A 72,089-nucleotide genomic window follows, 5' to 3' on the forward strand; every position below is an offset into this window, starting at 1 on the left:
TGAATATTTTAAACAAACACAAACCGCGTTCGGAACATTCCTGTGGGCGGGGAAGCATTCTCGGGTAAATAAAGCAGTTCTCTCCCTACCCAAACTATGCGGTGGCCTAGCCATGCCAAACGTACTATCATGCGGCGCAGTTGAATCGGCTCATAGACTGGTGCCGACACGGCTCGCTCAAACTTTGGCCACAACTGGAGCAGGCGCAATGTGACGTTATTCTGCGACGCGCCCCGTGGTGCCGCGACCTACAACAAAAAGATGTGCATCACCACCCGTTGATAGGAAACACCATAAAGGTATGCGCTAGATTGTTGGAACAGAACCGCCTGGCGTCGGAGACCTCACCGCTACGCCCGATATTGGGCAGCCCACACTTTGCACCAAGTCTTAGAGACGCCAAATTTGTCACCCTACGCGGGTCAGGGTCCTTTCAGGCCTCACATTTCAGCGAGTCGGGTCGGTGGAAGACGTCGGCCCAGCTGATGGACCAGTACCAACTGGACTTCCTCAGAACCATCACTCCCCCATCCGCCGGGCATACACTCACGACTCTGGAAGAGATGTGTTTGGAGTCAGGCGCGTTACCCCACGCCTTGTCACTGTTACATAAACTGTTGGTGACACCATTGGAAGGGTTTCAGATACCGACCCTCGATAAGTGGGAGCGAGATTTGGGTTATCAGCTTACACCCGCTAAGAGACAGCGTATTCTCACATTCGCACATAAGTCATCAATTTGCACCAGGGTCCAGGAGACCAACTACAAACTGCTGACAAGATGGTACAGGACCCCGGTCCTATTGCATAAATTGTTCCCGGACACATCGGACCTCTGTTGGAGATGCCGATCAGACAAAGGTACACTATTACATATTTTTTGGTCCTGCCCACACCTCAGACCATTCTGGGAAGAGGTCAGGCGAGTTACACAAAAATTTACGGAGCGCGAAGTCCCAGATGACCCAGCGTACTTCCTTCTTCACGCAACTTCCACCCCGGCGTGTGGCCCCGCGTATTGGGTGCCCCGCCGTGCAGTGAGCACGCGCCTGCTGTGGCTCCTAAAGGAGCGGACGTACAGCGATTCGCAGGAACAAGCCAACCTGCCACCGTAAATATGCGCAAGCTGGTCGGCAAGTAGTTAAAAATTCCTTCAAGAAAAAATTGTCGATTTAACCAACTAATAATAAGAGAAACAAATTAACTATCTTAGGACCTTCTTTTCCCAATAATTTTTATTCGAAATTCTACCCATCGAATTCTACCAGCTTTATAAGGAGCATGTAGAAACCAAGCTACTGGTCAGTATTTTTGTATGCTAAATAAAAAAGGCACATTAAGTCAATATTTGTTTTATTTAATCCATGCTATACCATTTGTCCTGTGTATTTTACATATGCATGTTTCTTGTGATGTCACTTGGTTGCTAAATGCAAATATTTTATTTCATTAAGTTTGAAGATCAATAAATAGTCATGGTGAGTTAGAAGTCATTCTTGAACCGGTTTAAGAATTCCATTACATCATGAAAGCCATTTTCCTTCTGGTTCTCAACCCAAATTGTACATTTTATTTAGGACACAGCTAAATACAGATTTTATTGGAATAACCCATTTAGGATAGCCTGTATGAACAGCCATTGTACAGGAAAAGAGAACATAAGAAATGAACTTGCTGGTAGCTGGGTGTACAATCCATATATTGAAAAATCATGAAAAATGCTGATACAGCAAGGAATGATACAGAAATGTATTGAAAACACTTAAGGGTCAATTTATCAATGTTTTTACTCAAGATGCACACACGATTCATTCGTGAACATCAATAAATAGATACCTTCGAGAAACTGCACTTTTGGGGCAAATCCTATATTTGCTTTTACTTCTGAAGTCTGCACAAAGCAAATAGTGAGGGGTATTTGTCTTGAACTTAACCTGGTGGGGAGGAGGCCACTCCAATCTGACAATGGAGGGTACTAATGAAGACGAGGCAACTACAGAGCTCTAAACGGCAAGCTCTGAAGAAGAAGAAGAAAAAAGAAAACCCTTTCAGGATACTGTTATTTTTTTTTCTATTCCCTGGAGAAAGCATAAAAAAAAAAAAAAAAAAAAAAAACACAACAGGTCCCGCACTGCTAGTGCAGTTATCCTATAAAGTGTATTTCCACTTTTTGCAGCCAAATTTGTTTAAAACCTACATATTTGTTACATGTTCTCATTTACATAGCAAAATACCTAAATCAGAACTTCATCCAAAAGGGTAAGTTCTGCTCGTTAGCATCCTCCCCCTTTACTCTTTAACAATTGGCAGTTTTTGGGGTGGTGGGTGTGAGCAGGTAACCTGGTTTTGGACAAGTAATGGTTACCATTAGATCTGGTCGGATCGCTGCAAAAGTTCATCCCCTCCTGCAGCCTTCTGGGACACATGGCAGGTACCAGAACACTGCAGGACCATTCACAATGCGCAGTGGGAAGCCGGCCGTGAAGCCGCAAGGTTAAGATGCCAGCACCTGGACCCGAAGCCGATTGATGAATTGGCTCAAGTAAGGAGAGAGCTGGATCCCTGTACAGGCAAGTGTCTTCATATTAAAAATCAGCAGATACAGTATTTGCAGCTGCTGACTTAATTTTTTGGGGGAAGACTGGAGTGCCTGTTATTTAAAAAAAATGCAGCTTCTTAAATGTTCCGTTCCAGAAATTCCAGCCTGAAAAATCCTACTAGTACTCTTTTTGTGGGGACCGAATAGCCGTATATGCTATAATCATGTCTAAATAATGTACAGACAGAAAGGCTTAAAGGTTTAGAAGCAAGGCTAAGCATTTTATATTAGAGAGGAAAATTCAACCCATCCTTAGGACAGACTCACTGACACGGTTCAGAGATACCCTTAGTGTTAGCCACGAGACTTTCTCCCGAGAAACATCTAAAAAAGGTAGGAAATATTTATTTTCTAAAAAAATATTATTATTTTTTTATTATTTTTTTTTTTAGGTATACTGTGTGATCGGCAACCAAACATGTTGGTGTTTTCTAAAAAATTGACTGCAAAAGTGGATATACACTTTAAAGGAAGTTCAACTGGTAAAGAGATTTTTTTTTATTTTTTTTAGACTGTCCAAAACATGATACGCTCACTTTAAAGAGTTTTTCATTGAACTGCTTGCACTTTTATTTCTTCTCAAGATTCAAACTCAAAGTCAAAATAATTTTGATCGAAGTAATGTATTCTGACATATCCATCCTCTCCACCGCTGCTGTAACTGTGAAAAAGAGACAGAAATTGTCATATTAGTCTGATGTTTAAAATATTTGTTGTAATGCAATTTTTCCTGGAACATAAAAAGAAAAAAAAATATATATATATCGGCGTAGTAGCTGTTCAGCTAGTGGGCTTACACCGCATCCACTTCACATTACATTTTAAAATACATTGATTTCAAATGAGGCTGGTTCACTGCACTGCGCATTTCCCACAAATCGCAGGCGTTTTCAAAGTTCAAATTCAGGCACATTATCTTCTATGGGCACGCATCTGATTCGCAGATGTGTTCAGTTCTCAACAGGATTTCTCTCCTCCTCACTACACTTCCCCCCTCCCAGGTCACCAAATTCGCAGCTAAAAATGGAGATGATCTGCTGAACAGCTCTCTTATCTTTTTGCAGAGATAAGAGAGCTGGAATTCGCACCTCACAAGTGTGAACCTAGCCTTAACTTTTACAGTAGTAGTTTTTCCTTTCCTTCTATATCCTGGATTAAGGGCACCCACAACCTAACACAAAACTCAGCCAATGCAAAAGCACTTATAACATCACCCACCACAGCATAAAACACCACACAGCATCTGATCCTTCCATACACAGCACTTCCACTACTTGTACTTGCAATGGATTTATGCCACTCACTGACACCAGTGTGCTACCACATCTCCTGCATACAGCAGCAGTACATATCTGCACCTGTACATGTGGGTACAGCTTGAAGACATGGCAGTCAGTCAGCCACCCCCTTCTTGCAAAATAGATGTGCGCCCATAGACCATCTACTGCAGACCTTGGCAAATTGCAGCCCCAGAGCCACATCTGTCCCTATCCAACCCTCCACTGTCAGCATGCACCTTCTGAGCCTGTCAGTTCAAATGGGTGGCCAAGGTAAAGGGGGAGGCAAACCCATGGCTCAGCCACCCGTTTTTACCACTCCTGACTGCCCGTCTGAAAGAGACCTGTTGTATAACCTATTTCCTATCTATTATTGCTAGTGGGAGGTGTTTGTTTTCTATATGTTTATGTACTTGCAGATCTTCCTAGATCCAAAATTAATATTGAGCAGAATTCGGTTCTGCCCTCCACAACAGTCCCAGTTTCTCATGTGGCCCCTTGGGAAAATTAATTGCCCACCCCTGGTCTACTGGACTGATTCTTAACCATCCATATTACACCAATACATCATCTCCAAAATGACACCACCAACTCCCCTATACCAGACAAAAGGTTTCATGAACACCCTCCCCAAATTGCAGACACCTGCAGATGGCCTAACCCAGGGGTGTCAAACTCAACCCAGGGGTGTCAAGGCCGCATCAGCATTTGATTGCCCTCAAAAGGGCCGGATGTAACTAAGATTAGATGTCCAATGTATCCACTCCCCTTTACATTAGATGTCAAGAGTACCATCAGAAGTTGAGTCCCCCACTCTCCCTTACATCTCAGTGCCCCCCCCCCCCCTTTTCCTTATTCTGCTGTTGGGGAGAAGCTGGGTGCATTGCTTGAAAGCAGAAAGTAGGGGTTTGGAGTAGGACCAGAGGACTGCAGGGGCCCTCCTGCAGCTGCATGAGAGGTGCAAGGGCCACATGAAATGGCCTGGAGGGCCGGATTTGGCACGCGGGCCTTGTGTTTGACACCTGTGGCCTAACCCTTTAGATTAACCCTTTCATTTTTTTTTAACCACTTCCATACCGCGCCTATTCTGGCACTTCTCTCCATGTATATTCATATTTTTTTGCTAGAAAATTACTCAGAACCCCCAAACATTATATATATATATATATATATATATATATATATATATATATATATATATATATATATTTTTTTTTTTAGCAGACACCCTAGGGAATAAAGTGGCGGTCATTGCAACTTTACCTTGCACAGTATTTGCACAATAATTTTTCAAACGTCTTTTTTTGGTGAATTTTTTCATGAATTAAAAAACAACAAAACAGTAAAGTTAGCCCAATTTTTTTGTATAATGTGAAAGATGTTATGCCGAGTAACTAGATACCTAACTTCTAACGCTTTATAATTGCGCACACTCATGGAATGGTGCCAAACTTTGGTACTTAAAAATCTCCATAGGCGACGCTTTAATTTCTTTATTTTTATTTTTTACAGGTTATCAGTTTAGAGTTACAGAGGAGGTCTAGTGCTAGAATTATTGCTCTTGCTCTAACGCGTGCGGCGATACCTCACATGTGTGGTTTGAACGGTGTTTACATATGTGGGCGGGACTTGCGTGTGCGTTCTCTTCTGAGCGCGAGCTACTGAGTACAGGGGCGTTTTTTATTTTTACACTTTTTTTTTTTTTATGTAAACATCCCTTGTAATAGGAATAGTGTATGACAGGCCCTCTTTATGGAGAGATGCGGGGTCAATAAGACCCCACCATCTCTCCTCCAGGCTGGAAAGCATGAGATTGTGAAAAAAAAATTGTTCGGGGCGTGACATGACGACAAACTCAGGCCCTTCCATGGCCATAGAGATCTCTATCATCCCTATCCGATGGCGGTTGATTCGTTCTCTGGGCCTCCGAAAGCACGGGAGAGCCCGGAGAAGCTCCAGATGGCGACGGGAGGGGGGGGGCGGCGCCTATAAGAATGATTAAGCGACAGAACCGCCGCTATGATCATTCTTATGGTGTGCAGAATCGCCGCCTGAAAAGAAGGATATCTGAATGATGCCTGTAGCTGCAGGCATCATTCAGATATCCCCACACAAGGTACAGGACTTCATTTGACGTCCTACGGTAGGGAAGTGGTTTTACGTACGCTTACCTTTTACCATCTGGGTGGAAAGCTAAACTGTTGATAGGTCCAAAATGGCCCTTCACTCTTCCAAATTCCTCCTCAACAGCAACATGGAAAAACCTGTTGTAAAAAAAATAAAAAAACTATTAGCCTTCAGTACTTTAAGCAAAAACTATCTATCTGCTCCTTCAAAAACTCTGCTTACCTAGCTTCAAATTTACCAATCCTGGTTGAGGTTGTTGTCACATCCATGGCTTCCTGTCCTCCTCCCAGAACAACCTGCAACGATAACTAGATTAATGACTCAAATTTTTTTTTTCAACTTCATTAAATTCAACAATTAATAAAAGGGGATAATTAAAATGAAATAAAGATCAATATAAAGTATCACTTTATCTTAAAAATCTGTATCAAATACTACAGGGTCCCTCCTGTGGTTGCCGAGAAGCATTGTCAAACAATTTGCCCCTCTACTAGCACCTTTGTCCAACCATGCTACTAGCAAGGAGACCATTACATAATGAATGAAGGCCGAGTTGGAGATGAGCACCAACTTCACAACACAAGCAAAAGATAAGCCAATGATGCAGGACATTGTGCTCTGATGGTAAATGTTTACTAGTAGGCAGCATATCTGTTACAAAGCCTCAAAGCATTTTGAATCTGCACTCATATTTCTTTCAAGAACTTCACCAATACTAAAACAAATACAGTGGGGGTAAACATATACAGTAAAACCTTGGTCTGAAAGTGTTTTTTTAATACATTTTGTCTTAATATAATCAGTGACATGACGCTACTTGTATAAAGGGAGGAGAGAGGTGCCTCCAAGTGTAGTAATATGGTTACATTTAATGAAGGTACAACATTTAGCAACTCACATGGTTGATTATTAAAAAAAATGGGCACATCTAAGTATCCAGGCATCCGGGGTAAAGTTGTCCACGAGTGGTTCAAGCCAAGCTTTCAGGGTAGTCTTCCCCGGTCGCGATTGCAGACTGACAGCAGTGAGAGCAGCTTTACCCCGGATACCTGTATACTTAAAGGAAAACTAAAGGCAGAATTTTTTTTTTTTTTAAATAACAAACATGTTATACTTACCTCCACTGTGCAGCTCGTTTTGCAGAGTGGCCTCGAATCCTGTCGTCTGGGGTCCCTCGGCGGCTGTCTCAGCTCCTCCTCGCAAAAGCTTTCTACCTTCATGCGAGCGAGCTCGCATGGTGGAAAGCTTTTGCGAGCGCGCTCCCGTGATACAGCGGCGGCCATAGCCGCCGACTGTATAACTCGGGCGCGCCGCGTCATCCGCTGTGATTGACAGCAGCGCCAGCCCAATGGCTGCGCTGCTATCAATCCGCCCAGCCAATCAACGGCCAGGCTGGGAACCGAACAGGATGACAAGCACGCGCCCTGGACTTTCGAACGGTGAGGCAAGTAAAACGGGGGCTCGGGTGTTCGTAGCTGTCAGATGCATTAAGGTAAAAAAACTTTTACCTTTGCAACGCCTTTAAATGTGCCTGTTTTAATCATCAATCATGCAAGTCGCTAAATAATGTACCTTCATTAAGTGCCTGACTGGCAGCTGGCTCCGGCTCTCAGTGCTGAAGCCAGCCACGCCCTCATCCGCTCCAGCCCAGTGAGTGCTGGAGGGGAAGAGCAGAGAACAATGACCGACAGTTACAGCTCTCTGTTCAGAGAAGACCGAGAGCCAGGCAATCGGCAGTCATGCGATTGCTCAGTTCTTGATCATCGAGCTGATAGGGGACAGCTGCAGCATTAAGGCGAGTATGGATGTTTTTTTTTTTTGGAACCTATATTAATTTATTTCTTTTAACCACTTCCCATCCAGCCACAGTAAATAAAGAGCTGGACAGGAGCAGCGCCAATGCAGGTTGACATACCCATAAATCCTTCTGCATTTTCTGCAGCCGATCACCGATCATTGTACTGGGCAGCTGCGAGCAGCCCTGGTACCATGTGATCACTGTGGCCAATCACATTGAGCACGTGAACAGTAATAAACATTGCTGACATTGCTTACTGTGTGAGCTCTGATTGGTCACAGCTTTCTTATATATACACTGTATATATAAAAATAAAATGCCACTTAAATTTTAACCCGTCAATGTTCCCGATCACCGGCACACCAGTTACAGCGTCCCCAATTACTGCCACATCAGTCATATAATCCCTAATCACCGCCACATGTCATATCCCTGATCACTGCCACAACAATTTCCTCTATTTTGCAAAACCTCCTCCCATTACCATTACTGTGCAGTAGAGATCTTCTGTTCTGAAAACCTTCTATATCTGAACGTGAGCAGTCTAAGGGTAATGAAATGATGTTTGAAGAGATTGCGTTTCAGCATCAAGGTCTTTCTTCACCAGTTAAAGGCTACCAAAAGAGTATACCCATAGAGCTTTGCCAAGTTTATAAAGATGGCAAGGAAACATGATTGGAACCTGAAAAAAAATCTACTTTTAGCATGCCCCCCAATTTTCTTGGCCCTTGACAATGGTTACAGTACCCTAAAGGTCCAAGTGTCCACCTTGTCAGCATTGATCAAAACACACTGGGCTTTATGAAAATTAAACGTCAGCAGCTAAAAAACTAGCTGTTGACTTTTAATAAACAGACACTCACCTGTCCCAGGATTCAGTGCTGTGCTCACCCGGGTAGTCTTATCCACAGGTCTTCAGTCCTCTGCATTTGAACTGTGGGCACCTGGCTGTAACAGCTTGCTGCTTCACAGCCCACCCCCCCAAAAAAAAAGACCGGCCAGCCACCAATGTCACCAGCCACCAATGTCCCAACATCTGTTAAAGAAGAAGATACCCTGGAACACTAGTCAGTATCCGTGCGCGAAATAATATTTGTTTTGAAAGAATGAATCGCCTCTAATGCTGCAGTACATAAAACGTTTGGTTTCTTTTTTTACATTTTATAGAGTGGGGTGCCTTGATATTGTCCATAATTTTAAAAGGGTGCCTTGATGGGAAAAGGGTTGAGAAACACTGGGATAGCCTTTCTGGTCCTCTGGACCTTGGGATGGACCTTTAAGGCGATTCAGATGGTTTATAAGGCGTCAGACCTCCCATTCCTCCGGGTTCATTTGAGTAGAGGTGTGGAGACATTGTGAGCATCTTTAGCCAAAGTGTCTGCAGATGTTATGTGCAGAGCAGCATGGCAAAAACATTAATTCACCTCTGCAAATGGGATGTAGCCAGCGGCCCAATCAGTCGTTTGGGCCTTGTCTCACAATTAGTTATTTTTTTTGCAGCAGCACTGGTGTTTGTATATGTTTTATCCATCCTCTTAACATTGCTACTAAATTGCTCTAAGTATGCTGACATGAGGTGATCAAAGAAAGTTGAAATGATTATCTATCTACACATGCTGTAATTTTGCTTTCTGGGCTCTTCCTATGTAAACATAATGTTCCTCTCTGGTGCATGTAGCAAGTTTAGTTGTTGAACATTGGAGGGAATTGCTAAAGGTTTTTTTACCTTAATGCAGAGAATGCCCTTTACGCACCCCCCTAAATACTTACCCGAGCTTGATACAGCTCTGTGCCCGGGAGCAACAGCGCTGCTCTCTGCCCCCCCACCTCACTGGACTCAGTGAGAGAAACAGGGGCCATTGGCTCCTGCTGCTGTCATTCAAATCCAATGATGAGGGAGTGGGGGTGGGGCTGAGCCAAATCATGTGCGTCAATAGATGCAAATAGTGAGGCTTGGGTTCGAGCCCAAACAAGTGCCCCCCCATAAGTGGCTTGCTATGGGGCACTCGGGAGGGCAAAAAGGGGGACCCCAGGAAAGAAGAATCAGGGCTGCTCTGTGCAAAATAATTGCACCGAGCAGGCAACGTATATGTTTGTTATTTAAAAAAAAAAAAAAAAAAAAAGAGAAGAGAAGGAAACTTTGGTACGAATAACAAACTAAACAGCAATAGGGAAAGTATTAAACTAAATACATGTAAGCAAAGCTCTTCATTCCACAACTATATAAAAATGAAGATGTTGTAGATTTATTTTGGAAAATGGGGATAACCCACACTGGAAACATAAATTAATTGTAGACCCTTGTACTTCTCAGAATAGGAATGTAGAAATACTTAAAAAGAAAAAATTCCTTACATGGTCATATATTGGAGACACTGCTGCAGAGTTCACTGGTCTCTCAGTGCGAAAGCTCTTTTGATGCTCCAATGTTGTGGTGTCAAACAGCTGTAAAGAGAACAAAAAAAAAAAAAAAAATGTAAACATTATCATTAGAAATATTTGTGTGCCTATGTACAGCATTATTCTCGTCTGTAAATAAAAGGCATTCAAAAGTCAGTTGAACAAAAAATTGGTTCAGGTGCAAAATTCATTAACTATATACACTCACTGCGCAATTCATTAGGAATAGGAATGCTAAGTAGAGCCTCCCTTGGCGCTCAACACACACACACACACACACACACACACACACACACACACAATGTTGCAAATCAACTGTTCCAAATTTTCAGGGTGTTCAATTATATACAATAACTGGCCTATCAGCCAAGTGCCACAGCAGAAATCAAAATTCAACAGTCTATTTATGTTGAACCTGTGCCCTAAGAAGCCTCTGCTTTCTGTTCTTGGCTGACAGATGTAGAACCCAACATGGTCTTCTGCTGTTGAAGCCCATGGTCTCAAGGTTTAGCATGCTGTGCATTCTTTGATGCTTTTCTGCTCACCAGAGCTGTGAATTTGAAAGGCTCCATTCACACCTTGATGGGCCATTTTGTGTGAGAAATCGCACCGATTCAGAAACACAGCAAACCGCCCTTGCGATCCCTACCTCCCCGCAGCGAACAGAAAGCTATTGTGCCCCTGTCCCTTGCTAGAATTTACCCATTAGTCTCTGACTTGTGCTGGAGGGGGTGCGGGCAGAAGGGAACACTTTTCCTTATTTGGTGGGACTGTCCGTTAATATCACCCTTTTGGTCTGCTGTCCGCAGGTTCATATCGGATAGTCTTGCACTTTTTGCTTTACATCCCCCCTTTCACTCTAAATGCAGTGCTCTCCCTCAACTTAATGCTGCAAAGCACCTTATAACACTTCATTGGAAGAGCCCGCAAGTTCCGAGTGAACAGGACTGGCTTGCGAAGGTAACAGAGATAATGGAAGCGGAGGAATGGGTGACCACTTGCAAGGGAACTCGTGAGCGCTTCGACTCAATCTGGGCCTCTGGACAGGCCCCAGTTTACTCTAGTCTAGATACTGCTTTGCCAACCTTGGCGAACCCTGCATTCGGGCAACTTGTTTAAGCAAACCGGAATCTGAATCAAAACCAGATATAGAATTAAAATTGGTGTTTCTAGTTTAGTCCTACCCTATCAGCCAATGAACCAGGTGTGTTTGTGTCTGCCGATTCAGAGAGTCCTTAGCAGTACTTGTATACTTTTTTTTTTTATATGTTTCTACTTAATTTTTTGAGCACCTAAGATACTTTGAGCTTTTTTTTCCCCCATTGATTATGCAAGCTCTTTTCTTCTGAAAATCTAGGACAGGTTTAGGCTCATAATGGTTATGGTGTACTGAATTATTGCGCTACTTATATAAGTGTTTGTTTTTGAGGTGAGTTGTGCCTTTCCCTTATCCCTTTTTCTTTCCATTGTTTTGTATGGCTTAAAATGTAAAATAAAAGATTATATATTTATTTAAAAAAAATAAAGCAACATGGAAAAAAATCCAAGATAATGTCGTAGCACTACAGTATCACAATAAAAAAAAAACAACCAAAGAAAAGCATCTGCTTACCTTTGCGCTGCAATCCTTGGATGCTGTGACAAACATGGTCATATCCCTGGAAACCTGGATATCATTGATCTGCTTTGTGTGTTCTTTAACATTGGTGACGATCTCACCAGACTGCAAAATAAATAAATTAAAACCACTTTAAAATACATTTATATTTCTCTCCAATATGTACGTTGGCCCATTTGTACAGAAACCTCATACGGTGGTGGATTTTTTTTTACCATCTGGCATTGTACGGAGCTTTAAAGGGCAATTAAAAATTTAAGTAAACGGAAGGAAAAGTTTTACAAGTTATCTACTAATTCATGTATATATTGACACCACACAATATACATGATGGTAATATGTATACTAAGCAGAAGTTTATGGACTATTAAACAATATGTAATGTCGGAATAAGCACATAAAAATATATTGCAGAAAATTATCTACAAACTGATTTGTGTTCAAACAATGAATACATTTAGCTTACCTTTGCACTGTACAGATTCAATTCCCCATTTTCATGGCCAGCGATGATGTTCTCACCCAACGGCCCCCAGACAGCACTAGTAATCTTGGACTCACTGCAACTGATCTTCATGTATGGTTCATTAGCATCTGCAAAGTAAAATAAATGACTAAATACATAAAAACTGAAAATTACTTGCTCTGTGAGAATTGAAAAGGATTACCAAAAGGTAAACATGTTATACTAACCTGCTCTGTGCAATGGTATTGCATAGAGCGGCCCCGAACCTTCTCAAGTCTCCCGCCAACAATCTTGGCTCCATATCTCACTCCATAGAGAGAGAGAGAGAGACACACACACCGACACAGCTGTGTCGAGAGTGCGCTCCCGGCAGCTAACATGGCAGCTAACATCCAACATGTCAAACCTTAACCCCAAGGTGCCGACCGTATGCAAATATACGGCCTCTCGGCGGGTTGGCCTTGGCACCGCCACCAAGTAGCAGCATATTTGCATACAAATTAGCCGACACAGATGTGTCGAGAGTGCACTCCCGGCAGCTAACGGAAAGCTATTGTGCCAACATCCCTTGCTAGAATTTACCCATTAGTCTCTGACTTGTGCTGGAGGGGGTGCGGGCAGAAGAGACGACGGCTCCACATTTGGTGCGACTGTCCGTTAATATCACCCTTTTGGTCTGCTGTCCGCAGGTGCATATCGGATAGTCTTGCACTTTTTGCTTCACATCCCCTCTTTCACTATAAATACAGTGCTCTCCCTTACCTCAATCAAATGCAGTGAGGAGGCGGCAGGGCTAAGCCAACGCTGTGTGTGTGTGTACACACAGCGTGGCTTAGCCCTGCCACCTCCTCACCGCATTTGATTGACAGCAGCAGAAGCCCGAGTCCCTGAGTGTTAAGAGGAAGAGAGGGGAGAAGAGAGGGGAGAAGAGATGCATCCGAGCATAGTGCTGGTTCTCTTCTCCTCTCCTCTCTTCCCCTTCACACAGGGAAGTGGGGGGAGGACAGAAAGCTATAAAAACGTTTTTTTTTTACATGAATTCAGGGAATGCAATAAAGGAGGTAGTAAACTGCAGTTGAGAAAAAAGAAAATAAATCCCCTGCAAGGCAATTTCCTAATGTGCTAGTTTGCATTGCATACTAGCACATAATGAGAGACTTAACTTAAAATAAAGCCCTCCAGTGATGTGCTGTCACTGCTTAGAGGGGTTCAATCTTCCCCCAGTCTTTCTTTCCGGGTTTGCAGCCTCTGGCTATAGGAGTGGCCGGGGGAGTGATGTCGTAATGCGCACGAGAGCCGCCGTTTACGGAACGAGCTCTGAAGGTCTGACACTGTATGCCGGACCTTCAGAGTGCATGCACCGATGCACACTCTGAATATCTCCTAAACAGTGCAAGTTTAGGAGATACTCACAGTACCTACAGGTAAGCCTTATTATAGGCTTACCTGTAGGTACAAGTGATAGAACAGAGAGTTTACTACCACATTAAGGTAAAAAAAAAAATTGCCTTTGGAACCAAGGAACCAACCAAATATTTTAGTAATATGATATTTTAGCTTGTTTTTAAAACAAAACTTGACACCCATTGGTTAAATGTTGCAGGCATTATACCAAGTCTAACATAAGATCTAATTCAAAAATCCACTTAGACACAATACCATATTATAATGGAGCGCAAGTACTTGGTGGTCACGGTTCAGCTACAAACTCAGAAGATTGAATTGTCACCTCCTGGGCACCCACTTATGCTATAGAGTGCTTTCCAAAATCCCTATCTTCAGCAATTCTCACCGTTGTATGGATATCAAACGCTGCCCCTTGTCCGCTCCAGCAAAAGGTCACTGTAAATATGATCACCGCTTGCAATATGTCCATGCCTCACTAACCAAACAAACATTAAGCTTCTCTTTAAAGATTACGGTAGGGAAAGGCACATTAGAAACTCTGGGGCCTTCTTAGTTTCCCTCTAAATCTTTACTCTTCTCTCATTACCCCCAAAGGGGGTTTCCCCCCTTTTTGGTTTATACTTACAAGTGGTTGTAAACCCAACCACACATCTTGCACCTACAGGTAAGCCTAGATTAAGGCTTACCTGTAGGTGCAAGAAATATCTCCTACACAGTCAAGGAGATATTTGCAGAAAACACAGCACTGATGCTATGCATACTAGCTTATTATGCCTTTTTCTTGCAGGGTTTTTTTTTTTTTTTTTACAGGAAACATTTTTGGGGGTTTACTTGCTCTTTGATACCCCTCAATATCTATGCTCCTCCTCCCTCCCGCTTCTCTTATCCCATCTAATTTTCTCATTTTATAAAGTCCTTTTTAATAACAGTAAGAGAATTGCGCACTGCACATTCTCTCCGAATTAATGTTCATTAACATAAATCTGTTATAAGTGTTGTTGTCTGCAATACTTTAAAAACTCTTTTCTTCTGTAAACTGATCAAAAGTTAGATTCGTAATTGTGAAAACATTTCAAATAAAAATTATTGAAAGGGAAAAAAAAGGGATAGGGGGTTTACAGTCCTGAAGTGGTTTATTTCTATGTCTAACGGTAATAACTTGGCGAACAGTGCTGCCAGGAGAAGGAACCATTTTCGGTCAAAATCTGTACACAATTTTAAAAATCACTGCAAGCATTTATATTTTTCCTCAGGCTCTCAGTGCTTCCTAAATTCTCACCAACTTGGGATGGATCTCTTAGGTCAAAGAAGTTGACAAAGCATTGATAACCCATTTGCTTGTCTGTGGAAAACATGATGATGTTGCCTCCGAAGTCGAATCCACAGGTCCTGACAGCTGAATTAGTCTCTAGAAGGGCTAGCTGCTTCCCTAAAGTACAAAAAGAAAGTTGATTAAGATAAGCAGACAAAGTAGGCAGTTTCGGTTAGAATATTAGCAAAATAAAAAGAAATAAATATAAAAATATAACAAAAACTGAGCACATCTTCTTTCTTAAAAACGATGGCTGTAATTTGGAAAATAAAAGACAAAAATCTGCAGAAAATCTAATAGTGTGTATGGGGTCTTAGAATCAACTCCAGACCTTTTACCTGCTTAATTGATTAAGAAATAACAAAGGAGTAGCCCACCCCTGGCTATGAAACAGCTTTTGATTCAATTGTCCAATTACTGTTGGTCCCTATTCTAAAGGGCTGCAATTCTTAAACCCTTTCTCCGATTTGGATGTACATACTCTCAAATTAAACCTGAGAGTGTGCACTTTCAGCCCTTATCCATTATACAACTATATCTTGAATATGTTTTGGTAAATACCTGAACAAAAAAAAAAAATGAAATTGCCTGTGTTCATATGGCTTTCCTCCACTCTTGGCTGCTTAGCCTGATGTTGCAGAGCATTCACTTCTTGCACCGCTTCTCATTACTCTTGTGAGTAAATTTATTCACATTTAATAATTTCCTATTTTTAACTACTTCACTGTCTTTTCCTTTCCTTTTGCAAGCATTTTAGATGAAGCATCCCCTCAAGGCTGCAGCATTCACCTAATCAATTTAGTAGTTATTTGTCTAGAACTCAGCTACCCACTCATGATGATATAGTTCAGGGATATGCAATTAGCGGACCTCCAGCTGTTGCAGAACTTCCCATCATGCCTCTGCCTCTGGCTGTCAGAATATTGCTATGCCTGGTTTTCTTTCCTTGGACTACTTTTGATAGGTCCGGACCACTGCAGACTGGGAATATTCCACAAGAGCTGCAGTTTTGGAGCTGCTCTGACCCAGTCTAACCATTACATTTTGGCCCTCATTATAGTCACTCAAATCCTTACGTTTGCCCTTTTTCCTGCTTTCAGCACATTAGCTTCAGGGACAACATGTTAACTTCCTGCCTACTATATCACAAACACTTTCAGGTGCCACTGTAATGAGATGGTCAATGTTATTCACTTTTATCTGTCATGTGGTCGTAATGCTATGAATGATCCGTGTACAACTTTCTTATTCCATTGCAGTCCCCTCCCCATAATTCCTAGCTCCAGCTTCACTGTTAAACCCCTACCAAAAAAATTGTAGTAAGAAAATGAGATCACCTTGGGAGTGTCTGCTTTCCAAAAAGGGGTCATTGTGTGTTCATAATGTCCTGGTATTTTTTTATTATACAAAGTAAGGGAAACTATTTTTTCAATAGTTTTTATCGTTTTCTTTTAACCCTTTCGCTGCCGTACAAACCTACAACAATGCCCCCCCCAGGTGGCTCAGTCCGTATGCTGTACGGACCTCTTTTTTCCCCCCTCTCCTATAAGCTCATGGTCACTTCAATGACCATAAACATATAGCAGAATTGTTCAGCAGACTGCTGAACAATTCTATAACTCCGATAAGCGAATTACAGCCCGATGATCAGGGTTATTTGACCGATCCCCCTCTATGCCGCTGCTTCCCTGTCCCCAGCCTCTCCACCCGCAGGCGTGCTTTTCCACCTAAAACTATGCCCCCCACCACCCTTCTTCGGCCCCAGCACTGTTTACCCCCCTCCATACCACGCAAATTTGATCCCCCGCAGCGACCATCATAAGCGGGCATCCCTCCTTTGCCGCTCCCGTGGGCTTCTCTCCTTCCCCTGCCGCAGCCTGCAGCTTCTTCTTTGGCTATTTGACAGGCTGGGGATCGCGAGTGGGGGGTTTGGTAAACATATGTTTAGCACTCTCCTTCGTGTAGCACCCCGGGCGCCCCTAATGGACCTGTCAAGCAGACCCGCCTACTCAGAAGGGGGATCTGTCCGCTGAGCAGGCAGATGACAGGTCTGCGTCTTCCCCCGCTGATACAGAGCGGAAACAGAAACAGGCCGCTGTTCTCTATGGGTCAGATGGAAACGGAACGCCTGTCCATTTCCATTGGATACAATCCGATCTGATCTGCTAGATGGAATGGAATCCCCATCCGTCTGTTTTTAGTGGACTGGACCAATTGCAGGCGAGTGTATAAAGAACAATGGGGGGTCTGATTGGGCACGTTTGAAAAACAGACAGGCAGATCCGATCGGTGTGCTTGTGTGAAAGGGGCCTAGGGCCTTGTTCACACAGGGCATACACAGCATACCTTTACAGGGACGCATGCATGTCCCTAAGCTCACACTGTCTGCGTTTGGGGTCATGTATCCACACAGATATCAGATTGAGAACAGCAGCTATGCCTGTGCAGCCATTGAATCCCAATTGACATAAATACACTTTAGCATGTCACATGTGAATGATGCTTTAGTAGTAATTAAGCAGGAATTTTGTAAGTTACGTTGTGTTTATGTGCAATATTAATGATTTTAGTGAAAATAGCGATATGATGAACATTTGTGCAATTATTGCGGGCCCAACAAATCAGTAGCACTTTTTTTATTCTATAGGTCATGTGCTTATCGAAAATGTCTAGTTTGAGGGGTCTTTTCAAATTCTGAAAGCTGCAAGTAAAAAAAGGTAACCTCCGGATTCTTTGAGTAAATTCTTGTTTTCTATTTTTCCTACCTTCTGTTTTCACCATTTCACAAAAAGGTGCAATTTAAAATGTACAAATATTTGTTATTTATCAACTCAACATAGTTTTAACTTTTATATTTACTAGGGTTGTCCCGATACTGAGCATTTGCGCGAGTACTTGTACTCGCACAAATGCTCCTGATGCCTGATCCGATACCTGGGAAGGGAGAGAGAGACAGCGTGTAATGCCTGTGTCATGCTCAGACGGCGGCCATCCAGTGTACAAAAGCCGCGCCGCCTCCTCATCCTCGTCCGTGATAGGGGAACACAGTTTCTCAGCAAGCGAGTCAGTGTTCCACCTATCACGAACATCCTCGCCCCGTGAATGAGATTTTCTAGGAAACGTTTGCGTACGTCCAATTTTCACTTTTTTTTTAAAAAAGGCACAATTTAAAATTTACAAATATTTGTTATTTATTAACTTAATACAGGTTAAGCTTTTATATCTAGTAGGAATTTAGTAGAAATTTAGCAGTTTTTATCTGCCAATAATGGTTTTAGTGTATTTTTTATGAATATATTGGTTTGATAAACATTTGTGCAAATACCATAGCACCTTTTTATTCTAGGGGTTATATTTTCAGAAAATGTATGGTTTTGGAAAAAAATTTAAAACCTGCAGATTTTTAGAGGAATTTGGATATTTACACCTGTTCAATTTTCATGAAATGACGGATTGGCAGGAGAACTCTCGTTCTGGGGTCACATGATGTCCTCCCATTCCCGGCACACAACGCTCGATGGTGCGTTGTGTCCCTCGGACACAGCGCATCACCAATCACGGTAAAGAGCCTATGACGTAGGCTCTTTACCATGTTATTAGCTGTGTCCATTTAAAGCTGATCACAGAGTAAAACCAGAAATGCCAGTTATCGGCATTCCTCTCCTCACTGCATGAAATTCATTAAAGCAGAGTTTCACCCAAAAGTGGAACTTCCGCATTAAGCACTCCTTGCCCCCTTATGTGCCACATTTGGTGGCCCCTCCCTCTTGTCAATCTTCTGGGACATGCGACAGATCCCAGAAGATTGCCTAACCACTGGGAGAGCGCATCGCGACTTGCGCAGTGAGCGCCCGGCCGAAAAGCCGCAAGCTGTCACGGCCCAGGTGCCCACAGTTTCAATGGAGGCGCTGGAACTCCGCTTTAGAGTTTCATTAGTGTTGCGCGAGTTTTTGTCTGTCAACCTATCACAGCACTGAAAAATTAAGGGGCATTACAGGCTGGAAATTAAGTGCTTAATACTGCATCATCTTACAGATGCTGGGCATGGCTGTAATGATTACATTCTTCCCCACACAGACAGCTCCCTATGACTTTTAATCAAAGGACAGCAACATCACATAACAGGAAATAGGCGGCTGTGTGTGCAGTAAGCCATGTCGCTATCTAGAAATCTGAGTGAATGTGCTTAGAAACACAAATCCACTTTGCACTACAAGTGCAAAGAGCACTTGAGATTGCACTTGGAAGTTTAGGCGCTGTAAATTTGAGGGGTAGATCTGAAATGAGGGGAAGCTGTTCTGATTTTATTATCCAATCATGTGCAAGCTAAAATGCTGTTTTTTATTTTCCTTGCATGTCCCCTTCAGATCTACAGCAACTGCACTTCCAAGTGCACTTTCAGTGCAACTTCAAGTGCAAAGTGGATTTGCCTTTAGTAAATAACCCCCAAAGTCTCTGATCACCAAATTGCTTTTTCCTAGTTGCCATGGTGGATGGGATCTGCACAGCCTTGCCCTATAGTTAACGTAACCATGGCTACATATTTGAACACTGTCAGCATATGACACAATGTTACAGTCGGTCATCACAATGATTAGTAAACTAAAGCAGCAGTCATCAAATTAGGACTAAAGCAATTCAAACTTGCAAAGGCACATGTAGACATTTTACCAGATAACCATTACTTTTAAACAGTTACTTTTATATTGTTTATGCCAATTCTTCTAAATAAAAAAAAAACACTGACCAGAAATAAGTCACTCTCAACAAGATTCCCAGAAGCACTTACCTGTTTCACAGTCCCACAATCTGCAGGAGTTATCTGCTGATCCAGAGAGTACATGACGTGTATCCCCTGAATAATCGATTAAAGAATTTAAGAAGTACATATGTAGAGCTCATTTCATACTAAAAACTTAAAGTGGTAGTAAACTCTGTTATACCACTTATACCTACAGGTAGCTTATAATAAGGCTTACCTGTAGGTACAGTGAACATCACCTCAGAGCGCATGCAGCCGGTGACATCACCAGCGCACATCCTTCAACTGCAGTTTACTACCACTTTAAAGGACATGTACACCCTAACTGAATGACATTTACTATGCTAAAGCGCAGTGCATAAAAAATTGCACTGCTGAACTCCTGTAGCCTCTTATGAGCCACTTCCTTACTATATATACGCCAGCAACTGCTGCATGTCTTTTCCCAGGGAGGGTTTCCTGATGGCGACAACAGTGAAACATGTCTGTGCAATGTGTGTTTTTAATTTTGGATAGAGCAAGGGAGTGTTATAACCCCTGTAAGGATTATTTTTGCCATCTTTGTCCCATTGGGGAGATTTACCTTCACTTCCTGTCCCATAACCAAACAGGAAGTGAGAAAGGGAACTCCCTGGGGAACCCCCCCGGTCACCAAATCTAGTGTCCCGATTGGAAGATTTCCCCACTATTACTTTTCAGGGGACCACCCAAAATGTGTGATTTTCTTTTACTTTCACTAAAAATTGTTAATAGGAAAAAAAAAAAAAAAAAAAAAAAAAAGAGGATGAATCCCCCTAAAGGGGGCACAGACAGCAATAAAAACTGACAGGGGTTCTAATCAATCTCCACTCTATCCAAAACTGAAAAAATATAAAAATTTAAATTGTTGCCTTTAGTTATTGTCCACCTCACCATAGCCGGTTTAATCTTACCTTTTACTTTTCACTAAGGATGCATTGCAGCAACATATTTGAATCTGGCTTGCCAAAAAACTAAAATTAACTAGAAAAAAAATAAAAAATAAAAACTTACCAGCACTGTTTTCAGATACAGAGCACATAATCACAGGTTAATTTACTAAAGACAAATATACTGTGCACACTGCAACTGCACTAGATCTGAGGGGAAACTCTAAATTGAGGGAAAGCTCTGCAGATTTTGATCTTTCAATCATGCGCAAGCAAAATGCCTTTATTTTTTACTTTCATGTTCCCGTCAGATCTAGAGCAGGTGCACTTGCAGTGCAAAGACTATTTACCTTTAGTTAATTAACCCCATAGTGTTGTTAAGGAGGTGATATTGTGTGCTATTCAAAATGAATGGCAATGCACCAAGGTGTGTTTTGTGTGGCACTGCAATGCTTAGGTTTGACTCCAGCCTAATCAAATTTTAAAAACTACAATGGCCTCATTACTACTCAAGCATTTTTCACACTTGGGCACTTTTCAGGTGTTTTATCACTAAACATAGTGCCTCTCAAGCCACCCCAGGAAAAAAAGAAGTCCTGCAAGCAGCATCTTTGGTGCTGTGCTGGAGCGGTGTATACACCACTCCTGCCCATTGAAATACCCTTTCCTCGGCCGCTAGCAGGGGTTAAAACTGCCCCGCTAGCAGCCGAAAAGCACAGCTAAAACAGCGGTAAAGTGCAGTTAAAAATGGAATTTTACCGCTAATGCCTGCACCGCCCCAGTGTGAAAGGGGTCTTAAAGTGAATGACATCAGTCAGCAAATTAAAAAAAGAAGCTGTACAGTAAGGTGCCTATTTTGACAGCACTGCCTTCATGCCCTTTGCTGCAGACTTCCTCAAGCAATATACTTAAAGCACACAGCTAAGTACAAAAGTAAAATAAATAATTGTATATAGTGTGTGTGTGTGTGTGTGTGTGTGTGAGTGAGAGAGAGATATATATATATACACACACACACACACACACACACACACACACACACACACAGTGGGTACAGAAAGTATTTAGACCCCCTTACATTTTTCACTCTGTCATATTGCAGCCATTTGCTAAAATCATTTAAAGTTCATTTTTTTCCCTCATTAATGTACACACAGCACCCCATATTGACAGAAAAACACAGAACTGACATGTTTGCAGATTTATTAAAAAAAGAAAAACTGAAATATCACATGGACCCTTTGCTCAGTATTTAGTAGAAGCACCCTTTTGATCTAATACAGCCATGAGTCTTTTAGGGAAAGATGCAACAAGTTTTTCACACCTGGATTTGGGGATCCTCTGCCATTCCTCCTTGCAGATCCTCTACAGTTCTGTCAGGTTGGATGGTAAACGTTGGTGGACAGCCATTTTTAGGTCTCTCCAGAGATGCTCAATCGGGTTTAAGTCAGGGCTCTGGCTGGGCCATTCAAGAACAGTCACGGAGTTGTTGTAAAGCCACTCCATTATTTTAGCTGTGTGCTTAGAATTAATGTCTTGTTGGAAGGTAAACCTTCGGCCCAGTCTGAGGTCCTGAGCACTCTGGAGAAGGTTTTTCGTCCAGGATATCCCTGAACTTGGCCGCATTCATCTTTCTCTCGATTACAACCAGTCGTCCTGTCCCTGCAGCTGAAGAACACCCCCACAGCATGATGCTGCCACCACCATGCTTCACTGTTGGGACTGTATTGGACAGGTGAGATGAGCAGTGCCTGGTTTTCTCCACACATACCGCTTAGAATTAAGGCCAAACAGTTCTATCTTGGTCTCATCTGACCAGAGGATTCTATTTCTCACCATCTTGGAGTCCTTCAGGTGTTTTTTTTTTAGCAAACTCCATGCAGGCTTTCATGTGTCTTGCACGGAGGAGAGGCTTCCGTTGGGCCACTCTGCCATAAAGCCCTGACTGGTGGAGGGCTGCAGTGATGGTTGACTCTACAACTTTCTCCCATCTCCCGACTGCATCTCTGGACCTCAGCCACAGTGATCTTTTGGCTGCTCTTTACCTCTCTCACCTAGGCCATTCTCCCCCGATAGCTCAGTTTGGCCGGACGGCCAGCTCTAGGAAGGGTTCTGGTCGTCCCAAACATCTTCCATTTAAGGATTATAGAGGCCACTGTGATCTTAGGAACCTTAAGTGCAGCAGAAATGTGTTTGTAACCGTGGACAGATGTGTGCCTTGCCACAATTCTGTCTGAGCTCCTCAGGCAGTTCCTTTGACCTCACGTTTCTCATTTGCTCTGACACGCACTGTGAGCTGTAAGGTCTTATATAGACAGGTGTGTGGCTTTCCTAATCAAGTCCAATCAGTATAATCAAATGAAGGTGTAGAACAATCTCAAGGATGATCAGAGGAAATGGACAGCACCCGAGTTAAATATATGAGTGTCACAGCAAAGGGTCTGAATAGTTAGGACCATGTGATATTTCAGCTTTTCTTTTTTAATAAATCTGCAAAAATTCAGTGTTTTTCTGTCAATATGGGGTGCTGTGTGTACATTAATGAGGACATTTAAGGGGGGTCTGAATACTTTCTGTACCCACTGTGATAGAGTGTGTGTGTATATACACATACATATATATATATATATATATACACACATATATATATATATATATATATCACACACACAGTTTTGAGTTTGATATAATCTATACATACACCTGAATTCGATTTTTTTTTTTTTACTATTCACATATTTATTTCATTGCCATGGAAACATTCTATCCCACCAAATTATTCTGATTGACCTTCAGTAATTTAAAGGATACAGTCAACATCAACACACCACACTGCTCCAGTGTGGCCATTGTAGGTACCAAGTCGCTCTCCATTCAGAGAATAAAAAGCATTTACAACCTAGAAGTAAAAAAACACAAATATTAAAACATGAGAAGTAATATTTGAAGGCGAACTCTAAATTACATGTAAAATTATGTGCATTATGAAGAACAGTCCTTAGATACAGATTTGTACCCTAGCCAGCCCATTTCTGGCAGAGGCGTAACTAGAACCTTCAGGACCCCGCTGCAAAAAACCATGAAGGGGCCCCCCTTGCCACTGATCCAGGCCCTTTACTCCCATTATTGCGGTCCCACAGCAGGACTTTCATGTGTCCTGCAGCTGGACCCCTTCCTGCATGGTTGCCTACCTTTCCAAAAACCGTCAGGTACACTTCCCCCCCCCCCCATGTGTTCAGCCAGCCATTTTGGGAGCAGCGTGTATCTTAATTAGGGGTTGCCATTTAAAATGGCCTCTATACCCCCTGCACATCTCTGTACCTCCAAAAAAAATAAAATAAAAAAAACGTAGTATCCCTAGCACATTTCTGTACCCCTTTGCACATCACTGCACTTCTACACACCTCTGCAGCTTCCAGCATCCCCAGTACCCCTCACCCCAGCACAACCTTTCACTGCCCAAAGGGTATGCAATGGTTTAATCAAGCCCGTGCTCCTACATGCCAAAAGCAGCTGAAGAGAAACATATGAATGGCACTTCGTTCTTATCAGCCCTTGGAAGTTGCAACTATCCTAAATAATAAAAAAAAAAAACACAGCCAAACCTGTCACTTTAAAGCATGAGGGCTCTATTGTAAACCATATGAAAAGGTATGACGCTTCTTTTTAACCAACAGTGAATAAACAGTCCAAATGAATATAAAATATCATACAATGTGTGTATAACTTATAAGTCCTTCACAGCTTTTTCAATCACAGTGCTTCAAAAAGAATGTGACTTGTAGACGAATTCAAGTGCCCCACCACAGTGAGGGAAAAAAATGCATTTACTAACTGCAAATTGCCATTAAAGGCCTAAGTCACTTTTCACACTATTACAACATTGTTCTCTTATCACCTCCAACAGCAATAATGGATCCAGCACACACAGGTACCCCCAAGAAGTTCTGTCGCTTGATGCCAATGAGCCATTCCCAAAGAGAGGAAATACAGTGTAGTATTTTATTTAAAAATTGCCAGGAAAAATAAATGTATATATTGCACTTACATTATAAGGTGCTTTTAGGTAAGCACCAACACAGACAGCCTCTCAGTAAAGCTGCTCCGCCGCTCGCACCAAGCCGGTGTGCGTTTCAATACCCGGAAGTGATGCGGGTCCCCCAACGGATGTGATGTCAGATGTGGCGACTGCGCAGCCTCAATGCATTTTGCAGGAAGTGCATCATCAGGAAGCTTGTTCTTTGTCACCTTGGGGTACGCTGGGGAGCTTGGTATGGTTCTTTCCATGTCCCTCCATTCCCCATGTTGCTGGGGTCTAAATGAGGTCCTGTCTCTATTGTTCCCCCCTTAAACCTTCCTCTTTGTGGCCTAAAAGGGGGATTCTCTCTATACCCATACTGTAACTTGGGGGTGATATCTCTCATAGTGGGGAAAACCTATTGTAAGTTGGAACCCCATAACCATATGCAGGATCACCCCTTCAATAGTTCCGGTAATCACCTACATTTCTTCCATTAGTAGGGGGTCTAGCCTCCACCTTTCTCCAGTAAAATTGTGCCTGTTCTTGATATGCACACTTGTGTTTCCAACACTGAGGTTCTGTCTTCCAATAACATTAGTGGTATGCACGTTTCTAGAGATTCTCTCCTTAACCTTTTGTATTGCAGGTTCCTTTTCAACTGACGTTTTTCTAGACATAAGAGAATTTGATTCTCCGTCACGGATAAACTTTCCCTTCTTTATACTCCTTAGAGAATCTAGTTGATATTTCTTAATTTTCTTCTATTTAATCTAATTGCAAAATTGAAATAGCTGTGAAGCAGTTATAAGTTATACACAAATTTTATGACAGTTTATTCACGGTTTGTTAAAAATGTAGCACCATACCTTTTATATGGTTATTTTTTTTTTTAAGAGAGATGTATTTTTTTTGGGGGGGGGGGGAATCATATTTACCTAGGTGGATGCAGCATCTGTCCCCCAGCATTTCTACACTGAGAACCGAGCGATCGAATACCACCGCTTGGTTCTCACAGCTCCCAGAGCAGAGAGCTGCCGACTGTCAGCAGCTCTCTGCTCTGCCCCCCCTCCCCCTGGGCTGTGTAGGGGGCAGTAGTGGCCGGCTCTCAGCAGCTCACAAAGCCTGAGCAGGGTGCTGGGCGGATCCCAACTTTATGGCCGTGATGACGCCTGTGCATGGACCAACTGTGACGTCAGAGTTCAACTCGCTCTCTGCTGAAAACAGGTCACAGGCATGCAAAACAAACTGCACTCCTGTGATCCAAATGAGCTTTGGCTGCATTTCTTCTTTAATTGAAGTGACACTCTCACTTAAAAGGGGCACGTTTTATTTTCATGTTCACATAAAAAAATTGTTTATTTCTATATAAAACTTTTTCACTGAAGAGTTGTTTGATGCCAATTTTATCACTTTTTTTGGATGACTGTAAAAGTTCATCTCACTGTGCCCATGCTAACACTGCATACTAATATATAAAAGGAAGCCCCATGTAAGTGGCTCACAAAAATAAACTTTAGCATGTATATCCAGCTTTATACTTACTGGGTCCTTAGCAACTGTAAACAGCAAGTCACCATCACGATTGTACTTTATCTGAGTAATAGACCTCTCATGGCCCTGAAGCAGGATTGGTCTCTGATAATAAAGAAAGGATTAATAAATTGTAAATTTCAAATATCAAAATAAACATTGGTTAATGCATAAAAGTATTTCTGAGTAGGGCTGGTCCCTTTCTAAAGTAGCGCAACAGTGCATTACAACCATTATTCAATGCTTCCAGTTCTGTAATGGTATACAATGAATGTGCACACCCAACCTCTTGCATGCAGCAGGCAGGATGTTTTCAGCCTCCTCAAAATCACAAGTTTTTTTTTCGTTGCAACTTCTTGACAAGAGGGTGGCTATATTTGTTCTCCATTGTCTCGCTGTATATAGAACCATAGACCACCTCTCTTGCTCCTACCGGCATTTTATACCCTAATGCAGGGAATGCAATAAGGTAAAAAAAGTCGGGGTTTAGAAGTACTTTAAAAATGGAGCTCCAGGCTCCATAAAGTGGCTGCGTACCCAAATTTGACACTTTTACCTATAGGTAAGCCTAAAATAAGGCTCACCTGTGGGTAAAATTAATATCTCCTAAACCTGTACGTTTTAGGAGATATTCCCTTTGCATGCAGTCGCGGCGCATGCACTATGAATGCCCAGCTGAAGGTCTGGCAGACGCTGCCGGGAAGAAAACTCCCGCTCAGTGACGTCATCTGTGTGTGGCCGGAGCCATGAACCCAGAAGACACGCAGAGGGCAAGATGTCAGCTCCCTCTGTGTGGACCGGGCTCCGATACGGGGGCTTCATTCTGAGGCAAGTATTTGATAACAATGAGCTAGTATGCGCTGCATACTAGTTCATTATGCCTTTGCCTTGCAGGTTTTTTTTTCTTAATAGTGTTTGGGTATACAACTGCTTTAAGGGAAAAATAAAAAAGTCAGCAGCTACAAGTTTTCCCTGGCCGTCTCCACAATCTCCCCTGTATGCGTTGTCTTTTTTCAGGCATTAGCCCAATAACGCAACTCCTGTACATGCGCACAAGAGTGCATCCTGAACTGCATGCGTCACTGCTATAAGATCCCCCCTCTTTTCTCATTTTGGTGAGAGCATACAATCTTGGATTAAGGGGCCATTCACATCATTGTGATGACTTGGCACGTTAACATGCACTGCATTAAGGATAATGCCCTCCACAGATGGAGAGAACGTCTTTCCTGCAAACATGGGTTTCCATCCCACCGAACCATTGTATTCTCTGTGCAGGGCAAGCCGTAGCCCGCCGGAAGAAAACAGTGTTTATTGATAGTGGCTATACCAGCCACTTGCAATAATCGCATGTAAAACCCAGCAGGCTGGTTGTATCCAATTTGATCGATATACTTGGGCACATTTAGCCTGCCCATACATGATTCGAATCTCAGCCAGTCCCTCCTGAACCGGTACCAGTGAACAATCCATTCTCTTATCTGATGTTTTTGTGACGCTTTTCGGGCACTAGCAGGGCACTTTTAACCCACGCTAGCGGCCGATTAAATAGTTAAAAGCACCCCTGCAAAGCGCCGCTGCCCTTTGATTTCAATAGGCAGGGCCGCTTTAGAAACGGTGTATTCACTGCTCCTAAAGCGCTGCGAAGAAGCTGCTTGCAGGACTTTTTTGGACATCCTGCCAATGCAGCACCCCAGTGTGAAAGCACTCGGGCTTTCACACTGGGATTGCAGATGAGGCTTTTTCAGGTGCTATTTTAAGCGCTAAAGTGCCTGAAAAACTCGTCCAGTGTGAAAGGGGTCTAAATCACTTCTGCTGCTGCCACCTTATCCGGCTGTTGTGCCCAGGATGGCAACTAATGAAGGGCAGGCGAGACATCAGGGGTCTAAAACCTCTGCCCTTTCAATAAAGAAAGCGTGTTACAACAATATACCAGATAGGAGATTTTTGGTCCCCTTTGTGATAAAAAAATAAACCTTAGTGGAAATAAAAATGTTACACCTACACACAAATGTATGTATCAGGGTGCCCATGTATGAAACAACTGATTGCACTAAACGTTATATATCACCATGTACACTGGCTTAAAAATCGTGGCTTCTACAGTTTTGCATTCTGCCTGTAGAAGCAACTCAATGTTATCCTATGTGTCAATGCACATAAGGACAATTACAGGCAGATTTTGAGCTCAGCGTTTAGAGGCTGGAAAAATAAAATAAAAACTTCTAGTTTGGGTTCCTGATTGGAGCTTACTGGCAGAAAAAGCGCAAAACTCGTCTAAACTCTGTAAAAAAGGCTCTATATGAGTGTTTTTTCTGCCAGAGGAACTGCCATTTATTTTAAGCCCAGTGTGCATGGAGCCTTAGAGCAATAATTCCAGGGCCACTGTTTGCATTCGACTCTAAACTGATGACCTGTAAAAGTTCTAAAAGCGTCACCTACAGAAAACGTTGTTGCTGTTTCATGGGGCACACACAATTTCTAAACCTTGCTGGGTATCTATTTACTCAGCACAACCTCATGTTTTATATTTTACAAAACATTAAGAAATGCATTGCACTTATATTTCCTAACATGAACTTTAGCGTATTTTCTTTTTTTACACTTGATAAACTCTTGCACTAATACTCTGCAATATAAAAAAAGTGGAACTACCACCATTTTATTCTCCAGGGTGTATGCTTTCATAAAATGTATTGTTTTTGGGGGTTTTAAGTAATCTTCAGGTTTAAAATGTTTCAAACTTATGTGTAAAAAAAGGCTCTGGCAGCCAAAGGGTTATTCCTAATCCAGTTTGTAGCTATCTGAGATCACGAAGGTGAATTCGGTTCCTCTGAGTTACTACACTATACTGATTAAGAAGGTAAGGAAAAATACTAAGGGTGGTGCTGGCACTTTACTTCACCAGCCCACATGGGCACCCCACTAGGAAAGTTCATATGTATGTGCCATGCTTGGTCGCTTTTAAAGGGGCCTCCTACTAAAACAGCAATTAAAAGGGTGCTGGTCTGTAGCCAGAGAGCCGGCGATCACAGAATTTCCAGTTACAGAGTAATCTATGGCTCGTCTTCTTCCGGTGCATCAGTCGTGTCGCCGCCGTAGTACACAGTGCCCACAACCCCGAACCCCTTTTACTCACCATGTTGAGATCAGCTGTCGGTAAGGCTTAGCGCGTGCAGAAGGAGGCCGGAAGTCGGAACAATAGAGTACAGGAACTCTGCACTCTATGGTTTCAGGTAGCGGAAGTGCTCGGAGTCAGGAAGCGTGTGTAGAGCGCCGTGACTGGCGTGTGTGAGAAGTGGAGGGAGTGGGACTGAACTTGGCTGTCATGTCTATGGCTGTAGTAGATGTGTGCTCGCTTCTGCTGGTGGCACTACTGTGGGGAGTTACTAACCCATTCCTGCGAAAGGGAGCAGAGGGGGTAGAGAGAGTGAGAGAAGACAGGACAGTGTGGAGGCTGCTGTGTGAGGCCAAGTTCCTTATCTCCAATTACAGGGTGAGCGAGAGTACAAGCTCTTTACTATGGCCTTACTAGCCAAACCCACACATTGGGGGTTATTTACTAAAGGCAAATCCACTTTGCACTTCAAGCGCAAACTACACTTGCTGTAGATCTGAGGGGTAGATCTAAAATGAGGGGAAGCTCTGCTGATTTTATCATCCAATCATGTGCAAGCTAAAATGCTGTTTATTATTTTCCTTGCATGTCCCCCTCACATCTACAGTGACTGCACTTCCAAGTAGTGTAAAGTGGATTTCCCTTTAGTAAATAACCCCTATTGTATCTTATAAAACCAAATCTCAGTCTATGCTTTATTTAAATTTGCACAAGGGATAGTACTTAATCGGACGCCAACAAAACTGTATGCATGGGACCTGAGGGATTCACCCCCCTATGCCCGAAATGTAAAACGCACCAGGGTGACTCATACACATGCTGTGGCGGTGTCCGAAACTCAATAGGTATTGGACTAAGGTCCTGCAGACTGTCTCCCGGTTGGCGCAGGTACCGGTGCCCTCCACCCCTCTGGTATGTCTATTGGGAGTGATTGATGAGATGTACCAGAGTGGAATGTACATTATGATTACTAGACTACTTTAGCTAGAAAGCTTATAGTTAGACACTGGATGGCGCCTACTGTCCCAACAGGGAAATAATGTATTGTATATGTCAGTGATGGTGAACCTTGGCACCCCAGATGTTTTGGAACTACATTTCCCATGATGCTCATGCACTCTGCAGTGTAGTTGAGCATCATGGGAAATGTAGTTCCAAAACATCTGGGGTGCCAAGGTTCGCCATCACTGGTCTTGATTAGGGAATAACTGGCCTATTGTCACAGAAATGCAGTGAAAAGATTTGAAACTGTCTGGCAGGCGTGGCTGTCTGATCCGGCTTTTGCCCCACCACAACAAGTAATGGATAGATTACTACGACTTTAATATAAAAAATAAATAATTACGAGACGTAAAAGGAGAGGTGGGATGGAAGGAGAAGGGAAGGGAAAACGGTTTATAGATCCAGTTTTGGTATGTTCAGTGCTTGGTGTAGCAAAAAGAAAGTTTGTGATCTGATTTGCAAGTTGTTCGACCAAGTGTTAAAAGTTTGCATTAACAGTTATGTAATAGTGCAGTGCAACATATTTGGTTGTATTTTAAGATGTGCAGTGTATACCTCTGACAGATTGTTACTGTATTCAGCCTTATCAATGTTTTGCTATATACATGTTTGATTACTTGCTGCATCAACAAATAAAAACGTTTTTTGATTAAAATAACTGAGGCAGCAGACTTTGTGAAAATTAATATTTGTGTCTTTCTCAAAACTTTTGGCCAGGGCTGTAGAGTCACCAATGTCACCAGGAATGAGTGAGAGTACATCCTAAACTTTGAGTTGCCAGCAGAACAGGAATATAAGGGAAATGTTCCAATTCTGACACTTGTTCAGTGACAGCTATGAAATAGGGGACTGGAAAAATATCCTCTCACTTCTTGTTGCGTCTCCAGGACAAGAGGTGAAGTTTTGGCTTTGGATACACTAAACCACTAATGCCCCGTACACACCATCACTTTATGTGATGAAAAAAAACAACATTTTCTGTGAAGTAAAAAATTACGTTTTTGAAACTTCAATTTTCAAAGACGAAGTTGCCTACACACCATCGTTTTTCTCACAATGTTCTAGCAAAGCAAGGTTACGTTCCACCACGTTTTTCTATTGAAGCTCGCTTCATAAGTAGCTTCTGGGCATGCGCGGGTGTGAAAACGTCTTTTTAAACAACGTTTTTTGCTACACACGGTCAATTTCTGTGAAGTAAAAAACGACGCTTTGAAAAACGACACACAAAATTGAAGCATGCTTCAATTTTTTTTGGTCGTTTTTTAGAAGACATAAAACGACGTTTTCCCCCACACACGGTCAATTAAAGTGACGTTTTTAAAAACGTAATTTTTTTTCTTCACATAAAGTGATGGTGTGTACGGGGCATTAGACCCAGTTCACACTGGTGCGCCTTGCCATGTGATTTGACAGATCAATTTGCATGACAAGTCTCACCCTATTGTCGGAAATGAAAATGTTCAAATTGGCTCGACGCTGACTTTACGGTGCCGCACCGATTTGAAAAAGTAGTTCCTACGCTACCTTTGGCAATTTCAGGTGCGACTTGCATAAACATCTGTGCATAAAGTTGCACAGATGTCAGTCAAGTCGCACTAACATGCGGCTTTGAAACCGTGCAATTTCAAGTGAGGGTGCACGATTTCAAAACCCGCATTCAGTGTGAACCTAGACTTAAAGGGGTTATAAAGGTTAGTTTTTTATTTTCTAAATAGGTTGCTTCAAGCTAGTGCATTGTTGGTTCACTTACCTTTTCCTTCGATTTCCCTTCTAAATGTTTTTTTTCCTTTGTCTGAATTTCTCACTTCCTGTTTCTCCTCAGTAACTCAGTATGTTGTTCTGGCTGACTAACCACCGCTTGGATGATGGGGGCAAGCTTACTGAGGAGAAATAGGAAGTGAGAAATTCAGACAAAGGAAAAAAAAACATTTAGAAGGAAAAGGTAAGTGAACCAACGATGCACTAGCTTAAAGGAACCTATATAGAAATTAAAAAACAAACCTTTACAACCCCTTTAAGGACCAGGCCTATTCTGACATTATTTTTTACATAAGTAAAAATCTGTATTTTATTGCTAGAAAATTACTTTGAACCCCCAAACATTATATATATATATTTTTAAGCAGAGACCCTAGAGAATAAAATGGCGGTTGTTACAATTTTTCATGTCACACAGTATTTATGCAGTGGTTTTTCAAATGCATAAAAAAAAAAAAACGATTTGAAGTAAAATATGAAAGACGATGTTATGCCAAGTAAATGGATACCTAACATGTCATTCTTTAAAATTGCGCATGCACGTGGAATGGCGCAAAACTACGGCGCTTAAAAGCGTACATAGGCGACTCTTTAAACATTTTTACAGGTTATCAGTTTAGAGTTACAGAGAAAAAAAAAAAAAAAAAAAAGACAAGATAAACGGGCCATATCATTCACATGGATGAAGGTAATCATTATGGCAAATAAAAGGTGCATTGTAGTTGTGAACTGACCTTCGTGTTCCCATTTTTTATTTTTCAGTATATCATACCCTTTCTTCTTAACCAGAGTGGTTCAGTGTTTTTTTACCTTACATTGGCATCAACAGGTATGTGCTCATATTTAAATCTGAACTGTTATAGTATATGTTTATTTTGTTTCATTGCTGACATCCCAAAATGCTACTTGTCTGTCTACCAAGCTAAAATACATGTAAACTCTAAACTGAATGACATTTAGTTTGATAAAACACTGCTTATATCCTAAACAATTTGCATGTTTAAAATACTTGTTTTCGCTTTTTCATCCTTTGTTACATCAGTGCTGCAGATACTTTTTTTTTTGGTACACTTATTATACAACACTTTTTCTTGATTCCTTTTCATTATTATAAACAATAATATTTTTTTCACATTTAATATGTCCACATTGTCTTAGCACATACCCAGTATGCGTAGGTGTTCACTGTAATGTGATTGGGTTGCGGTGTACCCACACACTACCCACACCCACACACTACCCATGTGTTTTGTCCCCCTTCTTGTCTATTTTTAACATACGATATTATTTTAGTTTTACATTCAATTTTCAGTTTCCAGAGCCATTCTAGTGCTTGCAACGCACTAGCTATATGCATACAATTTTACACACTTACGCACTATGGTGCGTTCCAGCTCTACACTCCACATGCATGAACTAGTATACATATCTATATATTTATGCATTATAGTGCGTTCCATATATGCTTATTGGTTCTTGGTTTGGAGACTGTTCACTTCTGATGGGTATGGTTGATGGACAAACATCAAGATATCACATATATTTTGGTTTCAATTACACTTCTATTCACTTCATGGGTTTGTTCACTGTTCACATATATATTTATGATAGAGAGGCATATAGCGGGATACACCCACATATACATACTTTTTATTGTATAGGGTGTTTCTGTTTTACATGATGATTGTGTTATATACATATATATATATACTTTTTATTTTCACTCTATATATGCAAAAGAAGTTTTGTGAGGGATCAGAGAATTTGTGTTGATTAAGGCTGGGTTCACACTACTACACTACTTTCATCCTACTTTGCTCTGTGTTCAATGTTTCCCCTTTGAGAGCGTCTTGTAGCATCCTACACAAGTCGGTCCGACTTTGAAAATGCTCCCTGTACTACTTTTGGTCCTACATTGATCCTACTTCAGGCCCATTGAATATCATTGAAGTCGGACCAAAGTAGTATCCTGTTCATGAAAGTAGGATGGATGTAGGACCAATGTAGGATAAATGTAGGACCAATGTAGCAGAGCAAAGTAGGATGAAAGTAGTGTAGTAGTGTGAACCCAGCCTTAGGTGTGTTCTCACATATGTGTTTTAGTATGCACAGGTGAGCTGTGACTCCCATCTGGTGTGGGGGGCCTCCTAATTACAGATTCCTCCCGGCCATTTGGTGATGGAAGTCACATGCTCACCTCTATTTCCTATATATAGGTGGTTAAACAGTCCAGTTTGCACACTAGCCTTGATTAAGCACTAGCTCAGTGCAAAACGCGTCGGCTGTTCCCCTGTTCCTTTGCTGTAACCTTGTGAAGTGATGTATTTGCTGTTCGTTTGAATAAAAAGACAACCTTTTTGGTTATTGGAGTGCGGCTATCCATTTCCTCTCTTCGTATCTTATGCATGGTCAGTGCATTGCCAGCACCCACGGTATCCTGAGTCAGTCTACTCCACATAGCGACCCACCTGGAGCGGTGATCCTCTTTTTTTCTCTGCTGCAGATACTTTGCAGCCACTTCAAGACAGATTTACCTATTGTTACAAATGTGGCCCCTGCCTGTAATGTGTGTAGAACTGTAGTTGTAGTCGTCAATGAAGAACAGGCTGACATTGGAGGACCGCAGTTGGAAAACCTGGTGCAAAAGGTTTTTGCCTTATAACCAGAAGTGCTGGAACATTTTTTAGCAGGAACAACAGGTATTAATAGTTAAATAAAAACTGAAAAATAGCAGGGTAAAGTTTATAAGAGATTGTAGTGGCAGCAAGTGAAGCCAGAACTGTGTATCTGCATACCTTTTTTGGGTCAGTTACACAAACTATTGAAGCCATTGGTTCAGCATATCAGCAAAGCATTTTAAGAAAGACAATGAGCATTAGCAGCCCACAAGTTTCTCAAGTTTCTTTAAGCCCGCATTCACATCGGGCCGATTTGGCATGCGACTTGACATGTCAAAGTAGTTCCTGCACTACTTTTGGTGACTTTGGGGGCGATTTCAATAGACATCTGTGCAGGAACCCACACAGATGTCTCTGAAATCGCTCCCGAAGTCGGACTTCAGCTGAACTCGCACAATTTCTAACCCGCAGTCAGTGTGAACCTAGGCTAAATAAAATATTCATGCATTCTCATTTCTTTTTTTTTTCTTTTTCTTTTTTTTTTGTAGAACTGTCCTTGGCTGTCCCAGTATGTAATTCTCTTGCGTTGGTTTTCACAGTGGTGACTGGATGGCTCTTGGGAGAGGACATTGGTGGGAAAGGTAAGTCATTGAAGTTTAGTGAGAGGTAAACTATATTGGTCAATGAAAGAATGTACCATTAGTACCAAAAAATTTACGGTGATTTTTTTTTTTTGGGGGGTTTACAAACAGGTTTATACTTACCTGCTCAACCCAATTTTGTATCCCAAATATAGGGCTTCTTCAAAGCCTTTTATGCATTTTTACTTGGCTGTTAACCTACCCTTACAAATGGAATATAGATGCAGTAACTGTGTGGGAGTTTTCAAGTAGCTGTGGGTGTTGCAGCTGCTTAAATACAATAGTTTGCAGCAGAGTGTACACCATCCTTGCGGTTTACGGTGGATGAGAGATCTATGTATTTATAAGTAGCTCTCAACTGTCACTGATTTTCGAGGGACTGTCCTGATTTAGAACAAATTCCCTTTGTGCCTCATCCCTCCTCATTTGTCATTCATTTTGGTCTGATCTATATATTTGTATATAAAATGCACTTTTTATCTTTCAGAACGTGTTTTCCCAGTGCTAAACCTTTAATTTAATTTAATTTCTAAATTGATGCATTATAAAGGAATAATTGTGGCAGGGTGTGTGTCCTATGCCTACATAGGTTTGCTAATAGGTGTCCCCCACTCCCTTTTTAAAAAGTAAGTTGGGAGGTATGTGTATAGCTAGCCTAAAAACAACAACATGATACAGATATGCAGAAGTATATGCTTTGTGTTACCTAAGAATACCGTCCATCATTCTTTGGAACAAGGCTAGGGCCCTATGTAAGCCGAAAGGGAGGATCATGTACTGGTGCATCTCATCTGGTGATGCAAAGTCCATCGTTTCCTTTGTCCTGCCTGTTCAGCGAATCTGTTAATACCCTTTATTAAGATCCAGGGGGATCCCAACCTTTCTATTAAACCCAACCTTTCTTTCAAAGAGGAACTTCATCCCCTAGCATTTTTTATTTGTAACCCTTTTCTTGGCTGTTATATAGCATTGAAAGGAATTCACATACCTGCCCAGCAGATTCAGTGGTGTTCTGCTGTGGCCCATTGCTCAGGTGTTACAGCCAGGTCGTGTGCCACCATCCTGGTCCTCCCTGACTGGTTGCCTCTTCCAAGTATAGGCCGCCAGCCCATGTTGACGTGTAAAAATGCAACCCACAGTTATTGTGAGTCCTTACTCGTGCCTCCTGTTATATTTGACAAGGTAATCCCATTAGTCTGTGGTGGCAGTATACGTCATTCTTGCTTGAGTGACAATGGCAACGGGTCAGGGCTGGCAAAACATAAAGAAAAATAAAGCAAAAAAAAGGCCATTTCTTTATCGTACATCACGGGACACAGAGCAGCCATAGTCATTACTATGTGGTTGTACGCCACCTATATATGTGAATGGACACTGGCAACCCAGGACAAGAAGCCCCCCTCTATATAACCCCTTCCATACAGGAAGTACCTCAGTTTTTTCGCTTGTCTCAAGGTAATTGTCACGGTTGATGAAGTGCTATGCTAAAGAAGAAGCCCCATTCCGGAAATCTTTAAAGGGGTTGTAAAGGTTTGTTTTTTATTTTCTAAATAGGTTCCTTTAAGCTAGTGGATTGTTGGTTCACTAACCTTTTCCTTCAATTTCCCTTCAAAATGTTTTTTTTCTTTGTTTTCTTTGTCTGAATTTCTCACTTCCTTTTCCTCCTCAGTAAGCTGTTCTGGCTGACTAACCCCCAGCCCGAACGGCTCGGATGATGGGGGCAAGCTTACTGAGGAGGAACAGGAAGTGAGAAATTCAGACAAAGAAAAAAACATTTAGAAGGGAAATCGAAGGAAAGGTAAGTGAACCAACAATGCACTAGCTTAAAGTAACCTATTTAGAAAATAAAAAAACAAACCTTTACAACCCCTTTAAGCAGGATCAAGGGGCTATGCAGTCGGATCCATTCTAGATGCCAAAAAGCAATAGCCAAAATGGATGGCACCCGAGCCTCGTGGAAGAGAAAGAGCGAGGTCGCTTGCCTGTAATGCTCCTCTGTTGAGGGCTGGACCCTGGAATCTGGCTCCTTGGTCACATTCCTAAACCAAAGGATGTCCTGGCAGGGTGCTGTACGGGTCCAAGGGTGTGGACCTCGGTATGCAAGGGGGAACCCGGTCCTTGAAGGTCCATCATGACATGGGTCAAGATTGTATCTGGCTGTGTTTTCCAGCAGTATCCTGCCGCGGTAATGGTAAGTCAAGGAAGATCCTAAGGAACCGAAAGGGCTTGGGGTTCGCCCGCCTCTGACATTCGGCGGTCGGCATTTCCCTGGGGATGCAGCTCCCCGCCCCCCGAGAGTTCAGCTTACAGTACCGATCGTTCGTTCGCTCTATTTAAAAGGCTATCCTAGGACGCTGGGGGCGTGGCCGGCATGCACGTGGAAACGAACGTTCACGTAATACGGGGATATGCAATTAGTGGACCTCCAGCTGTTGCAGAACTACAATTCCCATCAGGCATAGCAAGACTCTGACAGCCACAAGCATGACACCAGAGTCAGAAGCATGATGGGACTTGTAGTTTTGCAACAGCTGGAGGTCCGCTAATTGCATATCCCTGACGTAATACATGGCACAGGGGCAAGGCTTACTGCTTATGAAGTTTTTACTCTGGAAAGAGTCTGGACGCTGTATAGGTGTTGGTTACAGGTGATTTATAAAGGCACGTCTACTCGGCATCAGGCTGAGCAGTGATAGGGGAATATTTCCATTGCTGGACTATAGCTCGGCAATAGATGCACATTGCAAGTACCTCTGCCTTTTGTGCTTAGGACTATGTCTTCCCGTAAGAGAGGTGAGAAGAATATGAAGGGGAGGAATGCAAGGGCGCCGCGGTCGGTGTCTAAGGGTCCTAGTCACGCTTCCACACTTCTATCCTCCCCTAAAAGTCCAGAAGCAACTGGCCAGTCTGAGTCATTCAGGCTCTCAGGCATAGTAGCCACTTCCAATATTTCAGCCTCTGCATACGTCACCAAGGAATTTTTGACTTCAGCATTAGCTGGTCTAGAAGGAAAAATAGCTAATATGTTAGCATCTTCTTCACAGTCCGGAAAAAAAAACGCGATAGGTCCCCTTCTCCTCCGCCTGATCTTCCAGTGTTGGAACAGGAATTGGCAGATGATGTTGAGATTTCATTGGGTGACCGCAGGGATGGACTGGGACAAAAATTTGGCCCTGGACTTCATCCAGACCAGCCCACTTTTGTTTTTGGCCTCCTCCCATAGTAATCCCCTCCCGCCTACGGCCGCGAGTGACGTCACGCCGCTAGGACGGGGGCAGGGCTGTAAATTTAGGAGGAGAGAAGTGTCGAGTGATGATGGCTATTGGCTGGCGCAGCCGCCGGGTGCAGGAGCATTAGCATAAATGTGACGAGGCGAGAGAGAGACACTGACAGTGACAGGCGGCCCACTGAGCCATCGGCCCACCGGGAAACTCCCGGTAGTCCCGATGGCCAGTCCATCCCTGGGTGACCGAGAAGAAGGGCAGGCGGATGACTTCTCCTCTGAGGATTCAGTCTCAGAAGAAGCCTTCTCAGCCTCGCAATCTCAGAAGTTGCTTGTGCAATCCCTTACCGAATTGGTCCGTTCTGGATATAAGTTGCCCCCAGCACAGGTAGCTGAGGCCCCCTTTTCCTCTTTGGGTTCTTTAAGGCCTCCACAGGGTCCACATGCATTTCCTGTACACCCATTGCTGGAGCTGCTGATATATGCTGACTGGGATCACCCAGATAGGTATTTTATTCCTCCTAGAAGATTTTCGCTTCTTTATCCTATTGAGAAAAAGTTCACTAAGAAGTGGAGTTTACCAGCAGTAGCCATTTCTTCTGTGAATAAGAGTCTAAGGCCCTGTACACACGATCAGTCAAAACTGATGAAAACGGACTGAAGGTTTGTTTCATCGGTTAACCGATGAAGCTGACTGATGGTCTGATGTGCGTACACACCATCAGTTCAAAAACCAATCGAGTCCAACGCGGTGACGTAAAACACAACGACGTGCAGAAAAAAATGAAGTTCAATGCTTCCAAGCATGCGTCGACTTGATTCTGAGCATGCGCGGGTTTGGAACCGATGCTTTTGCGTACTAACCATCGATTTTGACCGATCGGTTATCAGTCCATCAGTTTAATTTTAAAGCAAGTTCTATTTTTTTTGACCGAAGGATAACTGACTGATGGCGCCTACACACCATCGGTTTGGACCGATGAAACGGACCTTCAGTCCGTTTTCATCAGTTTGGACTGATCGTGTGTACAAGGCCTAACTTGTCCGGTGGACAATGTCCAGGTTTTTAAGGATCCAGCTGATAAGAAACTGGAATCTTTGCTCAAAGCCTCTTTTGCTGTAGCGGGTGCAGCAGTATAGCCTGCAGTAGCAGCGATGGGCATTTGTCAATTCCTAAAAGACCATCTTAACCACTTCCCGCCTGGTCAATAGCATATTGACATCCGGGAAGTGGTTCTGTTATCCTGACTGGGCGTCATATGATGTCCAGCAGGATAACATGCCAGCGCGCGCCCGTGGAGGCGCGCAGCACGGCATTGCGGCATGTCAGTCTGACACCCTACCTCTTCGATCATCTGTCAGAGGCTTCTTACCACAAGATCAGCTGTAAACAATGACAGCTGATCATTGCTTGAACCAGGAAGTGCCAGCATTCCTCAGTTAGCGCTGACTGGGAGAACCGATCGGCGGCTCTCCCTGTCAGAGGGGGGGGGGGGGTCTGTGCTGATAATCAGCACATTGATTATTAGCACAGCCCCCTGAAATGTAGCAATCACCTGCCAACCAGTGCCCACCACAGTGCAAAAATAAAATTCTGCCAGTGCCCACCGCAGTGCCAATCACTGCCCAGCAGTAACACCTGTCAGTACCTCATCATCAGTGCCACATGTCAGTGCCCATCAGTGCCCCCTGTCAGTGCATATCAGTGCCGCCTATCAATGCCCATCAGTGCTGCCTATCGGTGCCCATTAATTCTACATATCAGTTCCAACTCATCAGTGCCCAACTGCCCATCAGTGAAGGGGAAAACAACATTTTATGACAGAAACTAAAAAAAAATTTAGTTTAGCAAAAAATGAAAACCGCAGAGGTGATCAAATACCACCAAAAGAAAGCTCTAATTGTGAGAAGAAAATTATAAAAATTTAGTTTGGGTACAGTGTTGTATGACCGCGCAATTGTCATTCAACGTGTGACAGCGCTGACATTTTTCTGGTCAGGAAGGGGTGTAAGTGCATGGTATTGAAGTGGTTAAGCAGGTTATTAAAAGTGTCCCTGCTCAAGGGGAAGCGGCCGTGAGTTAACTGAGCAACCTAGAGCCTTATTTTTTGCGGTTGATGCTCTTAAAGATTCTATTCATCAGGTGTCACACCTTGCATATGCGTAGAATTCTCTGGTTGAAGCATTGGTCAGCTGAGTTGCCATGCATAAAGCTATTGGAAGGTTTTCCCTTTCATGGGGAACGATTTTTCGGGGATGATTTGGATAAATATCCCAAATATTCCAGGTGGTGCTCTTTTACCAGTTAAAAGAAGGAGTAGAAGTCCTTTGTTTTAAACGTCTCAAAGATCTAAATCAGTAACTAACCATCCGCTCTTTTCGCATGGAGTCAATCCGGTCAGTCTTATCCACCCTGCAGGGAGGAGAACTTCTGGCATCAATAGACATCAAAGATGCATATCCGCATGTGCCAATTTTCCCGGCTCACCAGAAGTTTCTGCGCTTTGCGGTAGAACAGCGCCACTTTCAGTTTGTGGACTTGCCCTTCAGGTTAGCCATTGTGCCCCGGGTGTTTACAAAAGCTCTGGCCCCAGTACTAGCAAGACTAAGGGGCCAGGGTATAGTAATAATTAGGGTTGTCCAGATACCGATACTAGTATCGGTATCGGGACCGATACCGAGTATTTGCGGGAGTACTCGTACTCGCGCAAATGCTCCCGATACCTAAATAGAATACTTTTTTTGTATTGATCAACATGTTCTATGAAAATTCTTTGAGTTTTTTACTACTGCGTGACAAGCAAATAAAACATTTTTATTCATTTTTACTCATTTTTATTCTTTTATAATGTCTTGAGTTAGAGTTCTTCATAATTCTAAAGAAAATATCCTTAATCTGTATTGTGGTTTGAAAACTGTCACATGACATTTAAAAAAAGTATCGGTATTCGGTATCGGCGACTACATGAAAAAAAGTATCGGTACTTGTACTCGGTCCTAAAAAAGTGGTATCGGGACAACCCTAGTAATAATGGCATACCTAGACGACCTGCTGCTGATAGATCAGTCGGTTGCACGATTAGACCGGAGTGTATCCAACACGGTCAAGTAATTGGATCACCTAGGTTGGATTCTCAACCTAGAAAAGTCAGCCTTACGGCCAGTAAGAAGGCTGGAGTACTTGGGTCTGGTTATAGATACAGCCCAAGAAAAAGTATTTTTGCCTCAGACAAAAGTCAAGGCTATAAGAGATCTGGACCATGTGGTCAAGGCAAAGAAGGATGCTTCCATTCGCCTTTGCATGAGGTTGTTAGGGAAGATGGTGACTTCATTCGAAGCAGTTCCCTTTGCCCAGTTTTATTCAAGACTGTTGCAAAACAGTAAGATCCAAGACTTGGATTACTCAATGTGTCTGGCCCCAAGGGTGCGCCAGAGTCTCAGTTTGAGGTTGATAACCAGAAATTTACTGAAGGGGAAATCCTTCATGCCAGTAACCTGGAAGGTTGTAACAATAGATGCCAGCCTCTTGGACTGGGGAGCGGTTCTGGAGGAGACCACTGTCCAGGGGAAATGGTCAGAGTCCGAAAAAGCCTTGCCAATCAACATTCTAGAGATTTAGGCAAGCGTCTGGCCCTAATGGCCTGGACTTTCAGATTACAAGGTTGTCCCGTCAGGATACAATCTGACAATGCCACAGCAGTGGCTTACATCAACCACCAAGGGGGCCCCAGAAGTCACGCAGCCCAGAGAGAAGTGAACCATATTCTGGCTTGGACAGAGAAGCATGTACCTTGCCTATCTGCAGTCTTCATTCCAGGTGTGGAGAATTGGCAGGCGGATTTCTTGAGCCACCAACAATTGTTCCCGGGAGAATGGTCTCTCCATCCTGATTTTTTTTTTTGCCAAAAATGGGGCACCCCGGACGTAGATCTATTGGCGTCCAAGTTCAACAGAAAATTGGACAACTTTGTATCAAGAAAGAGGGATTCACTCGCATGCAGTACAGATGCAATAGTAACCCCTTGGGATCAGTTTTCACTGATTTATGCGTTCCCCCCCCAGTTCAGCTGCTGCTACGGCTTCAACGCAGGATCAAGGAGGAACGGAAGCCAGTAATACTAGTAGCCATGGCATGGTCCAGAAGATCCTGGTATGCAGAGATCATAAGCTTGGCAGTAGGGAACTCGTGGACTCTTCCGTCCCGTCCAGACTTGTTTTCGCAAGGACCAGTGTTCCATCCTGCCTTACAGTTGCTAAATTTAACGGTGTGGCTGTTGAAGCCCACATTTTGAGGAATCGGGGGCTTTCAGACTCGGTAGTAACTACCATGATTAATGCAAGGAAGCCAGCTTTCATGACCATTTATTATAGGGTCTGGAGAGCCTATGTTTCCTGGTGTGAAACCAAAGGATGGCATATTCGGAAGTATATTATAGGAAGAATTCTTGCCTTCCTACAGTTGGGGGTAGAAACAAAGCTAGCCTTGAGTACAATCAAGGGTCACATTTTGGCCTTCTCAGTGTTTTTTCAAAGGCCGTTTGCCTCGCATTCTTTGTTTCGGGCCTTTATACAAGGAGTGCCCATGGGACTTGAATATAATTTTATCGGCCTCACAAAGCCCTTTGAGCCGATGTGCCATATTCCCTTGGTCCTTTTGACAAGGAAGTTGTTTTTTTTGGTTGCAGTAACCTCGGCAAGGAGACTATCAGAATTGGCAGCTTTCTCTTGTAAAGAGCCATACTTAGATAAATATAAGGATAAGGTGGTGTTGTGTCTTCAACCAACCTTTCTGCCGAAGGTAGTGTCCAGTTTTGACTTGAACCAAGATGTCTCCCTGCCTTCTCTTTTTCCAGATTCTTGTTCTCCAGAGGAAAAATTGTTACATTCTCTCGATGTAGTGAGAGCTGTCAGGCTCTATCTGAAGGTAACAGCTCAGATACAGAAAACTGATGCTTTGTTTGTGCTGCCAGAGGGGCCCAGGAAAGGGCAGGCAGCGTTGAAATCGATTATTTCAAAGTGGATTCGACAAGTTATAATTCAGACTTATGGTTTGAAAAGAAGGACTCTGCCTTTTCAAGTTAGAGCACACTCTACAAGAGCAGTGAATGCTTCATGGACGGTGTATCACCAAGCCTCTGTGACTCAGATTTGCAAGGCCATAACTTGGTCGTCAGTCCATGCTTTTGGGCACGGTATACTGCACGCAGCAGTATAGGTCCTCACGTCTGATGTCGGCCTGCTTTTATTTGTGTCTCCCTCCCCTCAGAGGCATTGCTTTGGGACATCCCCCATAGTAATTACTAGGGTTGTCCCGATACCACTTTTTTAGGACTGAGTACAAGTACCGATACTTTTTTTCAAGTACTCGCCGATACCAAATACCGATACTTTTTTTTAAATGTGTCCCCAAATGCAGCCATGTCCCCCCACAAATGCAGCCATGTCCCCCCACAGATGCAGCCATGTCCCCCCCATATGCAGCCATGTCCCCCCCATATGCAGCCATGTCCCCCCCATATGCAGCCATGTCCCCCCCATATGCAGCCATGTCCCCCCATATGCAGCCATGTCCCCCCATATCCAGCCATGTCCCCCCCATATGCAGCCATGTCCCCCCCATATGCAGCCATGTCCCCCCCATATGCAGCCATGTCCCCCCCATATGCAGCCATGTCCCCCCCATATGCAGCCACGTCCCCCCATATGCAGCCACGTCCCCCCATATGCAGCCACGTCACCCCCCATATGCAGCCACGTCACCCCCCATATGCAGCCACGTCTCCCCCCATATGCAGCCACGTCTCCCCCCATATGCAGCCACGTCTCCCCCCATATGCAGCCACGTCTCCCCCCATATGCAGCCACGTCTCCCCCCATATGCAGCCACGTCTCCCCCCATATGCAGCCACGTCTCCCCCCATATGCAGCCACGTCTCCCCCCATATGCAGCCACGTCTCCCCCCATATGCAGCCACGTCTCCCCCCCATATGCAGCCACGTCTCCCCCCCATATGCAGCCACGTCTCCCCCCCATATGCAGCCATGTCCCCCCCATATGCAGCCATGTCTCCCCCCATATCCAGCCATGTCTCCCCCCCATATCCAGCCATGTCCCCCTTACCTGCATGCTGCCGCGCCGCCGCTTGGTTAATACGGGCGGGGAACATTACAGCTTTCATTTGAATAGCTGTAGTGATTCGCGCCGTGCTGCGTATAGACACTCCCCCTTGCTCAGGATTGGACAGTTCACCCGAGCAAGGGGGAGTGTCTATACGCAGCTGGAAACACTACAGCTATTCAAATGAAAGCTGTAATGTTCCCCGCCAGGCGGCGGCGGGATGTGGCGTAACGGCGGCGGGGGGTGGTATCGGATGAGGCATCGGGGGTATTTGCGGGAGTACAAGTACTCCCGCAAATACTCGGAATCGGTACCGATACTAGCATTGGTATCGGGACAACCCTAGTAATTACTATGGCTGCTCTGTGTCCCATGATGTACCTGTAGCTTACCTGTAAAATCCTTTTCTACTTCCTGTATGGGAGGGGTTATATAGAGGGGGATTCCTGTCTTGGGCTGCCAGTGTCCATTCACCTATAGGTGGCATATAACCACATAGTAATTACTATGGCTGTTCTGTGTCCCGTGATGTACTCCAAGGAATGGATTTTACAGGTAAGCTGTTATAAAACATTCTATTTTTCTGCAAGAACTCTCTCACCAACTTAATCTGAGGTAGGTTTTTTGACTTCCCTAACCTCTGTGCAAGGAAAGCGTGCAGCAGAACTGCAGTTTCTAGTGTGAATAGGCCCTTAGGGTACTTTCTTTAAAAGGAGTGTCATAATTCTTCCAGAGTTTTATTAGGTTAACATGATGTATTTAGAGCGACTTTCTTTTTACGGGGTGGTATACCTGGTAGTTAACTTACTTCACTTTCCCGAAGTTTACTCTCTAAATTAAGCATTAAACAAAGACTCGGTCTACTGGGTAAGGATAATTGTTTTAGAAGGCCTCTCATAAACTCTGGCTTCTGCCTTTTGGGATTGCTGCATACATTCCTGAACTATGGGAATGGCTTTCGCTTTCATATCCTTCTTGTTAGCAGCGTGAGTGATTTATATATTTGTGAGGTGCAATCTCTTACTGTCTTGTTTGTCAAGCTAGTCCCCAGGGTCATCTACCTTACAAAAGTGCATATGGGGAAAACCCTGTGGAAGACTGTGGCACTTATTTTATTGAAAGCATTAATGTAGAACCAATGGCAAAAGGGTTATAACTCTTGTTAATGTTTTTGCCATCTATATCCCATTTTTGGAAATTTCAGAATAAGTTCCTGTCTTATAGCCAAAAAAAGAAGTGGGATGGAATGCTTAAAAATGAAGGAATACCTGGTTGTCACCAGTGTTATCATAACTGGTATGCCAATTGGTAGATTTCCACTCTATTTCTGTTCTGGGGACAACCCAAAATTTGGGATTTTTTTTCACTTTCACTCTTGGTGATAATGGCAAACAGGGCAAAACGGGGGCGCAGACAGCAATAAACACCTGACAGGTGTTCTAAAATTTCTCTGTCCTATCCAAAGCTAAAAAGGAACAATTTTGCCTTTAGTTGTACTTTAACTGCTTCCAGCCTTGAGGCTGTATATATACAGCCGCAACAGCAAACGGTTATTCCAGGATCATGGCTGGCTACAACCATGTTCCTGTATCGTTTTTTTCAGCAGGTGATCAGCTTTACTGTAAAAGTGATCAGATTCAGCCGCCATTCTGACAAGAGTTAAAGCATGCATCCTGTGTTTCTGAAAAGCAGGGGCTAGGATCCATATCTTCCCCTAGTAAAAGCACCTTCCACATTACACTAAAACACTGGCTATGAACACCATTTGATCGGCCCTAATGTTTAACCTCGTCCCAGTCAGTGTCATTAGTACAGTGACAGTGCATATTTTTAGCACTGTATTGGTGTCATTTGTCCCCAAAAAGTGTCAAAAGTGTCAGTTGGTGTCCGACTGTCCGCCACAATATTGCAGTCCTGATATCGGGGGCTATCAAAGGGTTAACTGTGTTCCTAGCCAGTGTTTTAGTGTACTGTGGGTGCTTTTACTAGGGGAAGACATGGATCCTAGTCCCTGCTTTGCATAGCCACAGGATCCATGCCTTCCCTTTTGTCAGAAATCAATCTGCCTTCTTTACATAGGCAGACCGCCATTCAGGCTCCTTGCCTAACGATTGATTGGTACTGTGGACATCAGCTCCCACTGTGTATAATCACAGCAGGTGCGGGCCACCGGTAGCGCGCATGCGTGCCCCCTACCCGGAAGTGTTGGACCATGTACTTCGCTGTGGTCGTATATGTTGATTATACAGTCGACAAGTGGTAATGAAGTTTAGTGCAGAACACAATATAATACCAATTTCTCTTATCGTCCATGGACGGACACAGCTCCTTAAGTCTTGACAAGTGGGTTATGTTCCCTGTTTACAGGAGAGGACTAGGCAGAAACATGTTAGATCATTAAATACATGTTACATTAACAGAGTTGAACAGCCCCGCCCAGGGGGCGGTCCCTCCAGACATAACCCTCCTCGCTGCAGCCTCAGTTTCGTTCTGCCTAGCAAAGGAGGAGGACGTATGGCTCCCTTTGGGCCCAGCGCCTGAGGAGAAATTTTATTTTATTTTAATGTTTTCTTGAAGAATCTTCTTTCATCTGTCGGCTGAGAGACAGGCTGGATAATATAGATCCTTGTAGTCTACTCAGACCGACCAGCAAGCGTCGGCACACTTTTGCAAAGAGGCTTGGTCTGCCACGCCATACCCCATGGCTCCTGGGGTGGCCGTTGAGCTTTGCTCTGAGGTCCACATATGACTGGGCTGTGGTGTTGTCTCACTCACAGTGGACCGGACCGACAGCTACCTCCATTGCGGTTGTAGGTCTGTCAGGAATGCGTCAGCGAGTCCTTGCTTGGACGGGTAAGTACAGTCCCTCCCGCTTAGGTGGGTTGGTACGGCTGGGGTTCGGGGGTCCTCTTCTCCTCCCTTTCCTGCTCCTTTCCCTCTGCTGCATTGCTAACATTTGCCGCTGTCAGGGGGCCTCCCTGAGGGGACTGTGTCTGGCCTGAGTTTTTTTGTGGGGTTTTCTGTGTGGTATTTTTTCTTTTGTTTACACTTTTAAAAGCCTTAGAGGCTTTTGCTGTTTAAATGCAGCGTTTTGCCGCCATGCGGTCGGCTCTGGCGCCATTTTTGGGTCGGTTTGCAATTGCATTGAAAACTCCCATTGGCTGCCATTTTGCCGTAGCCGCGCTCCGAGGACGTTCGACGGCCATCTTGGCTGACCCCTAGTGCTGAATCTACGGCGCACACAGGTGAAGCAAGTTACCTCACAGTGTTTTTTCCTCCCCACATGCCGTGTGCTGTGGGCGGATGGCGGCGCTGGGCAGTCCCCTCCTAGGTGAGTCCCCTGGTACCCCCGACCAGCGCAGCAAAGGGTGAGTTGCCCTGAATAGGGCATGGGAGCTTCCGTTTTCTGGTGACACAATTGCATGTTATATATATATACACACTATGGCCCGGATTCACAAAGCACTTGAGCCGACGTATCTCGAGATACGCCGCATAAGTGCAAATATGCGCCGTCGTATCTGTGCGCCGTGCCCACAAAACTAAGATACGCCTGAAAATAGGCTTCATCCGACCGACGTAACTTGCCTACGCCGGCGTAGAGTGGGCGCATATTTACGCTGGACGTATTTGGCGCTCCCATTGATTTTCTATTCACATATGCAAATGAGGGAGATACGCCGATTCACGAACGTACGTCCGTCCGACGCAGTACGCGTAAAATCATACGTCCGGCGTAAAGTTATGCCCCATAAAGGAGGTGTAACTCGGCAGCATCCATGCAAGTGGGCTGCACCAGGGAACACAAGCCGACGTATTTTACGTAGGACGTGAATATGACTAGGCGTAGGTTACGTTCACGCCGTAGGCAGTGATCCGACGTATCTTAGGCAGTTGTTCCGACGTGATTGTGAGCACGCGCACTGAAATGCACCCACGGGACGGCGCATGCGCAGTTGGCGATACATATCTGTCTGGCGCTCGGCCCATCATTTGCATGGGGTTACGCCTCATTAGCATGGCTCACGCCCACTTCCACTTACGCCTGAGAAACCTAGCGCAGATTTGGGAGGAAGTGCTTTGTGAATTCAGTGCTTGCCTCTCTGCGCTGCGTCGGCGTAGCGTAAAGTAGATACGCTACGGCGGCATAAATATGCACCAGTGTATCTGTTGCTCTATTTGGTGTCAGTATCTGGTCCTTCCCCTACATGTTTGTGATGGCAGCGGGTGTCTAATACCTGGGATCCCCACAGATGTTTTTTACTGTTTGTCCTGGACACTTTGGTGCCAGGGTGGGGGTGGACTGCGGACGGGCGGGGGTTAAAGGAGTGCCCCCCCCCCTTTATCCCCTGGGGAATGCTCTGTCACAATGGAGCCATGGACCAGATACCTGGGGGTGCAGGATAAGGCACTTAGGGGTGCGCTTCTCACTGCCGTATGGGACTCTCTGTAGCTGGATAGTGCAGCTGGGTTTCCGCTGAGGGCTCGGTCTTTTTTGGGATCACACAAATCGGACTGTTCTATGTAGGATTTTCCTTCTGTGCCCTTTCTTTGCTAATCTCTAAGATGCGGAATGAGAAAAGCCACTGAGGGCTTTTGTAGTCCCTCACCGCTTGGCGGCTCAGTGCCCCTTGAGGAGAGCCTTTTTTAAGACAGTGGGCTTCTTCTCCGGTGGTGGACCGTCCGGGGGTCATGTATAGGTGACCACCCCCCCTATTGCGGGACACCCCCACTTGTATGGATTTGACTGAGAAGATCCGAAGTTCTGACCCGTTCCATGTCTATCATGCTGGGGTCTGCCTTGCGGCCTATTGTGGCCGCTACTCTGGAATCCCAGTCACTCACAGAGTGAGCATGTTGCACCATACAGTGGAGGAGCGCCGGCTCTCTCCTGAAGTTATTAGGCTAACGGTCCAGCGGGTCCAGGGCTTTGTATATGTCTGTGATGTTTCACTGGATGCCGCGCCCTTGATATCCAGTGCTTTGGTTTCAGAGATGGCGCCTTCTCTGGTTGGGATACTGGTCTGCTGGCCAGGCCTCTAACATACGCCCTGACAGATTTACCCTTTATGGGTGGGAGACCTTTTGGGTCCTCGCTGGACGACATTCTCAAGAATGTCACTGGAGGGAAGAGCGCTCTCCTCCCTCAGGCCTCCAGGGGGAAGGGACTCCGCCGTTGGCCGGGTCTTTCTCTTTCCACACCAAAGTGCTATTTTTTCGTCAGTCAGGGTCCGCGGGCGAACCTCCCGGGCCGACAAAGGCTCAGCTAGGGGACTGATCCGTCCCTGGGTGCGTAAGCCGATCGCGCCGGCATCCGGACCCGCCAATGTATGTAGCTTCCCCTGCCCGTCTCTGAGGTGGGGGGGTCGCCTTTGCTGTTAACAGCTCGGTGAACCTCCCTGCTCCCCGACCAGTGGGTCCGCGAGGTGGTATCTTCGGAGTACTAGATAGGGTCCCTTCCGATCCACCGAACAGATTTCTTCCCTCGTGTCTCCCTCTCCCGGCTTGTCAGTCTGCCTTGGGGCAGGGTGGGACTTGCTAAGCTGCCGGGTGATTTTATCTTTCCTGCAGGACTAGAGGTTTGAGGGATTCTATCCAAACCTGTTTTCGGTCCCAAGGATGACATGGTCCGCCCGATTTTGGGCTTCAAGGGCCTAAAAGGCTTTTGTGAATGATGGGTAGTTCCGCTCGGAATCCATTCGTTCGGTGGTAGCTGCGCTCCATCCGGGGGACTTTCTGGCGTCCTTGGACATTAAGGACACATACATGCATGTCCCACTTTGCGCAGGTCACAGAGGTTTTTCTGTGCCTCGCGATGGGGATGCCCACTGTCAGTTGTGGTCCTCCCTTTTGATCTGGCGCCAGCACCAATGGTTTTCACCAAGGAGTGTTGCACTTATCCTAACCTTGTTGGGACAGCGAGGCTTTGCCATTGTGGCTATTTAGACGACTTTCTGACACAGAGGTTGTGTCTGTAGCTTTTCGGACCCTCCGTGAATCCGGGTGCGTGTTAAACATTTGGAGTCGGTCCTGGTTCCGACTCAGTTTGGAGTGCCTACGGCTTCCGGACTCCTCGGTGGCGAAGGTCTTTTTTCCCCTAGAGAACTTGCAGACTCTTCAGTCGGCGGTGAAGTTATTGGCATCACGCAAACGGTCTCTCTTCGTTTGCATGCAAATCCTAGGTCTGTGGGTAGCCTCCTCCGAGGCAGTACCGTATGCCCAGTTCCACGCTTATGTTTTTTTCCAGAGGGAAATGCTGTCCGAGTGGTACGAATCTCTTGTCTCTGAATCATCAGATTCAGGTGCGCCACCTAGTCAGTGTCTCTCTGAACTGTTGGCTGAGATCCCTGACTCTTCGGACCGGGAAGTGATTTCATCCTTTCTGTGGACGGTGATTACAACGGACGCCAACCTCTAGGGTTGTGGGGGCGCCTGGGGGGTCCGGTCGGCCCAGAGTCGCTGGACTTGAGTGGACCTCCGGCCACACCGCCCTGTATGTGCCCGTTCTCGTCGGATCTCCGTAACTACCCAGGCTCGGGCCTGGTTAGTACCTGGGTGGGAGTCCGCCTGGAAATACCGGGTGCCGTAGACCCTGTCTACCGTTATCGATATCGGGCGCCTGGTAGCGGAGGTACCCTGGCGGTTGCTAGGGCAGGAGGTTCTTCTGTCTCGAGGTTCCATACTTCCTCCTGTTGTACAGTCACTGACTTGCTCAACAGGGCTATTGGAAGCCAGACTTTAAGGGACCGGGTCTGTCCGACTCGGTCATCTCAACAATGTTGAGGGCACGGTAGTCTTCTTCCCGGAGGACCTACTGTCGCGTCTGGCTGACCTACATCTCTTGGTGCGAAGAGATGGAGTGACGTCCACGGACGTACTCGGTGTCCATGGGCCTGCTGTTTTTTACAGCTTGGAGTGGATTAAAATTAGTTTAGAGCACCGTTTGGGGGCAGATTTCAGCCTTGGCTGTGTTCTTTCAGTGGCCTTTTTGTGGCCGTACCCTGGTGGGTACCTTTTTGTGGAGGGGGCTTGTCCTATACTTTCCCCTCTTGGCCCATCTCTTCCCCCATGAGTTTTGACTCTGGTGCTCTCGGTTCTTCAGGAACCTTCCTTTTGGAAACATCAGAGAGATTTTCTCTTGACACTTTCTCAGAAGTGGCCCCTTTAAGTGGCCTTTACCTCTGTTAGAGGGGTTTCTGAGTTGGCGCTCTTGTCTTGCAGCCGCCATGCTTGATCCTCCATAGGCTTAGGTGGTGGTGTGTCCGCAACCTTCCCTTCTTCCGAAGGTGGTTTCGACCTGTCGCCGGAATAAGGACATTGTTTCTTCTGTCCTCGGCCGGCGCATCCTACGGAGGTTGTCTTTCGTACTTTAGGCGTGGTACGCGCTTTGCGGGTGTACCAGCCGGCTCGGCTCCGTTTCGGAGATCTGACTCTCTTTTGTGTCGGGTCCACAAAAGGGCCTGGCAATCTCGTTGTCCACCATTTCTCGGTGGATCAGGTAGGCTGTCATACAGGCCTATGCTCTTAGGGGGTGGGCCCCCCTTTTCCGGTCCGACAGCATGCGTCGGTCTCAGGTGTGCGAGGCGGCGACTTGGTCGTCCGTTCACACTCTTTCCAGAATTTCATGGTTGCTGTGAGTGCATCTTCTGATGCTTCTTTCGGCCGCTAGATTTCTGCAGGCGGCTGTTTAAATTTGCACCTCCTCTTTTGAGGAGCTCTGCTTGTTTTGGGGTGAAGTTAAAATTGGTTTTACTGATATATTTCCCACCCCTTGTTTTGACACTGCTTGGGGACGTCCCACTTGTCAAGACTTAAGGAGTTGTGTCCGTCCATGGACGATAAGAGAAAATAGGATTTTTTGTACTCACCGTAAAATCCTTTTCTCTGACGTCCATGGACGAACACAGCTTCCACCACCCCTCCTTTTTAGGTTTGTACTGCTTGTTACAAACTGAGGCTGCAGCTGCAGTGAGGAGGGTTATGTCTGGAGGGACCGCCCCCTGGGCGGGGCTGTTCAACTCTGTTAATGTAACATGTATTTAATGATCTAACATGTTTCTACCTAGTCCTCTCCTGTAAACAGGGAACATAACCCACTTGTCAAGACTTAAGGAGCTGTGTCCGTCCATGGACGTCAGAGAAAAGGATTTTACGGTGAGTACAAAAAATCCTATTTTTTTTGGGTAAAATATAAAAGATGATGTTGTGTCAAGTAAATAGATACCAAACATGTCAATATTTAAAATTGTGCACACTTGGGAAAATGGTACTTAAAAATTCCATCCCTTCCCTCCTGTCAGAACGGCGATCTGCCTTGTTTACATAGGCAGACCCTCCTGCTCGCCCCCTCCCCCCTCAAGAGGCTTCCTCCACACCAGGGAGAAAGCCTTGCATTACTGCGTGTGGTTACAGACAGAATAACAGGAAGTGAGTATTTCTCAGAAGAAATAAGGACATTTAAAAGAAAAATCGAAGGATGAGGTAAGTGAAGGAGGACTGCAAAAAGTTTTACCTTTACAACCCCTTTAACCACTTAGACCCGGACCAAAATGCAGGTAAAGGACCCGGACAGTTTTTGCGATTCGGCACTGCGTCGCTTTAACTGACAATTGCGCGGTCGTGTGATGTGGCTCCCAAAGAAAAAATTGGCGTCCTTTTTTTTTCCACAAATAGAGCTTTCTTTTGGTGGTATTTGATCACCTCTGCGGTTTTTATTTTTTGCGCTATAAACAAAAATAGAGCGACAATTTTGAAAAAAATTCAATCTTTTTTCCTTTTTGCTATAATAAATATCCCTCAAAAATCTATAAAAAAAAATTGTTTTCCTCAGTTCAGGCCGATACGTATTCCTCTACCTATTTTTGGTAAAAAAAATTTGCAATAAGCGTTTATCGATTGGTTTGCGCAAAATGTATAGTGTTTACAAGATAGGGGATAGTTTTAATGCATTTTTATAAAAAACATTTTTTTTACTACTACGGCGATCAGCGATTTTTTTTTCGTGACCGCGACATTATGGCGGACACATCGGACAATTTTGACACAATTTCACAGAAAAAAATGCTATAAAAATGCATTGTTTACTGTGAAAATGACAATTGCAGTTTGGGAGTTAACCACTAGGGGGCGCTGAAGGGGTTAAGTGTGACCTCATATGTGTTTCTAACTGTAGGGGGCGGGGCTGGACGTGTGACATCCTTGATCGTGTTTCCCTATATCAGGGAACACACGATCAATGACAGCGCCACAGTGAAGAATGGGGAAGCTGTGTTTACACGGCCACGGCTGGGCACTTAAAGCGGATCTCCACTCTAAAGTGGAGTCCCGCTGATCGGAACCCTCCCCCCCTCCGGTGTCACATTTGACACCTTTCAGGGGGGAGGGGGGTGCAGATACCTGTCTACAGACAGGTATCTGCACCCACTTCCGGCCCTACGATACGGGCAAAGGACGGGTTTTTTCCTTGCTTCCGTCCCCCGTTGTATGCTGGGAACACTCGGCTCCCAGCACACAGCGGGAGCCAATCGGCGGGCGCAGCGCGACTCGCGCATGCGCCGTAGGGAACCGGGCAGTGAAGCCGGAGCGCTTCACTTCCTGGTTCCCTCACCGAGGATGGAGGGGGGAGCAGCAGGGTGACGAGCGATCGGCTCGTCATCTGCTGCGATCGGCGCTGGACTCCAGGACAGGTAAGTGTCCTTATATTAAAAGTCAGCAGCTGCAGTATTTGTAGCTGCTGGCTTTTAATATATTTTTTTAGTGGCACATCCGCTTTAAAGAGGATGTACAGGTACGTGCTTGTGCCCAGCCGTGCCATTCTGCCGACGTATATGTGCAGGAGGCAGTTCTTAAGTGGTTAAGCACTGAAAACAAATACAGTAGTCATGAGGAAAGCTGCTGGGCCTGCATCCCTTTAGACGCAACTTCCTATTGGAAGTAGCTCAACAAAAATTAATTTTTTGTTGCAGGGGATGCCCGAAATCTGACTTGTATCTTAGTGCAGACTTCTGGGAAAATTGGTGAGCCAATCACACAAGCAGGAGATTATGTTTCTGGGGGGCATTCTGTAAACAGTCTGTGTACAGAACACCTCCAGGTAGCCATATTGCATTTTTAGAAAATTACAGTGCTGCAGATTGAAAAGAAAAGGTAATTTTTTAAATGATATTTAATTACAATATGGCTTGTGTTGCAATTGTATACGCTATATTATTTTTTCTTTATTTGCTATTTTTTTTCCCCACGAAAGTGGAGTTACCCTTTTAAGGTAACAAAGGTACAGTTCTTCCAGACATCTCCAATACATTTCCCCGACAAAGTTTGTTCTCTAATTGCCCCTTTGAAAGTGCCCCATGAAGTAGTCATACCTTGTTTAGGTGGTAAAGTCAAATAAAAGTCCTTTTGTAAGGCAAGAGTCAATTTTTAGCAGTAAATCCATAATTGGCAACAATAATGCAGAAAAGTCCTGACTGGGTTCCCACAAGGGGCTCGGAATGGCAGAGTAAGGCCCCTTTCAGACTGGGACGGGAGCCGCGGTAGCGGTATAACGCCACTAAAAATAGCGGCGCTATACCGCCGGGATTGCCGCGGGAATCGGCCGCTAGCGGTGCTGTATTAACCCCCGCTAGCGGCCGATAAATGGTTAAAACCGCATTGCGGGCGGTATTGTCGCGGTTTCCCATTGTTTTCAATGGGAAGGAGCGGTATACATGCCGCTCCTCTCACCGCTCCAAAGATGCTGCTGACAGGAGATTTTTTTGTCTCCCGCCAGCGCATCGCCTCAGTGTGAAAGCCCTCGGGCTTTCACATTGAGTCTGCAGTGAAGGAGTTTTTCAGGCGGGATAGCAGCGCTATTTTTAGCGTTGTACTGTCTGAAAAACTCCTCAATGTGAAAGGGGTCTAACTACCACATCTTGACCTCCCAGATTCCCCAAGATTCAGGGAGCCCCTTATTTACTGTATATGATGTAACCAGGAGAGGGGCAGTGTTTCACTAAAAAGCATGGGAAAACCTGTCCAGCAGTGTTAACCTTTGCCTTTCAGGTCCCACTACCCCAACAGAGCCACCACAACTAACAAAACACCTATGTTAGATTATATTGCACCAACAAGAAAATATAAAGTGTTTAGAACACAAACAAACAGTAGAACATTTAACACCGAAAATCCCCTTTTAGAACCTCCTGCTTACATGCCTACCAAGTAAGATGTGGATCACATCACAGGTCCCAGGAGGCTGTGGGGCCACTCACACGGCACATCTGTCTGTGAAGCCACAAGGAGTCACAGCTGGCTTCCCACAGTTAACATGTTGGCATCAGGGACCCGAAGACTGGCAAAGCACCAGTCCAGGTGAGGACACCACTAGATCTCTGGACAGCTGAGTGTATGTTTATTAAAAGTCAGCAGCAATGTTTGTAGCTGCTGTATAATACAGGTATTTGCACCCACTTCCGGGCATAGACCCCCACGGGAGTTACGCCACTTATCCGCCCCCCCCCCCGCTGTCTTCTGGGAAACGCACAGGTCCCAGAAGATAGCGGGGACCAGTAAGAAGGCGCAGCACGACTTGCACATGTGCAGTAAGGAACCGGGAAGTGAAGCCGCAACTCTTCACTTCCTGATACCCTCACCAAGGATGGCGGCGGGGGCAGCCGAGAGCTGAGCGATTGATCGGCTTCGGCTGCCGACATCGCGGGCACCCTGGACAGGCAAGTGTCCATTTATTAAAAGTCAGCAGCTGCAGTATTTGTAGCTGCTGGCTTTTAATGTGTTTATCTTTTTTATTTTTTTAGGCGGACCTCCGCTTTAAGTCACAGGAGAGTTATACATTCAGTTATTCTGTATATCTGTTAATAAAATGTATGATTATTAATACTTTGCTTTGGGCTTTTTTTTTTTTTTTTGCAGGAGCCGTGCTTGGGTTGCTTATCACGATTTTTGGGATTTCAATCTGTGTGGCAAGTTCTGTGAACGACTGAGGACAAAAAATAATGCTTGAAACACAGATAACTGTGAGGTAAAAAAAAAATTTGAAGGAGGAAAAGACACATTGAGCCTCATGGACACAGGATGTAAAAAACTGCACTTTTATGTTTCAATCATTTTTTATTAAAGTTTTGTATAGAAAATATAACAAGAAAATCTCAGCATTGTACAATATAAAACATGGTCAGGGAATAGCATGTTGATTAGTCCGTGACACTGAAGAGTCTCATTCGTATTGCCGAAATTGTCCAAAACGACCCACCCAAATGGGCTAAGATCCAGTAACATTACAATAAACCATATCTAGACCCACTGCGTCAGTTGTACATACCCATGTCATATCTCGGCCCTTATTGGGTCTACTACGCGCTGGGAGAAGCCAGCTCCAATGCCACCTATCAGGGGAGCCTGACTCTCCCACCCATGTAGGAGCCAACCCAAGCTTCCCCAGTGAACAATGATCTGCCAAGAGTAAACAATTGAGTAAACCTTAACTCTAAAGTTAAAACCCCAAATTATGGAGCTTTAGAAAGAAAGAAGGGGGAAATAACTTGGAGAAGTGTGGGGGGGAGGGGGGTTTAAGAGCCCCGGCTCTGTGTCCAGAGACCCAACTCACAAAAGGAAACCTAGGTAGCGTGTGTCCGGGGCTCATTTGTAAGATATTTAATCCATGGGTTTCAGCAGGGAGTGTATTGCTGGTTTTGTCAAATTGAGTTCGGTGAGGGAATAAATTAAGTTATAGACCCTGATCCAAAACCTTATGACATTGGGGCATGTCCACCAAAATTGATAAGTGGATCCTATTTGACCATAACCTCAAAAACATGTGGGGGTAGCTCCAGGTACAAAAGCGGCCACTCTGGCTGGTATCATATACTATCGCAATAATACCTTAAAGTTTGCCTCTATTATCAAGGTATTGATGAGTGATCGAGATGCAGACTCCGAAATCTTGTGCCATTCCCCCAGGTCGATGGAGTCCTTTTCCCATTGAATCATGTAGTTCAGTTTAGTCGACACATTCATCAATATCGGATAAATGGCAGTTATGTGCCCTTTAATGTTATCATAGTGACTACATAAGTATTCCGTGGGGGTTGAACCTGCTAAATCACCCTTATGGGCTAAAGTTTGTACAACATGGTAAATCTGGGCATATCTATAGTGTTCTGTAGGGGGCATTTGGTATTTGTCAATCATGAACCGCTCGGATAGCATTCCCTTACTGTCGCAAAGGTCAGCTATAAGCAGTAAACTTTTATTAGTCCACCAGGCAAACGCGAGGGGAACGAGGCCCGGGGTGAACGCCCTATTTTTCAATAGTAGTGCCAATGGAGTATGGGGTGATTTAAAGTGATGCTTCCTCAAGAGCCTATCCCATATCTCTAGCGAGAAAGACAATGTATGGCAGAGTATTGCCGTTCTCTCTTTAATGGGAAGCCACATTATATGAGAAATTGGGTGCGGGCGATAGGAGTAAGATTCCATACCCATCCATATTGCTTGCTGTAGCTGGGAATGATATCTTGTGAGCTGGGCCACATAGAAGTATTTCTGCAGGTCGGGCAAACCAAGTCCCCCTCCGTTTCGGGGTGTAAATTGTACTTTTGTTCACCCTAGGCCTCTTGTCACCCTTTGGAACATCTGGAGATCATGTCGAGCCAAAGCCACGGGTATAGTGCGAAAAAAAACTAAGTAACCTCTGTAGGACATTCATTTTTATCGAGTGGAGTCTGCCAAACCACGATGGGGGATGGATCTGCCATTTGGCCAAGTCTTCAGTTAACCTCTTAAAAAGGGCTGGATAATTTCTCTTGTATAGCGTATGGATAGATGAGGTCAGATGTATGCCTAAATACGAAAGAGCCTCAGGCTCCCACAGGAACTGATAGTACTGTTTGAGCATTTTCTGAGTAGAAATTGGCAGCGAAAGGTTCAGTGCCCTAGATTTGCCATGGTTTATGTTTAGTCTAGAGATATCGGAGAATGGTTTTAGAATGCCGTGTAAGTTAGGGAGGTAAGTGATCGGTGATGTCAGGGTCAGCAGTAAATCGTCGGCAAAAAGTAGGCATTTATGTTCATAATCGCCGTAGACGATCCCCCCGAATATCCTGACACATTCAAATTTTGATAGCTAGCGGCTCTATCGCCAGGGCAAATAATTGCGGTGATAGTGGGCAACCCTGCCTAGTGCCTCTTCTGATGGGCAGAGATTGGGAGGAGTAACCTTGAACACCTTCTGGATGAACAACGAAAGCAGCATTCCACCCCTGGGGCCCTTTCCGTCCCAGTCTGATTGAACTGCCAAGATCAGATTAATTACCCAACAGGTTTGGTCCGATGCCTGTCTGTTTGGTACAAAACCTGCCTGGTCAGGGTGTATATGTATCTTGGGAGGAAAGTATTTAGTCGCAATGCCAGGACTTTCGTTAAAATTTTTAGATCAGTGTTGATTAATGAGATCGGGCGATAATTGGCACAGTCCCCATGGTCCCTTCCCGGTTTTGGTATCACGTTAAGGAAGGATGCATTTTCATGGTTAGGGAGCCTATTACCCCGTCTCAAGTCATTAAAGTAGCTACATAAGTGGGGGGCCAGGGTGTCCTTATACTTCCTGTAATAATGGCCGGGGAAGCCGTCAGGCCCAGGGGCCTTCGAGGGATGAATACTTTTTATGACTTCCTTAATTTCGGATTCTGAAAAAAACTTTTTCCATCAAGGTCTGCGTGGTCCTTGCATCAGTGTAGGTATTTGGATATCATGGAAGAACGTCTCTACCTTGTGTGGAACAGGTGTATTAGGTGTGCTATATAGTTTCACATAAAACTTGTGAAATTCCTGAAGAATCAGTTCCGGGTTTTGGGTGGGGTGACCGGTAGGTAAACTTAGTTTAGGTAGAGTCAGCGTATACGGCCAGGGCACAAGTTTCCTAGCCAGCATTGTAGTTAGTTTATCCCCCATAGTATAAAACCTGTGTTTAGACCAACTGATATGTTTCTCTGCTTGCGTAGTCAAGCTGAGATTGAGGGCCAATCTTGCCTCGTCTATTTTGTGCCTATGGTCAATCCCGGGGGTTCCTGTGCTATTCTCCCATTATCGTTTCTAGATTTTCCTCCAATTGTTTATTGTTCAGTGCTCGGGACCGTTTAGCTCTATAGCCGCTATTTGGATTCATTTACCCCGTATTGTAGCCTTGTGGGCTGCCCAGGTTAGGGCAGGGGATGTTTCTGAGGACTTATTGTTCCGGAAATACTCTAGGTTTTCTTTCTCAATTTCCACGTAATGTATAGGGTCATTCAGTAAGCCAATATTGAGTCTCCATGGAGAAGGATTTGATTTAGTCCAAAGCCCCTTAGTGGAAAGTAAGATCGGGGAATGATCCGACCAGGGAGTTGGCAATATTTTGACCAACGTTGTGTACGGAAGCAGGGGGGTATGCACCAAGAGATGATCGATCCGGGAGTAGGTATGATGTTACCTGGGCTAGGCATCCTCTTGTCCAACAATTCTTTCAAGGGAGCAACTAGGCTCAGACCTCAGAGAAAGTAAAGGTTTCCCAAATGGGGCCTCCCTCTTTTCCTCGATTCCCTCTCAGGAATTGGAGCAGAGTGTGCTAGGTCTGTCTCCAATAAAGACCTCGCTATCAAGTCTGCCTTTCTTGTGGCTATCACATCGGTGTAAAGAGACTTGGAAATCTGAGCCATCGGTCATAAAGAACCTTTCTTAACCTCCCTGGTGGTATGATTCTTTCTGGTTTTAGGTGCTGAAAGCGGTACCATTATTTTGCATGAAAATTTGGCGTTTTACATTGTAGGCCTGTAATTCTTAGAAATAACTTACTTAAATCTGTCCAAACAAGAGTCTAGTAGACATCCCGGGTATGATAAATTTTGAAAAACAAAATCATAATAAATAATTATAACAAATAATAATGTAATTATAATAAAAATTATTCAATAATGTAATCAAATCAAAAACACTGAAATGAGCTCAGTTGCAGAATTGTCACTGTCATTACTTTTATTTTTTTATGACGAATTTCCCCACAAATCACTATCGCTCAATTCTGCAAGCGATTATAATTTATTATTGCTGTTTTCTAGCTGCTCTAAAATCATTTTTGACATAAAGGGACACTTTTTGGTTGCTATGGACAATCTACAGTTTGCAAGCAGAAAGAACAGTTTTTATTATACAAAAGTACATGCAGAACACTGGGCAGACCACTAGGGACAAAGGGGGGGTGTATTTTTTACATACAGTACTGTAATCTGTAAGATTACAGTATACTGTATGTAATGTGTTTATTTACTTTTTTGAATTTGGTGCCGTTCTCCACCCCCGTGCGTCGGAGCATCTGTCAGTTTTGGTTTTAAAGTCCTGTCTGTTGACAGTAAAAATGTAAGTGTTGTTGAGCGTACCCGCCCATGGTGTGTATCGCTAGTTATTTCCCATACGTTTGCTGCCATGGAGTCTGTCAGAAAAACTGAAAATTTCCTATCAAATTATTACCATCATTTTCCTTTCCTGATGGACTCCATGGCAGCAGGAGTTCCCTTCCAGTGTCACGAGTAGGCTAGTTACGAAAGGTGGTCTCTGGCGCTGAGCCAAAATTTATAGGGGTGGGGTGTCCCATGGGATAGGAGAGGAGACAGGGTTAACCCATACATATGCTGCCATGGAGTCCAACAAGAAAGAAAAAATAGGATTTTTTGTACTCCCCGTAAAATCCTTGTCTTTGTCGTCCATGGATGGACACAGCCTTCTCAAGTCTTGACAAGTGGTTATGTTCCTGTTCACAGGAGAGGACTAGGCAGAAACATGTTCAATATTTAAATACATGTTACTTTAACAGAGTTGAACAGCCTCTGGACATAACCCTCCTTCCTGCAGCATGTACCTCAGTTTGTAACAAGCAGTACAAACCTAAAAAAGAGGGGTGGGTGCTGTGTTCATTCATGGACGACAGAGAAAAGGATTTTACGGTGAGTACAAAAAATCCTATTTTCTCTTATTGTCCATGGATGGACACAGCCTTCTCAATTCTTGACAAGTGGGATGTCCCCTAGCAGTGTCAAAAAAACGAGGGGTGGGAACAGTATCAGTGAAAAACCAAACAACTTCACCCCAAACAAGCAGAGCTCCTCAACGGAGGAGGTGCAACTTTAAACAGCCACCTGCAAAACCTTGCGGCCGAAGGAAGCATCAGAAGATGCACTCACATCAACCTTGTAAAGTTTGGAAAAAGTGTGAATGGACAACCAAGTTGCCGCCTTGCACACCTGTGAGACAGACGCTTGATGTCCGAAAGCCCAGAAAGCACCAATTGCCCTGGTCGAAAGTGCCGCGACCTGTATGACAGCCTACCTGATCCAGAGAGATATGGTGGTCGACGAGACCGCGAGGCCCTTTTGTGGACCAGACACTGACACAAAAGAGAGTCAGATCTCCGAAACGGAGCCAAAGCAGGGTGGTACACCCGCGAAGCGTGTACCACACCTAAAGTATGAAAGGTAACCTCCATAGGATGCGCCGGCCGAGGACAGAAGGATGGAAGAACAATGTCCTTATTCCGGCGAAAGGCCGAAACCACCTTCGAAAGAAGGGAAGGTCGCGGGTACACCACCACCTAATCCTTATGGAGGATCAAGCATGTGGGCTTACAAGACAAGACCTCCAACTCAGAAACCCTTCTAACAGAGGTAAAGGCCACTTAAGGGGCCACCTTCTGAGATAGTGTCAAGAGAAAATCTCTCTGATGTTTCCAAAAGGAAGGTTCCAGAAGAACCGAGAGCACCAGAGTCAAAACTCATGGGGGGACAGATGGGTCAAGAGGGGAAAGTATATGGCAAACCCCCTGCACAAACAAGGGACACACCAGGGAACGGGGCGCAAAAAGGCCACTGAAAGAACACAGCCAAGGCTGAAATCTGCCCCCAAACGGTGCTTTAAAGCGGATGTGCCAGTATAAAAAAAATATTAAAAGCCAGCAGGTACAAATACTGCAGCTGCTGACTTTTAATATTAGGACACTTGCCTGTCCTGGAGTCCAGCGCCGTCCGCAGCTGAGGATGAGCGATCGCTCGTCTCTCTGCTGCCCCCCCCCGCCATCCTCAGTGAGGGAACCAGGAAGTGAAGCGCTCCGGCTTCACTACCCGGTTCCCTACGGTGCATGCGCGAGTCGCGCTGCGCCCGCCGATTGGCTCACACGCTGTGTGCCGTCGCCCGAGCACACAACGGGCGACAGACGGGAAGTCAGAAAAAACAGTCTTTTGCCCGTAGCGTGTGGCCGGAAGTGGGTGCAAATACCTGTCTTTAGACAGGTATCTGCACCCCCCTCCCCCCTGAAAGGTGTCAAATGTGACACCGGAGGGGGGGCGGGTGCCGATCAGCGTGAGTTCCACTTTAGGGTGGAGCTCCGCTTTAAGCAATTTTTAGATCCACTCCAAGCTGTAAAAACAGCAGGACCCTGGACACCGAGTACGTCCGTGGACGTCACCCCATCTCTTCGCACCAAGAGATGTAAGCCTGCCAGGCGTGATGGTAGGTCGAATGGGCCGTGATCGGAAAGAGGGCGCCCGCCCCCTAAGAGCATAGGCCTGAATGACGGTCTGCCTGATCCACTAAGAAATGGTGGCCGACGAGACCGACAGGCCCTTTTGTGGACCAGACACTGACACAAAAAGTGAGTCAGACCTTTGAAACGGACCCGTAGCAGACTGGTACACCCGCAAAGTGCATACCACGTCCAAAGTATGTAGTGCAACCTCCTTAGGGTGCGCCGGCTGAGGACACAAGGATGGAAGTACAATGTCCTTGTTAAGGTGAAATGTCGAAACCATCTTTTGAAGAAAGGAAGGTTGCGGGCGCAACACTGCTTTATCCTAATGGAGGACCAAGTATGGCGACTTGCAAGACAAGGCCGCCAATTCAGAGACACATCTGACAGAAGTAATGTCCACCAAAAAGGCCACCTTCTGAGATAGTGTCGAGAGGAATCTCTCTGAAGTCTTCAAAGGGAGGTTTCTGAAGAACCGAGAGCCCCAGATTCAAATCCCAAGGGGGAAGAGGTGGTTTAAGAGGGGGAAGTATATGACGAATACCCTGCACAAAGGTGCCGACCAGAGAATTGCCCGCCAAAGGCCGCTGGAAGAACACAGCCAGGGCTGAAATCTGTCCCTTAATGGTGCTTAAGGCGAGTTTCTGATCCACTCCACGCTGTAAAAACAGCAGGATCCTGGAAACCGAATACGTCCGTGGATGCCACACCATGTAGGCCTTCCCAGGTACACCATGTAGGCCTTCCCAGGTACGATGGTAGATCTTCCTGGAAGAAGACTTCCGTGCCCTCAGCATGGTTGAGATGACCGAATCGGAAAAACCTTGTCCCTCAAAACCTGGCTTTCAACAGCCAGCGACTGTAAAGCAGGGTGGAGTATGGGACCTTGAGACAGAAGGTCCTCCCGCATTGGCAGCCGCCAAGGTACATCCGCCACCAGGCTCACAAGATCGGCGTACCAAGGACGCTGAGGCCAATCCGTAGCGATTGGAATCATCGGGATCCCCTCGGCATCCACTCTGCGGAGCAGTTGAGGGAGCAACTTCAGTGGGGGAAATGCATAAAGTAGCTGATACTGGCCCCATGGGGCCACTAACGCATCTGCCCAGGGATCTCTGGACCTGGCCACGAACCTCGAAACCTTGTGGTTGAGGCGAGAAGCCAGGTCCGGTGTGCCCCACCTCCTGCAAAGGAGCTGAAACACCTCCGGATGCAATGACCATTCCCCCTGGTCCAGCATCTGGCGACTCAGGTAGTCCACCTGCCAGTTTTCTATGCCCAGAATGTAGACGGCCGACAGAGCCGGCACGTTTCTTTCCGCCCACCTTAGGATGTGAGTGACCTCTGACGCTGCAGCCGAGCTCCGTGTTCCCCCCTGATGATTGACATAAAACACAGCCATGGCGTTGTCCGACTGAATCCTGATTGGGCAACCTTGCAACCTCCTCGACCACGAGGAGAGACACAGCCTGATCGCCCGAAGTTCCAAGACATTGTTCAGCAGACGGGATTCCTCTAGACCCTGGGCCGACTGGACACCCCAGACCCCCCCCCCCCCCAACCTGTGAGGCTGGCGTCCGTCGTAATCACCGTCCACTGGAAGGGAAGAAACGACTTCCCAGACTGAAGAACCGGGGATCTCAGCCACTTATTCAGAGAGACTCTGACAAGATGACTTACCTGAATCTGACGATTCAGAGACAATGGAGATTTGTTCCACTTGTAGAGGATCTCCCTCTGCAATACACAAGTGTGGAACTGGGCATACGGTACTGCCTCGAAGGAGGCTACCATCAGGCCCAGGACTCGCATGCAAAAATGGAGGGACAACCATTTGCGGGATGCCAACACCTTCACTGCAGACTGAAGAGTTTGCAATTTGTCCAGGGGAAGAAAAACATTTGCTTCCAAGGAGTTCAGAATCAACCCTAGGTACTCCAAATGCTGAGTCGGTACCAGGACCGACTTCTGAATGTTTAACACCCACCCAAAATCTTGGAGGGTCTGGCTGGCTATAGACGCATCCTCCTCTAAATCTGAGACAGAAGCTGCTCTCAGAAGAAGATCGTCTAAGTAGCCCACGATGGCAATGCCTCGCTGTCTCAGCAAAGCTAGAATCGGTGCGAGCACCTTGGTGAAAACTCCTGGTGCTGACGCTAGGCCAAAGGGAAGGGCCACAAACTGATAGTGGTCCTCCCCGATCGCAAAGCGCAGAAACCTCTGGTGACTTGCGCAAATAGAGACATGCAAGTAAGCGTCCTTGATGTCCAAGGACGCCAGAAAGTCCCCCGGATGGAGCGCAGCTACCACCGAGCGAATGGATTCCATGCGGAACTTCCTCATTCTCACAAAGGCATTTAGGGCTTTTAGGTCCAAGACTGGATGGACCCCGTCCTTCTTCGGGACCACAAACAGATTTGCATAAAATCCCTGAAACCTCCCGTCCTGCGGAATGGGCAAAATTACCCTGCAACTTAGCAAGTCCTGCACTGCCCCTAGCAGGTCAGACCGACGAGCCGGAAGGAGAGGGAGACTTGAGGGAAAGAATCTGTTCGGTGGATAGGAAAGAAACTCTATCCTGTACCCAGAAGAGACCACCTCGCAGACCCACTGGTCGGAGAGGAGGGAGGTCAACCGAGCTGTGAACCTGCAAAGCCATCCCCCCACCCATGAGTCGGGCGGGGCCAAGGCTTCATGCATTGGCGGGTTTGGGTGCCGGCTTGTTTGGCTTACGCACCCAGGGACATTTCTGTCCCCCAGCTGAGCCCTTGTCGGCCCGACTGACGAAATTACCGCTTCTGAGTGGGGAATGAAGGAAGCGGCTTACGGCGTGGCTCCTTTCCCTTGGTGGACTGAGGGAGGAGAGTGCTCTTACCCCCCAGTGACATCCTTGATAATGTCATCCAGCGAGGTACCAAAAAGCCTCCCACCCTTGAAGAGTAAATCAGCCAGGGCTTTTTTGGATGCTTGGTCAGCAGACCAGAATTTCAGCCACATCAGGCGGCACAAAACCACCGCTGAAACAGAGTCTCTGGATATCAAGGGTGCTGCATCCAGTGTAGCATCACAGACATATACAAGGCCCTGTACCAACTGGTCAGCCAGTCTAATAAATTCGGGAGGGAGTTGGTGCTCCTCCACAGCCTGGTGCAAAACCCTTGCCCATTCAGTGAGTGTCTGAGACACCAGGGTTGCAGCCACAAAAGGGGGCGCAATGCAGACCCCAACATGGCAAACATGGAGCGGGTCAGTGCCTCGGACTGTATGGTCCTTGGACTCGATCAGTATGGTCCTTGAAGGCAGGAGTCCCTTCTATAGGGAGAGTGGTTACCTTATTTAATCGGGCAACCGGGGGGGTCCACTACCGTAGGAGAAGCCCATTTTTTCAAAATGCTCTCCTTAAAGGGGTACCGAACCGCCAGGCGCTGAGGAACTACAAAGGGCTTCTGCGGCTTCTCCCATTCCTTATCAATGAACTTGTCAAAGAAGGGCACATAAGGAAAAACTTTCACAGAACGGTCTGATTTGTGGGACCCAAAAAAGACCGAGGGCTAGATTCAGTAAGAGTTACTCCGGCGTATGAGTCGATACGCCGTCGTAACTCTGAAACCAGATATGCTTAAATTTGGCTAAGATACGAGCGGCGTAAGTCTCCTACGCCGTCGTATCTTAGGGTGCAATACTGACGCTGGCCGCTAGTGGCGCTTCCGTTGTTTTCGGCGTAGAATATGCAAATGACCTAGATACGCCGATTCACAAACGTATGTACGCCCGGCGCAATTTATTTACGTTGTTTACGTTAGGCTTTTTCGACGTAAGGTTGCTCCTGCTATTAGGTGGCGCAGCCAATGTTAAGTATGGACGTCGTTCCCGCTTCAAAATTTGAATTTTTTACGTCGTTTGCGAATAGGGCTGGATGTAATTTACGTTTACGTCGAAAGCAATGACGATTTCCGGCGGAATTTCGAGCATGCACACTGGGATTCTTTTCACGAACGGTGCATGCGCCGTTTGTTAAAAACGTAAAATACGCGGGGTCACCATAATTTAAATAAAACACGCCCCTCTCATACTCATTTGAATTTGGGGCGCTTACGCCGGCCCCATTTACGCTACGCCGCCGTAAGTTAGGAGGCAAGTGCTTTGTGAATACAGCACTTGCCTCTCAAACTTACGGCGGCGCAGCGTAAATACGATACGCCGCCGTAACAATGCGCCCGGCTACCTGAATCTAGCCCCGAGCCCTCAGAGGATGCCTCAGCTGCACTATCCAGCTTAAGGGAGTGCCTCACAGCACTGATAAGCGCACTGACAAGTGCCCTGTCATGTACTGACCCAAGTGAGGAATCTTCCTTACAAGGAAAGTCCTGGTCCACATCTTCAGATAACACAGAGCCGGGGACCTGAGCAGCAGCCAGGTCCTGGTCTGAGTCAGAGCATTCCCCAGGGGATAGCAGGGGGAGCGGGCGCTTTTTACCCCACTTACGCTCGCACGCCGCTTCCACCCTGGCAACAAATGTTTCCAGGACTGCCAACAAAGTGTCTATGGAGCACCAGCTGCCACCTCTGGCATGTTTGGGGAAAAAGAACCAGATACTGACTCCATCCAGACAGCTCTCAGGTACCTATTCAGACCTGAATAACAGCCCACCCTCCTCTTCCTGGGACTCGCCAACCCAGGAAGAGACTGTTCAGCGCCGCTGCCCGCCCTCAGTACACAGCGTGTGTGAGACGAAAAAGCTGTGAGGCAAAGCTATATGGTAAAACGTGAGGAGACCTGTGCTGCGTGCCGTAGAGGCCAAAACCACATCCAAGATGGCCGCCGGACGCCTCAGAGAAAGCAGGGCAAGGCCACAGTAAAATGGCCGACCACAATAGCAAGCTGTGCCTTAGCACGGCCACAACAAAATGGCCACCAATGGGATTTCCTAATGTAAACTAGCAGACTACAAAAAAATGGCGCCGGCAAAATGGCAGCGAAACGCCGCAATGAGGATGAGAAGGCCTAATGGGGCCTTACAGTGGCAAAAACACCCCCACAGAAAAAAATGCAGGCTTAGACACCCCCCAGTCCCCTGGTGAGCTCTGGAGCAACTGCACATTCAAAGTAAACTTTTCTTTTTGTTTTAGTAAATCAACCTCTACTGTCTGTATATCTGAAGGCTGTAGAAGACCCCTCCCTATTTTTAAATGTCACTTTTACACTGATGTTTAAGTGTAGTATTTCAACACACTATTACTGATCTGGACCTGGAGAATTACATCTGGAGAATTACATCATGCAGTGGACTTTAATAAATGTAACTCTAAAGTGCACTTTTCTGTTGTCACTGATGCATTTTACATGATGTCACTTTGCACTTACATTATATTGTTATGGATAGTTTTTACATATGTTTTTATTTTTAACACTGCACTTCTAAAGAGATATACATTTTTGTTAAAAATTATTGTTAAAAGGATGTGCCATACTCATTAGGTGTAGGTTAAATCATAAAAGTTTTTTGTTTGCGAAGTACAGTATTATATACTGTATGCACCATGTCTGCTACCTCCCACACTCCAAAGCAGGGCCGTTTGAAGGAATTAGGGGGCCCCAAGCAAAATGGACATGGAGGCCCCCCCCAGCACGCACAGCGCAGAACCACAGCAAGCAAAAAACCAACAGCCGGGTGGATGGAAGGGATGATGGTGGGGCAAGATTAATCACTAGTGCCCCAGCATAGCATGAAGTATAAAAGAGGGCTTTATATGGTGTAGATCAACCAAAGAATTTTATTTATAAAAATATCTTACAAATCAGTGTAAATATAGCCAATAAAAGTTATCACAAAATGGTAAAATATGAATAAAAGCAATGTGGGAAGCATAAAGATGACAGCATCTTTATGCTTCCCACATTGCTTTTATTCATATTTTACCATTTTGTGATCACTTTCCATCCACCCGGCTGTGCCAGTGAGCTCTCTTCTTTCTATTCACAGTCACGGAGAGACTCTCGCCATATAGCATCATTTGTTACAACTTTTGATTGTGTTATCATGCACTTGTGCTTATATATGTGTCACATTCATTTATTACGAGTTGGTGATCCATTATCACCGTGGGTACCCCCCCCCCATGTTTTGTTTTATTCTCACCTCCCCTTCTTACCTGTAGCGTGGCCGAGCTCCTCTTCCTTCTGTCAGTCAGGTGTCCTACCGTATTTTCGGAGACTCTGCGTCGCGCATGCGCAGTACAAGGGGGGTTTTATCCCCCAGGCAGAACTTATTCGTCAGAACACCGGCCGGGTCCCTGCGCTACAGGAGATTCAGTCTCCTGTTCACTCAGTGTGCACTTCCTGTCAGTCCGGCTGGGAACAGGACACTGAATCTCCTGTACCGCGCGGTACTTGGCCGGACTGACAGGAGGAAAGAAGAGGAGCTCGGCCACGCTACAGCCTGAAAGGGGAAGTTGGGGGCCCTAGGCCAGCTCGGGGGCCCCAAGCAATTGTTTGTTTTGCCTGTCCTGTAGCGACGGGCCTGCTCCAAAGACATGCTTGTATATTAATTGGATACTGTCTACACTGTTCCTAGTATGTGTATGTATGAATGTGAAGTATGGACCCTAGATTGGATTGTAAGTTCCCTGGAGGCGGGGACTGATGTGAATGTACAATATGTACCTGCAAGACAATAGCATAATGTGCTAGTATGCATTACATACTAGCACATTATGAAACACTTACCGTAGAACAGTGGTTCTCAACCTGGGGGTTGGGACCCCCTCAGGGGTCAAATGATAATTTGCCATGGGTCACCAAATCCTGGGCTGTCCTTGAAGCCCACACCACTCTCCCAGCCATTCACGGCATGCCTGAGGGGCAGAGACTAGAGGTCAGCTGACTGGTGAGGAATGTGAAGTGGGAGGGGCTGGAGGAGACCCTATCTCCTGATTTCGGCATAGGGGTCACTGCTACGAGACACCACAAAGTGGGAGACACAGTGAGTAATGCTGCGTACACGCGATCATTTTTCGGGATGTAAAAAACAACCTTTTTTAAAAATGTCATTTAAAACGATCGTGTGTGGGCTTTAGAGCATTTTTCGGGTTCTGAAAAAAATTCGAACATGCTCTATTTTTTCACAACGTTTTTCGGGTTGTAAAAAATGATCGTTTGTGGGCTTTAACGACATGAAAAACCTGCGCATGCTCAGAAGCAATTAATGAGATGGGAGCGCTCGTTCTGGTAAAACTACCGTTCGTAATGGAGTAAGCACATTCATCACGCTGTAACAGACAGAAAAGCATGAATCGTCTTTTACTAACACGGAATCAGCTAAAGCAGCCCCAAGGGTGGCCTCATCCGCATGGAACTTCCCCTTTATAGTGCCGTCATACGTGTTGTATGTCACCGCGCTTTGCTAGAGCATTTTTTTTTCACTATCGTGTGTAGGCAACGTAGTTTTAATAATGAAGTTGAAAAAAACGTTGTTTTTTCTAGAGGTTGAAAAACGTTGTTTTTTACAACCCGAAAAATGATCGTGTGTACGCGGCATAACACTCCCTGTGATTAGAGTTGCCATTAAAAGTCCCCACTACAGTTCTCACATCCGCAGATGACCTTCATCAAGAGCACCTAAGTTGGCTCATTAAAACCTCCCCCCCCACCAAGAAGTCAGAGAAGGAAAATAAAAATAAGAGAATACATGGAAGGGAGAGGAAAAAGGGAGAGAAAGAATAAGAGAGAGACCAAGAAATTAGACTAGAGAGATAAAAGGGAAAGAAAAGGAGAACAAAGAGAAAGAGGTGTACATCCTAAAATGTACCATAAGGGGTTTTAATACTGTACAAGTGGAAGGGAATGTTAAAGGAGCGCTAAATGTCCGTGGGTTAGGGGGAGCAAATTACTTGTCTTGCCTTGGGTGCTGACAACCCACGCTACGAAAAAAAACTGTTAGGGGTCCCTACAACCTGGGAAATTTTATCAAGGGGTCCCGGCACTAGAAAGGTTGAGAACCACTGCCTTGGAACGATGCTCCCGCAGCATGCCCGGTCACCACTAAGGGACCTGACATGTTCCCAGTGCGTTTCTTCCAGGATCACTGGCTCCGGTGCTGTGAGTGGCCGAAACCGCAATGACATTACTCCTGCGCACGGGAGTCCTTTGTTTCGGCAGGATATGCCAGACCTGCAGAGTGCATGCAGTGCTCATGTCAGCATGCAGGAGGATCAGTATCTCATAAACCTGATATTCTTTTTAACTACAGGCTTACCCATACCTCCCAACTTTTTGAGATGGGAATGAGGGACACCTATCAGCAAAAGTAGGCAGGCATAGGACACACCCCTTAAAGTAAGGTGACCAGATTTTTAAAATGAAATCCGGGGACATATTTTTTCCTTACTAGTAATGACCAATCAGCGACTCTCTGGCCATTGCCGCCCGCCTCACAAGTCTTACTCTTCGGGCCCTGGCTACTACTGAATGGGGAGCAGAGGAATATCACTCCGCCAGGGAAGGCAAGGAGATAGGCAGGTGGCTGGCCAGGATTTGAGCCAAGGCAGAAGAACATGTGAGCGGAGATGAATGGGCATGCGCCCGAAACCGAAGAAATATTCCCTTCGCTCCGACCAGCACATGATCATCAGAAGGGGACACAGATAATGGGAAAAATACAACCCCCCTAAGCTAGTAAGCACGGCGGAGCGGGGGGGTGTGATTCTAATTTTTTAATTTTAATTCTGCACTGACTGCCTTTGAAATTGCCCCGGCCCCCTATTAAATACAATCTGGGGACAAAACCAGGGACAGACTTGGTCCGGGGACAGTGTCCTCAATCAGGGGACTGTCCCCTGAAAC

The 72,089-nt window shown here is 45.1% G+C and overlaps 2 protein-coding genes across 3 annotated transcripts; one reads left to right on the top strand and one right to left on the bottom strand.

The window, feature by feature from the left end:
* Nucleotides 1–1,336: 1,336 nt before the first annotated feature.
* On the bottom strand, nt 1,337–29,472 carry EIF3I (eukaryotic translation initiation factor 3 subunit I). Its single transcript, XM_040337047.1, has 11 exons — nt 29,365–29,472; nt 26,238–26,330; nt 23,486–23,573; nt 19,794–19,859; nt 14,972–15,121; nt 12,286–12,413; nt 11,814–11,924; nt 10,157–10,246; nt 6,226–6,299; nt 6,048–6,140; nt 1,337–3,260 (listed from the first exon to the last, which is right to left on the bottom strand). Exons 1-11 carry the CDS (start codon nt 29,365–29,367, stop codon nt 3,179–3,181), a joined length of 978 nt encoding a protein of 325 aa, XP_040192981.1. The 5' UTR covers nt 29,368–29,472; the 3' UTR covers nt 1,337–3,178.
* Nucleotide 29,473: 1 nt separating this feature from the next.
* TMEM234 (transmembrane protein 234) lies at nt 29,474–57,003 on the top strand. 2 transcript variants are annotated; one of them, XM_040337049.1, is made up of 4 exons: nt 29,474–29,721; nt 32,866–32,932; nt 35,321–35,362; nt 56,611–57,003. In XM_040337049.1, exons 1-4 carry the CDS (start codon nt 29,554–29,556, stop codon nt 56,679–56,681), a joined length of 348 nt encoding a protein of 115 aa, XP_040192983.1. In that variant the 5' UTR covers nt 29,474–29,553; the 3' UTR covers nt 56,682–57,003. The 2 variants fall into 2 exon arrangements, with proteins under 2 accessions (XP_040192983.1, XP_040192982.1); XM_040337048.1 differs by having other exon boundaries at nt 29,476–29,721; nt 35,270–35,362.
* The last annotated feature ends 15,086 nt before the right edge of the window (nt 57,004–72,089 follow it).

This window comes from Rana temporaria, chromosome 2 (assembly GCF_905171775.1).
Source record: "Rana temporaria chromosome 2, aRanTem1.1, whole genome shotgun sequence".
NCBI lineage: Eukaryota > Metazoa > Chordata > Amphibia > Anura > Ranidae > Rana > Rana temporaria.

Coding starts and splice junctions, on each gene's coding strand:
- EIF3I (XM_040337047.1), bottom strand. Junction 19,860..23,485: donor GTGGTGTGTTGATGTTGACT/GTATCCTTTAAA, acceptor TCGATTATTCAG/GGGATACACGTCATGTACTC. Junction 6,300..10,156: donor TGTCTCCAATATATGACCAT/GTAAGGAATTTT, acceptor TTATCGTTGCAG/GTTGTTCTGGGAGGAGGACA.
- TMEM234 (XM_040337048.1), top strand. CDS start 29,554: ATGTCTATGGCTGTAGTAGATGTGTGCTCGCTTCTGCTGGTGGCACTA. Junction 29,722..32,865: donor TCCTTATCTCCAATTACAGG/GTGAGCGAGAGT, acceptor TTTATTTTTCAG/TATATCATACCCTTTCTTCT. Junction 35,363..56,610: donor AGAGGACATTGGTGGGAAAG/GTAAGTCATTGA, acceptor TTTTTTTTGCAG/GAGCCGTGCTTGGGTTGCTT.